The 72,089-nt window shown below is 41.9% G+C and overlaps 1 protein-coding gene across 1 annotated transcript; it reads right to left on the reverse strand.

The window, feature by feature from the left end:
• Positions 1-334: 334 nt before the first annotated feature.
• On the reverse strand, positions 335-31,796 carry LOC6586138. The gene is made up of 3 exons (XM_044009834.1): positions 31,487-31,796; positions 11,467-11,503; positions 335-5,054 (listed from the first exon to the last, which is right to left on the reverse strand). The coding sequence occupies exon 3, from the start codon at positions 4,907-4,909 to the stop codon at positions 602-604; it is 4,308 nt and encodes a 1,435-aa protein (XP_043865769.1). The 5' UTR covers positions 4,910-5,054; positions 11,467-11,503; positions 31,487-31,796; the 3' UTR covers positions 335-601.
• Positions 31,797-72,089: the final 40,293 nt, after the last annotated feature.

The raw sequence follows: 72,089 nt of genomic DNA on the forward strand, positions 1-72,089 counted from the left end.
ATGTTAAGTATGCGCTTAGAGGCTATGCTTACATAATCGAGTATCACTAACAATATATATCGTTATTAATTAATATATGAATTTGCTTTATTATTCGCCCTCTTCTCATCATTATCATTATAATACGTATTATCATTATTGCTGTAATGACGATTATTATTATTATAATTTATTGTTATTATTATTATTACTCAATTCTCTACAATTTTATGCTTGTACACAAAACAACAGTTTTTATAAATACAAGTTAAAAAAAAAAAAAATGGGGGTCTCATTATTTTATTTATATATATGTATGTATATATATATATATATATAGAAAAAAAAATGCTAGTTGATCCATCTAATATTTTATATTAGCCTAGTAAAAGTATTGTTTATAATGAGCGCCGGTGAGCCAAGCTGCAGTTTGGATTGCGAATACTTTCTCCTCGTCCTTCTTCGATCGATAAGTCGACCTATCGATTCATCGATTATGATTATGAGCAATGCTGTGTAGTCCTAAGTTTTAGCCTGATATTGCATGAATGAATTGTTGCTGTCCGACGACGATGCTTCAGTGATAAAATGCCAGCGCCTTGGCATAGTACGAGGTACATGGTCATGATATGCGATCCGGCGACTGCCGCTGGCTCTGTCCGGCCTCCTCGCCGGCCGCCTGCATGTGCATGTGTGTGTGCGCATGCGCATGCCCATGATTCGCCTGCGCATCGTACTCGGGCGATCCAGATCCGGAGCCGGAACGCGGACCCAAGCCCATCAGCGAGACGCTATCGCAGCCGCGTGCCCCAACGGGCGGTGTTATCGAGTGCTGGGAATTGGAGTCGGAAGAGGTGCGACGGCAGAACGGACTGAGGGCACTGGCACCCGCCAGCATGTGGTGCGTCAGGGGTGGGAAGCGCGGCAGTCGCAGGCCGGGGAAGAGCAGCGGATTACTGGCATGATTGAGCAGCAGACGTGGATCGGTTGCCGGCATGAAACCCGGATTCGGATTCGCATTGACACTGACATTGGCATTCGGATCAGGAAATCCGACCGGCACCTGGCCGTGGCCGTGGCCAGCATGGAAACGATGCTGCAGCGCCTCGAAGCAGAGCGGCATGCTTAGGCCATGTGCACCCGCACAGAGGCGTGCCAAAATCTCGGCGTGAATGCTGCTGGGCATGCCGCCGGCTGCGGTAACGGGACCGCCAGCAGCGACGCCAGCACTACCGAAGGCCTTGTTGTTGTTGATGTTCATCAGCTCCAGCAGCGGATCGGGCGGCAGCAGCAGATTGTGCTCGTCGCTAGTGGAGAGCAGCTTGCGATGCAAGTTGAGGTTCGAGCTGTGGCGATCGCGGCTGCGCTTCGAGGGGAAGGCCGCATTGCAGCCGTCGATGTTGCACTTGTGATGGAGCTTCAGGTGGACGCTTTGGTAGTGGGTCTTCAGGTGGAAGTGGTTCTGAAAGATGTCACCGCAGGCGGTGCACTTCAATGGATTCTCCTTGTCGATGGGTACCTCTGGTTCGGGCTCTGGTTCCGGCTCCGGCTCGGGCTCGGGCTCGGGCTCGTGCTCCGGTTCCGGCTCCTGTTCTGCTTCCGGTTCTGGCTCGTGCTCGCCATCTCTTTCACGCTCCGCTTTCGCCTTGATGCTGCCATTGGAGTCACGGCTCTTGCTCGTCATGCTCTCAGTCAATATAATGTTGTTGTTGTTGCTGCTCTTGCTCAAGCACTCCTCGACCGCTGCACGACCAAAGCTGGGCTCCTCGTCGCCCAGCAGCTCCTGCTTGATGCGCATATAGCGATTCTCGTCCGCATCGGCGCCATAGCTCAAGGCCAGCTCATCCAACGGCTCCTGCTTGATAATCGATCCCCCACTGGTCGTGCTCAGCGACAGATCGAGCGTGCCAACTGCCTCGTCTGAGTGGGCGTATGGATGCCCTGCCGTTGCCACGTCCGGCCGTGACATAGCCTTTGGCTGCTGCACCTTCTCCATTGGCTGCTCCCCCTCCTCATCGTCGTCTTCGAGCTCCATCTTAATGTGCGACTTGGCCTCGCTGGTGTAGGGCGTTAGCGGGGGCGAGGGTATCGCCTTGGTGGACTCTGTGGAGCCGGTTAACACCTCGGCTTCTTTGGCTGTTGCGTCCAGCTGGGCGGCCAATGGCGCATCTGTTCCTATTACTGCGGCTGCGGCTGTGACTGCGGCTGCTGCGGCTGCTGCTGCCGCCGCAGCTGCCACTGCATCCACATCCTCCTCCTTGAGCTTGATCTTCTTGATGGACAGGTCGGCGGCCACATCGTAGTTATCCAGTGAATTGTCGCAAGAGTTCTCATCCGATTGCACGGTGCAGCGCACCGGATTTTGGCTTTTGCGTTTGCGTTTGCTCGCCGTCGTCTGGCCGAGGGCGTGCGAGGAGTCGGTGAGGCTCTGTGAGTCCTCGTGCTGTTCATCAGCCTCCGGGCAGGGCTCCGGCTCAGCCTTGCTCGGACAGGGGCTTGGCTGTTGCTGTTCTTTGGTTTGACTGTGATTGTGACTGTGACTGTGACTGTGACTGTGACTGTGAATGTGGCTGTGACTGTGACTGAGATTGTGAGCGTGACTGTGGCCGAGACTGTGACTGAGGCTGTGGCTGGAGATGGCCGAGGTGGAGCGCTCGTCGCTCTCGTTGCCATTGTCCAGCATATAATCATCGTGGCTGTGCTTGTCCTTGTCGGGAATGCTGTCCAGCTCATCGCCGACCACAACAATGCCATCCCCATCAGGATCATCGTCATCATCGTCGCCATCTCCCTCGCCATCCGCCTCGTCATCATCGTCGTCGTCATCGGGCATGTGGATGCCCACCTCGAGTATCTCGTCATCGTCATCGTCCTCGTCGCCCGGCTCGAGCGCCGTCTTGCGGCGCTGTCCCTCGTACCGGCCGAGCATGCCGTTGCTGTCCATGTAGGAGCGCCGCAGATACTCCTGGCCATGCTTCAGCTCCATGCCGCCCATCGCATGGTGTCGCAGATCGGGCGGCGGTGTCAGCAGCGGGAAACTGCCGAACGGACCCAGCCCAGCCATGATGCCGTTCGGCGCCTGCAGCAGCAGCGGATGCGGCTGGGCGCTGCGTCCGTCATGGGGCGAGATCTTGCGGCGCAAATGCGGCGAATGCAGCTTCGGATTCGGATTGGCGCTGTGACGATTGCGCGAACGCCGCGAGCTGAACATCATGCTGCAGCCGTCCACCGTGCACTTGTGCATCTCGCGCAGATGCACCGCCGAGAAGTGGATCTTGAGGGCGCCCTTGTCGCAGAAGGTCTTCAGGCAGACGTTGCACTGGACGCGCTTCTTGCCGGTCACCGGATTGATGAACTGTGTGCCCAGATTGGCCGGCATCGAGCCCCACTGGCGCTTGTTGCCCGGCGAGTGGCCCGATTTGCGGCTGGCGCGCATATTCGAGCCGGACCCGGCCCCGGAGCTAGAGCCGGAGGCCAGTGCTAGGCGTGTCAAGCGCTGCGATCCGCTAGCTGGCTGTGCGCCCGACGCACTGGACGAGGAGCAGCTGCTGTTCGACTTGTCCCCGGCCACGGCGGCGGCCAAGTGACGAGATTTGCTCGAGATGCTCGAATCCTCCGGCGAGGTGGGTTGTCCGGCCTTGTGATGATGCGAATGCGAGTGCTGCTGATACTGGCTGTGACTGTGGCCGTGACCAGGGCCGTGACCGTGACCGTGGCCGTGACTGTGGCCGTGACTGTGACTGTGACTGTGATTCACCTGTGCGTGATTTGGCGAGTGTGGCCCATGGCCGTGATTAAGTTCTGCGACGCTGCCGGCCAACGACACCTGATTGTTGTTCGATTGCTGCTGCTGCTGCTGTTGTTGTTGTTGCTGCTGCTGCTGTTGCTGCTGCTGCGGCGGTGGCGGCGGTGGGGGTGGCGGTGGTGGCAAGTGATACGGCAACGGATGCCCGGCCATTGCCATTGCGCTAAAGAACTGATTGCTCTGGGCAGCAGCCGCAGCAGCTGCTGCCGCCGCTGCCACCGCAGCGTTCTTCTCGCTTGCTGTGGTTGCCTCATTGATGCGGCGACGCGCCTGCGCCAGCACCGCCGCCTGCTGCTGCAGATGCTGGTGGTGCACGAAGTCCGTCGCGTTCGGCGGCGCACCGAACGAGTTGATTTTGCGAAAGTCAAAGGGCTGCATGTTCTGCAGATCACTTAACGGATTCAGATGCGCTGCGCTCATGCTCGTCGCCGGCGGCGATGTGCCGGTGCCACAGATGTTGCGCTCCCGTTCCCGTTCCCGTTCTCGCTCCCGATCACGTTCACGTTCCGTTGGCGATGGCGAGGGCGGGTTGCGAAAGTAGCTGGCGGATAGCTTCTGATGCAGCTGCGACTGGAAGTGTAAAAAGTGAGCGTTCATGCACTGCGTCTGGGACGGCGTCTGTGCATGAGCCTGGGCCTGTGCCTGCGCCTGCGCCTGGGCCTGGGCCTGGGCCTGAGCTTGGGTCTGGGACTGGGAGTGGGTCTGCTGGGCAGCTGGGCCAACGGAGCCAGCGCTTAGTGCATGGCGCGTCGGCAGCGGCAGCGGCAGCGGCAACGGCGGCGGCGAGCTGCGTCGACTGGGTGTCATAACCATGGGACAGCCGTTGGGACTTCTCACTTGCCGCTCGCTCCCAGCGGAGCGCCTGAGGTGCTCGATGTGCAGTCGATGATCATGGCCGGGCGGCAGCGTATAGCGATAGCCAAGCAGCAGGCCGGGATAGTCAGATGGAGCGGCTCCAGCAGCAACGGCACCCGGGACACTGTGTGGATCTGTGTTGCGGCTGCGATTGCCGATCGCCTGCTGTGGCGGATGTGTATGCGAATGCGGATGCGGATGCGGATGTGGATGTGGATGCGTGTGCGACTGCTGCGACTGATGCGTATGCTTTTCCTGACCAATATTCATCAAGAGCGTCTGCCTTACAAGCTACCGTTAATCTATATAGAGTTGTGACAATACGTTAGACTAGACACTGATATAGTATGTTTCCGTTGCAGATCCAGAAAGATTCGTTGTTGTTGCTTCCAAAATATTGCGGCAATTTTCGAAGCTGCAATGAGAAAACGAAAAAAAAAAAAATATAATGTAGACTAATTCGATTGATAAGTATTATAATGACTGAAAGCTAGAGGGATCCAGTGAGAATGAGTGAGAGAAAGAGAGCTACTGAGTTAGAGCTACTGAGACTAGATAAAAAGGGAAAGCTAGAGTGAGACAGAGACGAAAAAAGAGAGGGAGGAATGGATGGAGTAAAAGAGAGAGGATATAGCGCTACGAAAAAAGCGAGAAGGAGCGAAAGAGTGACTGAGAAAGAGAGAGACGGATACTGCTGAGGGAGCAAGAGGTTGATAAAAAGAGAGAGGTACATAACAATAGCGAAAGAGAGACAGAGGGACAGAGGGGAAAAGATTGAGAGAGAGAGAGAGAGACAGAGAGAGAGAGAGAGAGAAAGGAAAGAAAGGAAGAAAAGAAGGTACAAACCCTCTGTTGCTATCTCTCTTTTCCTCATTAATTGTTTAAATCTGTCTCTTTTTGTCTCCTTCTCTCTCTTTCTAACTACTTATAGCTCTTCCCCCTCCCTAATTCTATATCTCTTTCTAGCTCTCTCTCTCTACCTTTTGCTCACGCCTTTTGCTCACGCTCTCTCTCTCTCTCTCTCCATTCTTTCGCCCTCGTTCTCGTTCTCACTCTCCCTTTTCTTAATTCGCTTGTTCAGGTATTAAGCTTTAGCTTTACAAATTCATTTAAACATCTAAATTCCCCTAATTATTATTTATTATTTTCCATTCGCAATATATAATTAATTGTCACATGATCTGTAAGTATAATAAATTATTTCTTTAGGGCTTATTCGTCGGGCTCGCAAGCGTTCGATTCGAATTCGTGTCTTGTCATCGATGTGGTGCACAGCTCTCTTGGCCCTCTCACTGCGCTCCGCCCCACCCCTTGGCCCTTCGTTGGGGGCAACACGCACCCGTCGCTGTCACTGTTGCTGTCTCCATGTGAAACATTGTCCACTGCTGATGCTCAAGGAGTTCCACCGAAACGGCCTAACGAAGTGGCCAACAGACCTCCCAGGCGCACCTCAGCCAACTGCCATGTATTTTGCGTGTGTGTGTGTGCGCGTGTGCGTGTGTGTAAATATGATTATTTAAAAGAAAAATAAGAATAATGATGTGACAAATTCTGAGTGGACACTTCACGTTTTTAAGAGCGATGGTAACGATGCCGCACAGACAGTCACTGGACACACAGAGTGGACATTTGGCTGAACGAGCTGAGCTCTAGAGTTGCCCCGGCGTGACATGACAATGTACACACTCACACATACACAGAGGAAGAGAGCGAGATAGAGAGGGAGATGGCGAGGGAGAGGAAGAGGGAGAGACAAGTACCAGTGCCAATACGAGAAGAAGACGCTGACGCTCTGACGGTCTTCGTGCTGTCGACCATGGCCACTTCCACTTCAAATTCCCATGTCACATTCTTGTGCGCCGCACAAGAGGCGATCTCCATGTCGATGTCTAGCCAAAGACCGCCATGGCACCAGCCATAGAGCCAGCTAGACCCCCCCCTCCCCACTACCAGCCCGTGCCCCAACCCAAGTCGCAGCTCGTGATCGCGATCGCGATCGCCATCGCCATCGTTGTGCGACTCGGATACGCAAATTATGATTGGGAATGGCCTCGTCATCGTTCAACATCGTTCCCAAATGGTAAGCAGCATTAGCCGATCATTAAGCAACGAGGCGAGCACAAATTGCGCCTAATATCACCTAAATAGGTATATCGAATAGTGGTATGCGTAATGCCAGCGAGAGCAACAACATCTTGTCGCAAATGCGTGAACACGAGCAGCGCTGCGGCAGAGCCAACGGAGACAATTTAGTTTAATTTTAGCAAATGAATGAATGACAGCGCTTGTTTTAACAGATTGCGAATTGCAAGAGATGAAAAAAAAAACTAAATTTTATTTGAGATAAAGAAAAAGATATGGCAACTGAAATTGGCTGTGAAAGAATGGGGATGGACAAGCAAATGGACAGGGCTAAATAAGCAGAGTCGATCTGATCAAGATAATAAGGCCTTCGGCTGTATGCTGTATGCTGAATGCTGTATGCTGAATGCTGTATGCTGTATGCTGTATGCTGTATGCTGTATGCTGTATGCTGTATGCTGTATGCTGTATGCTGTATGCTGTATGCTGTATGCTGTATGCTGTATGCTGTATGCTGTATGCTGTATGCTGTATGCTGTATGCTGTATGCTGTATGCTGTATGCTGTATGCTGTATGCTGCTGTATGCTGTATGCTGTATGCTGTATGCTGTATGCTGTATGCTGTATGCTGTATGCTGTATGCTGTATGCTGTATGCTGTATGCTGTATGCTGTATGCTGTATGCTGTATGCTGTATGCTGTATGCTGTATGCTGTATGCTGTATGCTGTATGCTGTATGCTGTATGCTGTATGCTGTATGCTGTATGCTGTATGCTGTATGCTGTATGCTGTATGCTGTATGCTGTATGCTGTATGCTGTATGCTGTATGCTGTATGCTGTATGCTGTATGCTGTATGCTGTATGCTGTATGCTGTATGCTGTATGCTGTATGCTGTATGCTGTATGCTGTATGCTGTATGCTGTATGCTGTATGCTGTATGCTGTATGCTGTATGCTTTATGCTGTATGCTGTATGCTGTATGCTGTATGCTGTATGCTGTATGCTGTATGCTGTATGCTGTATGCTGTATGCTATATGCTATATGCTATATGCATGCACACATATAATTCTATATTCAAAATTCGGAGACTCTAGCTTTTAGGACGAGTATTATGCCGTCAGCTATGCCCGACTGCAAAGTTCCCATTGAAAGTTCTCGGATATACAGCAGATTACTTAAGCATTGAACAATGTCACTTTCAATAAATAATAATGTTATTGACAATTGTACATGTGTCCATAAGTAGATACAGATAATACACATACACATACACATGCATATATGTAGGTATGTGTACATGTTTGCTTCTCTTTGAAGCTCGTATTGTTTCGATATTATTGTTATTACGACAATCGCTTGCTGTTTGTCGTCTGTGGGCAGTTTGCATGACATATGTCATCTCGGGCAAGTCATTTAAATACTGCACAAATTGTATTTTAATTGCCACCTGTTCGTGAATGTTGTTGTTGTTGCTGTTGTTGTTGTAATGACATTTATTTCGATTACGCCAAGCTCAAAGCCCAGTTTACTTGACGCTCTTGGCTCTGGCCACTTGCCCAGCAGAGATGAACGCTGGCCAAGTTTTAATTGCTTTCGACTGAGACATATATATAGATAAGTATATATGTGTGTATATATATATATGTGTATCGTTTGTCTGTCTGTCGATTTATTTAGTTTCATTTGTCACTGTTGCCAAACAAGTTCTCAGCTGTGGCTTTGCCTGACGTTGTTGCTTATTGAAATATTTGTGTAATTATCTCAGGCGTTGCCCATATTTAACAAAATTAAATGACATTTTTTTATTTCTCTCAACTACGTTTTAAGGTGTGAATCAATGGGCTTCAGTTTAAACTTTAAAGTGATTTTCTATAATCAAAATTTCCGGTTTATAGACTCTCAATAAATCACAGTTGACCTGAACAAATTCAATTCTACAACTTTTTGACTTCCATTTGGCTATGTCAACTGGTTCTAATGAAGCACCTTTACTTTCCCTAGAAATTCATTAAAATTTCATAATTCTCAAAAAGACCACCAGAAAATTAATACAGAAATATTCATCTCTCGGCTTAGCGCTGCCAGGCCGGGCCAGACCAGACACCAATCATCTTTATTGGCTTTATATGTATATATATATATATAAATACTACATATATATATATATATATATATATCTGTATATATTTTTTAAAGGTAACGCATTTCGAAGGCCATAAAGCAGAAGCCATAAATGCGTGTTAAAGTCGACCAACAAAAATTTCAAATGTCAACCATTAAACGAACCGAATGTCCCAAAAGATGCCATAAAGAGGCGTTCAGGAGTTGGCAAAAAGAGAGAGAGAGAGGGAGCGAGGGGCAGCCCAGAAGCGACAGCGTGTCGTATTCTCTCTATTTTGTAAAACTTAATTTATTAAACACATAAAAAGTGTCAACACGGCTTGCTGCATATAAAATATGTGTATATACAAATACACAGATACATATATACGTACATACATATGTGTTGGTCAAGCCGGCAGCCGGCAGCCGGCAGCTAACGCTCCAACGCTCCAATCTTCCCATGGTCTCCCTCCGCCGTCTGTGGCCGAGTCAAAGCCGCCAGCAGCGTGACCACCGCATCACTTCAGTTTTGATTATGAACGCCTCTGATCGCCTCCGACTGCCGCCGAACAAAGCTTAACAAAGTGATTTCAACAAAAATTTTATATTCTCTTGTTGTTGTTGTGTGTGTGTGTGTATTTTTTTTTTTTTTTTAATATGCAAATCGCTTTAGGATCGTTGACGGACACCGCTGTTGCATTGCCAACAGCAACAGCTACAGCGCTACAACAACAGCAGCAGCAACAACATCCAGAGGTGGGAAGCTAAGGCAACAACAGAGCGCCAACAGACGCTGGCATCCATGTGAGTGCTCAATGGCAGGACATGGACACGAACATGGACACGAACCGGGACATGGGCATGGGGCATGGGGTAGGAGCGGGCGGTTTTTGGCATTGCCTCTGACACATTTTGGGCGACAAATGCATATTCATCTTCGGCGACTAAGACTGTGGCGCTACTTGTACCGGCCGGGTCCCCATGTCTCTCCCGATCAGTTCTGAATGTGTTGGAATATTTTTTTTTTTTATTTTTTTTTTCGATTTGGTTTCTTTAGCCTTTTGGGAGCACAGCAGGAGCTTGCATTCTCCGTATTGTTCACAGCTTTGTAAGACCCTTGGCTCAGTGAACGCAATTTAGAGCTGAGCCCTGTGTAATTGAATCAAGCACCAGAGATGCTCAGCCAAGCAAATCAACAGATAGCAAATGGAAAACGAACGCACGAACGAACGAACGAGCACGATCGGTAGGGAGGCAAGGTGTGAATTTGCCACTATGTCCTAAATATAGCCACCAAAAGGTAGACAAGTGGAGTTGAAATGCATGAGATCGATGATGACAGTGGCTCTACACTTAGCCGAAAAGCAGGGCAAAGATATTTATCGATAGAGAATACTTAGTATTTCACAATGGCACAAACAATTTACTGAAAGTTCAAATTTTTCACTATCACATCGAGTTTTGATCAACGGTTGTGAGAGAACTATTCACAAATCGATATATATCGATAACAAGACATAAGATATATTGAGCTGCACCTGAATAAACTTTTAAGAATTTAAAATTGATTTATTCATATTGATTATTTCTTATAAGAAAGAGAAATTATAAATCGATATTATCGATAAAAATACCAAATTCGACTACCATAGATATAATCTATATTAAGACATTCAATTTGCCTGAATTGGATATTGATTGAACTTTTTGCAAGTCGATAGATATAGACATATATACCGATAAGTATCGATACCAATTCTAATCTATATACTTAACATTTCTCATGATTTAAGAACATTAATAAATGCGATCCGTTTCGATCACAGATTGCTATTTGGAATTTATAAGTAACACTGATTATCAGGAGGCACATCTGATATTTCGTTATTTCATTTTCATATTTTGTGTAAATCGAAAAATGTGTAAAGGCTCAAAATGCCAAATAACCATTGTGGAGCAGCAGTTTACGCCCTCCCTTGCTGTGGCGTCATCAACCTGACGACAAATTTATGAGTTATGATACGCTCACTTGGCCACAGGTAAGTCAAAAGCCCTGAAGACAGCCGGACCCCAAAAAGTGGGAGAAAAGGGCAAGGAGAGAGCGAGACAGACGGACGAATGGACGGAAAGACTCGTAAATACATTGCCATATAAAAGGCATTTGGTGAAGAAGAGCCAAAAGCGAAAGAAACGATGCAATACGAGAGACACAAAACGATACGAAACGATACGAACTGAACCGAACTAAACTGAGCTGAACCGAACCAAAGACAAGAGCCCATTCTTATATCTTATTTGTAGCCGGGAGCGAAACAAACGATTGATTGAAGGCAAGGCGGCGGCTTTGTTCATGTGCTACAACCATCGCATTTAATGAGATTTATATCAGTTTTTAATAGCTTTGTGACTCTATTGTGTTGGCCCGGTATCTGAGGCGCATATCTGAGGGCATCTCGGTCCGCTTAAGATATGCTACGAAACAATAAAAATTAGTCTGTTGTAACATTGTCAAAAACGCCTATGAGTGACCGGCAAAAAGGTAACATGAATGCATAAAGCAACAGACACACAACAGACATAATCTCTGCCACCAAAGCTCCAGATCAGTAAAAGGCTGCAGCGGCCATCGATACTTACATATTGAGAAAAGTGCATAGGCCTCCCAAATCAACATCTGCAAATAGAGATTTTAAGTGCAAATTAGTTAAGTGAAAAATGGAAAGTTTGGTTTGAAAGATAATTGATAACTCATAACGTCTCTCAAGACGTATTATCTGCTTACTGAAAATCGACTTTAATCGATTTTTATCGATATCATTGAATAATTGGTGGTTTAAAATCATATCACGCTATATTTCCAGTCTTCGTATTAACACTAACCAGAGAGCTCTCTGGTTAGTGGTATTAAAGATTGGGTTTACTTTCGATACCATATAATAATCAATAGTAAAGCTATCGATAGTCTATCCACAAAATGGCTCATTTCTATTTGGGACTGATCTTTCTAACCGATTTATAAATATCTACATCAAACATCTATATCAATTTATAAATATCTACTTATCGATAACAGCTCTATCGATTATCCAATCATACAAAAATCAAACAAATATGATTTACCTATAACAGGCCAAAGGCTTGATTACATTTTTGATGTGTTAACTTTAGATTACAAATGCCGCATGTAGATACACACATCTAGATATTGATAACAATGTTATCGATAGTCAGCGTACACACGCACAAACCTTCAATGACAATCAAAAATGCTCTGTTTATTATAGAAATATGAGAATATTTTTTGCTAACACATTTGTAATGCGGCATAAAGCGAATGCCACGAAATGGTGTTAATTCAAATCAAATGACAAAATATAATAAACGACCATAAAATTTAATCCGAGTCTTCTCTAATACGATACGGCAAAAATGTGCTAAGTGCCTTGTGCAAACACAAGATCCCACGACATTCGCTCGCCGGCAGACAGTAAACTATTCGTAGATATTAGAGAGCTGTCAGTCGACTAGGCTCAGGAACGTTTGATGTAATAAATATGCGATAATTTGTGAAACATTTACGTTGGCTATCGATAAGTAAGTATCGATTTGTCATATTAAAAAATATATATATATATATATATATATATACGCCAAGGCAGAGTCAGTTGACAGCGTTTGACACAAAGTGGAAAATAGAAAACCAATTAAACTGGCTAATCAAATATTATTGTCATTAGCACTACGAAAAAAATTTAAACGGCTTATTAGCAGTACCATTTAGGTCTCACTGACCGCTATCGAAACACTGTGCTGCTTGCTCGACTACATGGTAGATTCGATGATTTAGGTGAAATGGGAATGAGTAGAGAGCACTGTTTAATGAGATTTCAATTTCAGGGAAATCTGTTTACATCTAACATAAATTCCATTTTTTGCTAATTTCTTTTGATCTTCAAACTTTTGAGATTAATACCAAATATAATTATTATAATATTATTATTATTATTTGACCCATCAAAATATTTTTCCCCCATTGCTGCATATTTAGACGTCGTGCATACCCGGAGCTATTCATATGTTATTTATTTATTTTTTTTTGTGCAGTGCTTTTCACTGGCCTTTTCTCAAGTTTGTTTGGCTTTAAAACTTGGACAGTTAGCAGCTTAAATTCGTTTTTAACAATGCAAATATTGTATATAGCAATTAGCAGTATTATCAGATGTGTATTATATTTTTTCTAAAAAGGCACATGTCAACGTCGCAGAGACGTATAGATACGTAGATACATGCATGCATACACATGTATGTATATATGTATATGAATGCATGAATACTCATAAACGATTCAAATGATCAAAATGAACGAGGCTGATGATGAAGAAGAAGAGGAAACAAAATTGAATTGACAGTTGATAAGTTGATGGCAAAACTGTATGTGATTGGCAGTGGCGCACTTGACAATCCTGGCGACGACCATATGCGCCTCCTTTAGCATTGACGTTGTAATTGAATCAATAATAAAATCAAAAGGTGCTCTTGCCGCACCCTCACCTCACCCCAGACCCTTCCACAATGACAACAACAACTGGAACTGCATATAGCAGCCAAGCGTGTCCGTGTCCGTGTCTGTGTCCGTGTCTGTGTCTGTGTCTGTGACGCGGCGCCGGTGTCCGTGTCATCGTCAGCGGCGAGAACGGGGCAGCAAGCGCACTTGAACAAGGCTGACTCGCTCGCACCCTCATTGTATGGAGTGAAATGTGAAAAAGTGTTGTTGGGGTTGTCCTGGGTCTCTGACATCGGTCGTCGGATCTGGGGCTGATCCATACGCCTTACACCTTCAATCGAATGTGTACGAACAATGAAGCTTGACTAACTGACTGACTGACTGATTGACTGACTGACTGACTGACTGGCTGACTGACTGGCCGTCGTCCCATGTGTCTGTGTGAGTGAGTGTCTCTTTTGCGTTTTAGAATTTGTTATAATGTGTATGTATATATTTCATTTTTTGAACTGTCTCCCTGACAGCCTACGAACATTTTGAGTGACGTACAAAATGATGTCGTGTTGTCGTTGCCGTTTGCCGTTTGCCGTTGTGTCGTGCCACGTCCACGTCCACATCCACATCCACATCCACATCCACATCCACATCCACGTCGACGTCCACCAGGTTGACTCTTTCAGCTGTACCGCCGGCATTTCGCATTGCTACGAGGGCCCCGTCAGTTGGGTCCGACATGGCAGTAGTGACTTTGACTTGAATGTGCGACAAGAGAGTGCGCGCGATTTTCGAGTGTGACGTCAAATCAGCTAAGTTTTTAATACCCTGTTAACAATGCGTTGACTTTATGGGTAGTTGTAGCAGAGAGCATCAAGTTGAGTCCCCACAGATCTTCATAGATCTTCACATCTTTCGAATCCATTAGAATGCATTGAGGTCTTTAGCACACACCGAACATTAACCCTTGAGACTTGCTAATATATGGGACCACATATGATACATTCCGCTGACATTTTATGGCCTAGTTGGGACTAGTGAGCATCGTGACAATTGGGCATAAATCATAATGCATCCACATAAGGGTTAACGACGAAGTTTGGCGTCGTCAACTGCCTAAGGAACGTTCTGAAGTTGTTTGGCATTATAATCTTTGCTTTTCGCGCTCGCACGAGCTCTGACACTGCGACTGAGACTGAGACTTAGACTGGAGACTGTAACTGTGACTGCAACTGAGCACTGAGAACTGCCAACTGAGAGCTCGGACCGGGACAGAGGACAGAGGACGGCGGATGGAGGATGGAGGACTGAGGACTGAGGACTGGCATTCGCCGGTTCGCGTTTGCGTTTCTTTGAAAGGCACACGTCATGGCTGTGTCAGTGTTTATGCCGGCCGAGCGCCCGACCATGCATTATATACGTAGACAGGCGCTCAGTCAGTCAGTCAGTCAGCCAGTCACCCAGTCAGCCAGCCAGTCCGGCAGTCAGTCACAAAGGAAGCACTTGAAAAGTGAACACGTTAACGGGGAAAAATAGTTCGTCGCCTCCTCCAAATGCCATTCTCAGAGACCGCTTCGGGGCGTATGAGTGGAAGATGGCAGAAGGGGAATTGTGTCGCCCGAAAACACTTGCGAATGCCTCTCGACTCTGTCAATCCAATCCAATTGAAAACAAAAAAAAAAAAAAAAAAAAAGAGAGAGAAAAGAGAAAACGAAAAGAACTAACAAATTATGTAAACAATTGGTTGGTGAAGCGGTGCAATAAGTTCGAATTCGTTTGATGTGCATTCTGTCGAGGTGTTTAACGGAAAAAGTGACTGAATGTCGTCTATAATAACATTTGACTGCTCTCATTTCGAATTGTTCAGGATCCATTGAGGTTACATAGGGTGGTTTAGTTTTAAGAACTGATTAGATTATGAGAGAGGAAGAGACGGGTAGAGGGAAAGGAAAATCATGTCTGAAAACCCTTCAAGAAGAGTCTACTTTATAATTCCCATGTCATTATTACTTCATATTCCTAGGAGCTTAGATGATATTGGCGTGTTCAGCTGAAGTATAGAATTCGACATGATCTGATCCGTTAAAACTTTTGTGCACTTTTCTATACTCATAAAAGAACACTAATCAATAGGCGAAGTAGAGGGTGTCTGCTCTACCCCCACCCCAAGTGAGTGAATCTGCACTTAAGACCCATAACAAAACTTCTCTTTTGGCCAACTGAACTTGGTTTGCAAACTAAATTCAAATCGAACTCGACATAGCCTTAATTTAGTCATAAGTATATAAATGTAAGTCAAGGACCGGGTCATGAGCAGCTAGCTAGTAGATCTAATTTGTGCACACTCTCTGCTCGAGGTTAAGTTCAGTCAAGTTAAGGTCCGCCACTCGCCCCATTGAATGCTCGGTTCAATGTGATGCTGAGCTGGCCGAGAGATTACTGGCTCCGGGCGATGCGGTGGCTGCGACGTTTAGGCCGTAACTAAACCAGACAAAGTTGATCGGGCTTATACCGATCGGCTGCGGATCAGCAGCTTATGCTGGTTCCACTGCGTAACTAAGCGGAAAGAGCAGAGCAGAGAGAGAGAGAGATGCAGAGAGAGGCCGAAGGAAACGCGGCACTGTACAGGCGGTGGGCAGGTGGGCCTGGGCACCGTATGTGGTCGCTCTCTGAAGTCAATTCCTTGACCATGCCGCGCAAGCTGACCAAAGAGGCCTCTGGGGCAGCGGATAAAAAAAAAATTTAATAAAAACAGAAAAAAACGCAGTTTTGCGTCTGCAATGACGACAGCCTCCAGTTTCAGCTGCAGCGCAGCGGTCGATTTTTGCGCATTCAAATCGAAATAGGCCATGGATCTGCCTGCGGTTGTCAGTACTCGATGTTGTTGTTGTAGTAGCTGGTGTTGTTGCTGGTGTTGATACTGTCCGCGTCGGCGTCGCTTTTGGCCACAAGATCACACATTCCCAGGCACAACACGGCCACGGCCACAGTCGCAGCCATAGTCCGTATCGATATCGCGCTGAACGATATGGACAACCGTTTGTTAGTTCTTCTCTTGCCTCCTGCCACAATGGCAATGTGTGTGTGTCTGTGCTTGTGTGTGTTGATTCACAGTGATACTTTTACGAGCAAATGTTACCCAATCTGACGATTACAGACACCCATATCCATGGCAATTTGTTGCTATCTTATTTTCTCATCCTATCGGCGGCACGGCAGGACTCTTTGTTTTGATATTGCCGACGCGTTGATCTCCAACACCGATAAAAGTGCAAAACTGAATCAAGCTCACATACGTGCGCGTTTGTGTGTGTGTGTATATATATATGTGTGTGTAGGAGTATTTACGAAGACTATAGCCAGCACTCATTCATATTTCGAGTGTTTTTCTTTTTGTTATGGCCAATTCATTGAAACTTGAAGTTCACAGGTTTTGCCAGAATCTAGAAAAGGATTTTATTATATCCTTACTATTGTTATAATTCTTATTAAATATATTATTGTTATTATTAGTAATACTACTATTATTGGGGACATACGCATACAGCATACAGCATACAGCATACAGCATACAGCATACAGCATACAGCATACAGCATACAGCATACAGCATACAGCATACAGCATACAGCATACAGCATACAGCATACAGCATACAGCATACAGCATACAGCATACAGCATACAGCATACAGCATACAGCATACAGCATACAGCATACAGCATACAGCATACAGCATACAGCATAAAGCATACAGCATACAGCATACAGCATACAGCATACAGCATACAGCATACAGCATACAGCATACAGCATACAGCATACAGCATACAGCATACAGCATACAGCATACAGCATACAGCATACAGCATACAGCATACAGCATACAGCATACAGCATACAGCATACAGCATACAGCATACAGCATACAGCATACAGCATACAGCATACAGCATACAGCATACAGCATACAGCATACAGCATACAGCATACAGCATACAGCATACAGCATACAGCATACAGCATACAGCATACAGCATACAGCATACAGCATACAGCATACAGCATACAGCATACAGCATACAGCATACAGCATACAGCACACAGCACACAGCACACAGCATACAGGCACAGGGCTCAGAATATCTGCCTAGATTTAATACAATCTTAGCCTCTGTACATATGTAATCCTTGGGCTTATCGCAATATCAATTGACTTATAGATTTATACAAGTTCTTTTGGTTAACTCCGGGTCAGCTTAGTTAACTCTGAGTCAACGTCTATCAAGTAAATTTCCAAGTATTTTCTTTTATTTTACAACACTTGGAATTGTGGCAGCTTTAAGCGACTTCTAGGCATACACTGCAAGAAAACTGTTGACAATAAATTAGTTAGCTTGAGCTTTTTGCACTGTTTACATGTCGCTTGTTCGTGGCTAAGTGTTCTCACGTTTTTCGTTACGTTCTTTATTTCCCATCGTTTTTTCGCTTTGGCATTTTCTTCTGTCCTTTTTTGCGTGTTTTCCTTTAGCGCTAACCAGATGTACTTATTGGACAGAAAGGACCTGGAACCATCCGAAACTCTTCAACAAGTTCAGCAGTCATCAATCAGTCAGCCATCTATATAGATATACTCGCTGTGACTGGCTATGCGGCGTTGCCTTTGCGTTGCCTCACTTTTGGGCATTGTCTTTTGTGGCCCCTCGGACAACCGCCCGCCGTTTGCTCGTCCGCCAACTGCCCCCCGCCCCCAGCCTGCCTCTGCTCCAGTGTGTAGAATTTTTCGGTTGCGTCTGAAAGGTTTTATTTATTTATTTTTATGCGGCATTACATTTATTTTCCTTTTTATTCTCATGCCTGCTGTTGCGGCGACTGCTGCCAGGTGAGATGTGAGCGATGCCGATGCCATTGCTCCTTTGCCCCGCCTCCCGCCTGTCACCTCCCGCCTCTGCTCCTGTTCCTGTTACTGCGGCTCTTCCGTTTGCTTATTGAGCTTGAGAAGAGATAAGTGGCTTCTCTTTTATTTTTTTCTCTCCTTTTTTTTTTTATTTTGCTTCTTTTTTTGATGTTGGCTGATCTACGACGCGGATGCGAGTGCTGAGGCGGCAAATGGCGGGGCAAAGTTTTCTCGTTCGCACATTTTATGATGGCTGAGATTGCCATACTTTTTAGCTGCTCCTTGTCCATGTCTCTATATATATACATATATATGTGTGTGTGTGTGTGTGTGTGTGCTGTTGAGTGATTGGATTGGCTTGGTTCGCTTTGGATTGAGCCGAGTTAAGCTGTGCTCTTGGCCATATTGATGGCAGGTGTCTCTCGTCTAACTGTTTGGCTGCCGATTCAACTTCGACTTCGACTTCGATTCGTTTTTTGTCGATTTGGTTGCCATTGTTTTTCATGTTTTCGCGTTTAGCATCATCATCCGCATCTTCATCAGCCGCATTATCATCATCAGCTTCGCTCCAACACCGTCAACCGTCGTTGTCGTCATTTTGCGCCATTGTGGCAAACAGCGGCAACTGGTTTTCTGGACATCGTCGTCCCTCAATTCCCATTCCCATGCCCATGCCGATGCCGATGCCAATGCCCATACCCATACCCATACCGATACTCATCCCCCGGCCCTCCCGCACAACGCCCCCGCCAGCCAACAAACTGTCCTCAATCGCAACTCCATTGCCAGCGTTTGTCTTTTAGCCAGAATTGCCAATCATTCGCAGCCGCAATAAAATTACATGAGTAAAATGTGTCCGCGAGCATTCGTGGTACTTGATCGTTTTCAAGAGTGCGGTAATCGGTTTCAATTTCATCTTTATAGTGTTATGAAACTTGGGGTCCGCAAAAAGAGCTTTCGGCCAGCTGAACGCCGCCACCGACACCGCCACCGCCTCCAACACAAGTCACAAACTGCACTCAGCTCACTCCAGCCGACAGCAACAGCTGCACAGGCGCCGTTCCATATTAATTCAATGGGGATTAGATTCCATTCTTTGACATAAGAACTTATAATACATGCATATGTCTTTGTATATAGAGCACAAGACGAATTGGATAGTAAACTATATTAATAAGTTAATATATTCGTTTGAGCTCTCGATGGTCTGGCTTATCGATAGTTGCAAATTGAAATATCGAATTACAATATATCGATTTATCATCATAATGCAAAGTGATTTGTCGATAGCTGCAACTTATTATAATTTCAGCAAAATATTTATTAAAATCCAAATCGATATTTTGTCGATAAATTATCGATACATGATTGATCGGTAGTTACATCTTTTTAATTTATGGTTGATCGATATATTCATTTTAGAAATGACAAACTGTCATCGAAACACCAATCAGTATATATCGATATATGCAGCTAATATGCAAATGAGCAGTTACATCGATATATTCTCCTAATAATTTAATAATTCGTACAAGAATTTGTTGGCTAAAATATTAAAATGTAAACAGCTAAAAATAGTTATGTAGCTTATTGTATTTATTGTTATCGATAAATACATACATATATCGATATTCAAAGTAAACTAGCAGCAAACAGGCAATAGTTGCAGCAGTATGTAAAAGACTATCGTTGCTACTCAGCTGGGGCTTAGCCAAGGCCAAACACTGGATTAGCCCCCTTTTACAGTAAGCCCCATTGCATTGGCATTTGTGGATATTCAAGCATGGCTAATGCCATAACTGAGCTCACTGAGCTAAGCCGGCCAACGCCGCCACTGGTTGACCAGGTGCGATCAGCATTTTAGAGACGCAGCTGCCGCTCAACGTCGCCATCGTCGTCGTCTCCGTCGTCGTCGCTGTTGTCGTTGTCGTTGTCGACGCTCTCACACCCAACGCTTACATCCGCTGGTCAAAGATGGACGTTGCATGCCGCCAGGCGCTGCTGCTACAGCAACAGCAACAGCAACAGCAACAGCAACAGCTACAACTACAGCTCCTGCTGCTGCTCCTGCTCCACCATTTATTGTGGATTGCCCACCCTGCCCGCATTTGGCGGCACTGCCCAGAGTTTCAGTCGATCCTGTGCCGAAGCCGAAGCCGACGCCGCATCCAAAGCCGTAGCCGTAGCCTCTTTGCCTGTAGAAAGCAATTCACTGTAATTGCTTTGTGACTTATGGCCCGGCCCAACTTGTGCGCTCGCCGATCGTCAGTCGGCAGGTAGCCAGGGCCAGAGACTGCCAAAGCCAAAGCCCAACCTGGAGCGCTGTGCAGTCAGTCTGTCGAAATGGTAGTGGTAGTGGCGTCTTGACCTTGTCATGCCATTAAATAAATTCAAACAGAAACTAAACTCGGCATGTTCTACGACTCTCCCTCTCTCTCTCTTTCTCTCCCTCTCTCTCTCTCTGTGCGTTGTGGATGTCGACGGCCCAAGCCTAGTCGTGCGACATGACAAGTGTCCGCCTAGACCCCCACCCACAGCCCGTCACCCGCTGAAGCGCTGCAGCTCTAGCTTAAAGCCCAATAACCGACCCCACCCCCTTTGCGTGCTTCATCACGAGCCGCCGTCAACAGGCTGCCGTTTCTGGCATTCGCAACCGCAATCGTGATCCACTGGCCACAGGTCTTGGCCGACTCGCCCCAACCGCCCCACCCGCTCCACTCGCACCGCACAGTCCACGACAGGCCCCACTAGCATTAGCTATATAACGAGTTGCCATATTTTGATGGATTCGTCTCTCAGAGGTGTAAATATTAACCAAAGGGCAGTGCGAAAACGTGCAGCCAACCACCGAACCACCAAGCCACCGAAGCCACCAAGCCACCGAAGCCAAGCCCCATTCCCGGTTCGTCATCTTCGTTCCGCTGTCAATCGGGAAGCCTTGTGTGCGTGCTTAGCGCAGTTGTTGTTGCTCTTGTAATTGGTTGAAGCTGCTGCTGCTGATCTTGCTGATCTTCTTCGGCTATCCCAAGCTCATCCCAAGCCAGCTTCATTGCCTGAGCAATAGAGCGAAATTAGATGTCCATTGATGTCTGCCACTTGATGTTCGCTGAGCACACACATCGAAGTATCAAGTTCTTAAACCTAAATTAGTTCAGGCTGCATAATTGTTTGAGCCACAATGCGATAGTAACAAGTAGATGGATCCATTTACTCATGCTCTTCATTGTAAGCTTAACATGTACGTTAACATGCACTTTTAAGTGCTAAATTTACTTTATGAACTGCTTTGCTGGCCTCAAATTAATGAAATCATGTGCTTCTAACTCATGTTTATTGTAAGTTTAACATGTACTTTACCAAGTAGTTTAGCATGTATTTGCAGGTGTTGTATTTGTCTTAACTGTATGGCTGAAATAGTGAAATAGGATGGCATAATGTGATCTAAATTTGTTTTGACTCATGCTCATGACAAGTTTAACATTCACTTTGACATTAGGCTTAATTTTAAAATATGAATTTAAGCGTTAAGCAGAATTTAGAACTATGTTTATGCAAGTAACATGTTTTCAAGCTACTTGCAAGTTTAGCATGTACTTTGACATGCACTTGCAGCCGCTAGGTTTCTGTCATCTAAGAAGATCTTAGCTGACTTCAATTTGTATGGCATTATTGGCTATAAATATAAAATTTCTATTTATCTATTCTATAGACATTCGAACTATACTTATGCAATTATAACTTTTTTACATTCCCTCAAAATTTAACTTGTACTTTAACATGCAGTTTATAATCGATGGACTTTTATTAGACATTGACTGCTTTATCATAACAAAATGCATCTCTATCCATGCTAACTCCAATGTTGACCTTTTCTTTAGCTTCACTGTACTTTAAACTCCGTTGGAGCATCTTCCGAGCCTCTTTAGCAATGCTTGGCTAAACTATCAACTAAAGCTTAATCCCGATACTTTCATTAGGCATGCCCGATCGAGGTCCGCATGCAAACAACTCTCACCAGTCAAAGAAAAAGATGAAGAAGAAGATGAAATAATAATAATAATGATCGAAAGCACATTTGGAGGACTGTGGGATGAGGGGGAGACGGATGACTGTGTAGGAATGCATTGTCATCCCGTTGTTAATGTTGTCTTCGGCTCTGCAGCACAGCGCCAACTGCTGCCAGTTATGACGAGTGCCCCCCACACCGAGCCGATCCAAATCGAGCCAAGTTGAGTCGAGTCGACTCGAGTCAAGTCGAGCAGAAGCCCGACTGCGCCACTAAGAACATTGACTAATCAACATATCAGCACGATGGCCATGGCCATAACCACAGAGAAAGAGAGAGAGAGAGAGAGAGAGAGAGAGAGAGAGAGAGAGACGGGAGAGAGAGAGTGAGAGAGGCAGTGCCAGCTGGAGGGCAGGGAGCGAGCTGGCGTTGCGTGTTTGCGACCAACCCATGCGGCGTGGCAATTGCAGCAGATAATGGTGCAAAGTGCCGGCCAGATCATGGCAAAAATAAAAATAAAAATAATAATAAAAAAAAAAAAAAAAAAAAATGAAACCAAAGGGGATCCCGAAATGAATCGCATCGACGCGACATGGCACGGCGGCAAGTTGGCGACTATCGATGCTGGATGCGTGCCCGCTCGGCATGCTTGGACCGGGCTTGTCATTAGCTTACAGCTGCCAGCGTGAGCTCAATTACAGGCGCTGCAAACAGCTCTGGAGCACCGGCCTGGGGGCCAGGAAATCGCTGGCTATTACAAAAATGTCCCAGTTCATCAATAAATACGAGTTTAATTGTGTGACACTGGATGTCACCCGATGCTCATTAAAGCGGCCCCAACGCTCGACCTTGAGACTCGCTCGCTCACTCACTCACTCACTCACCCGCTCTCTCGCTCACTCGCTCTGCTCGCCCGGATCTATTTCCAGCGACTAATTGCAGGCCGGCAAAACCAATCGAAAATCTTATTTGGACCAAAACATAAACATAAAGTTTGCCCCGCGGCCATCATCAGCGCAGCTCGTTAAAACTTAGGCGATGCCGAGACACGAGAGACAGAGAGAGAGAGAGAGCGGGGTAGTGTGTGAGAGAGAGGCAGATGTTGTTGGCTTTCTTTAACAACATTTGCCCTGTTTGGCATGCGTGATAATTTGAATATAAAAGCATATTACTTAGCCCCCAGCTTGGGTTACTTGGAAAGCTGATGAGCGCGTACCATGACGACTACATCAAGCCAAACAAGAGAGAAGAAAACAACAACAAAAAGAGACAGAAAATCAGAAGAAAAAAAAACACACATTTCTCAGACATCAAAAAAATGCATAATTAATTTACATTTGAACCCGGCTCATGTCTCTATCTACAGTTTCCCAGCCAGCCATCAGACGGCCGCCCAGAGAATTGTCAACGTCAGCCGGAGCTTGGCTGAGAGCCAAGAAGCAGCTGAAGTTGATTTGCTTTTTGTGGAGCAATTAAACGCAGTTTACGATGTGAAAAGAAGCCATTAAGGTCGCGCATGTCACAAATTAGCCAAAAACTTACAAAACCTTTAAGCTTTCAAGACGCCGCAACAACAGCTAAAAGCAACAAACAGTCGAAGCCAACATAACAAACAAAACAAACAACAAGAGAGGAAAAGAGGGGAGAGAAAGAAACAGAAGGAGAGGGAGATGGCGAGAGGTACCTGAAGAGCATCTACTGCAATGAGGTCTATGTATAGACATAGATATAGATATAGATATAGATATAGATATAGATATAGATATAGATATAGATATAGATATAGATATAGATATAGATATAGATATAGATATAGATATAGATATAGATATAGATATAGATATAGATATAGATATAGATATAGATATAGATATAGATATAGATATAGATATAGATATAGATATAGATATAGATATAGATATAGATATAGATATAGATATAGATATAGATATAGATATAGATATAGATATAGATATAGATATAGATATAGATATAGATATAGATATAGATATAGATATAGATATAGATATAGATATAGATATAGATATAGATATAGATATAGATATAGATATAGATATAGATATAGATATAGATATAGATATAGATATAGATATAGATATAGATATAGATATAGATAGACATAGATACATAATCTTTTCTCAATTGCTGGCTATTTAAATTTAATAATACCCTAGGAATTTCATGCCTGCTGGCTGTAAATTATTTCCCAATTAGTTCTGCGCTTCCGATCGCTCAGTTTGTGGCAGCTTTTTGGTGCAACCAATTGTTGCCGCACGCCCAGCTAGAGACGCGGACGCTGCCTCCCATTAGCCAAGCATTTATAGAGTCATAACAGACCAAGCAAAAGCCAATTGCACATTCTACACACACACACAGAGAGATGCTGCATGTGTGTGTGTTGGCAGAGTGCCAAAAAAGAAAAGCCGAAGAACACGTTAAGGCTGCTAATGCCGGCAAAGCTTTGATTAGCATTTCACATTTGGCAATTGAAAGTCTTCAGTTAATCGTTTGGCATGGCCAGAACAAACCGATTGCAGCACGCAGCTGAAGCACAGCTAGCGCATACCCTGTAGCAACTGGCATTCACAGGGTATACGCATAGAAAATCAAGAGCTTGAACAAAATATCTTCCATTGTAGTGCGGCTAAATGTTTATTAATAATTGTGATTGGGTAATTATATTTTTGGTTTCTAATTGACCTTGCCAGAGCTGAGCTGCGTCAAAAGACCAATATGCATAGATGGAGATACAAATGGAGACACAGATGGCGATGGCGATGGAGATGGCGATGAAGATGGAGATGGAGATGGAGATGGAGATGGAGACTTTGCCAATCTCTCACGGCCTCGTGACTTTGACTGTGACTCTGAATTGATTTTGTATGAAAAAAAAAGAAAAATGCTGTGCATGAATTATGTACGCACAGCTATGTGTGTGTGTGTGTGTGTGTGTGTAGTCAGGCTGAAGCTGTGCGTTGCCCCCTCGCTGAAAAAGCGAGCAATTTGATGTTGCTTATTATTTCAGGCCTGACGATTAAAGACTGTGAGTGGCTTTAAGGCAACAGCAACAGCAAGAGCAACAGTAACTGTATCTGTATCTGTGTCTGCGTCTGTGTATATATGTATTTGTATTCGTATTTGTATTTCTGCTTCTGCAATTGCATTCGCACTCGTTGCTTTGTGTATGCGGATCGACTACCTTGAACCGCGACCCCAGCTGCCTGCGCAGGGTGGTAGCTGGGGGGCTGCGGGGGGAACGGCGATCGGCGATAGCATTTTGTGATTGCGATTTGACGAGATGCCAGAGCATTCAGGTCCGGGACACAGAGACAGCTAGAGGCTGACAGCACACACACACGCACACACACATATATGCATGAATTAATATTGCTGTCTTTTGTTGTTGTTTGTGTTTTTGTTTTGGTTGAGACATTGAGGCATTACGCATACGACACGCTGTACGAATCACAATCAATCGAGTGTTGCTAAAGGCGCAGCAGTGCCACTTCCGGCCAACAGATGGCGCACGTGTTGGCCAGCAGAAGGGCCAACTGAAATTGTATGCCTGCTGCTGATCCTTATTTTAGGCCAATTTAACGCATATCGCTGTCTCGCTCCCTCTCCCTCTCCCATCTACACTCGCTTGTTTATGACTTGCAAAGAGCAAAGCAAGCGCAAAGACTTTGAAATTGGCGAATTGTGCACAGAGCTTTGCGGGAAAATTCAATTTAAAGCCAGCCACAACAAAGCAGCAACAACAACTGCAACAACAACAACAAAAACAGCAACAGCAATAAATTGTTTCATTCGCGCACCTGACACATAAGCTCCGAATTGTCGTCTTCATCTGCAGTCGCGACCGTTCGACGGGATCGCATCGGATCGCATCGGCCAAGGTACAGGCAATAATAATAATAACAACAACAGCAACAACAACAACAACATTGGCCTGTACATGGGATTGAACATCTGGTTGGTGACTTGCTGTGCCAACGCACCGTGGTGCGAAACCCTTGCAATTAGGACACAAAAACATATGCATGTTTCAGCAAATTATTCAAAAGTGTGTGTGGAGGGAGGGGGGAGGTTATTATCGTAGCTAGCCTAAGCACTCGCCCATTAAGTCTCTTAATTTGCCAACTCAATCTCGTGTCACAAATTGGCAGTTCGTGCGTTTGCCAGCTTAAGAACTTGAAATAGAACCTAGGAAATGTTATTCCAAAAATTTAAATAATAATAATTACAATAAAATATAAATAAAAAAATAATACAATATTATTCAAAATATATTTAAATTGGAGCTGTGCTGAAGTTAGCTTAGCTGAGCTTGAGCTGATTTCTGTTGCTGTATTTAGGAACGTCAAGATTTTTTAAAGGATAAGAGAAATTCTATAAATAAATAAAAAAAAAAAAAAATACAAAAAAAATATTCATTTGATTTCATTCAGCTGAGTTAAAGATGATGAACTGATGGGTTATTATATATATTTACATATTTATTGATATATGTATGTAAATTATTTTGTAGAGCTTTCCTTAGGCCCCTTGATTGTACTTATTATTGTTTGATTTGATAGCTATTGGAAATACTTCTATCATATTCTAGCTCAATCAATTTCTCTAGTTCTCCCCTTGGCGAGCTCCCATCTAGCTTTTAGTTTTTGCATGTTTACTGATTATAGTTAGTACATAATTATATAATAGAATATATAGTACTTGAATATATATACGTACATATTATACGTATACTTCATATAACATGTGTATACTTGATATGTTTAAAACAAACAACACAACAAATCATATTGAAATTTCATATGCAAAATAATGAAAAAGCTGAATATTAATATCAGAGTATAAATAGAATCAAAAATACATCTTTCTTCCGTATCTCGTTTATCTTATAGTCCTTCCCCTTCTACTTCTTTTGCTCCTACTTCTATTTCTTTTTCCTTTTCTCTTATATTATTTCATATATTTTTCTTTATTTACTTTAAATTCTTCGACTATTTCTTTCTTTCTGCTGGCTAGAAAACACTTTTTTCTGTTCTTATTCTTCTTCATCTCAGGTTCTTCATTTTATTAGATTTATTCTACTTCGCACTCACTATTTTGTTCTACTTATTTGACTGATTATTCTTTTAAATTTCTCCATCTTCATATATTTCTTCTCATTTCATTAGTATTCCTTCTTATTCTCTTTCCTATATTATTTCAAAAATTGTTTGTTATTCTTTTTACAAGTTCTCCTTGTTCTATTACTTCCACTACTTTTTCTGGTAACTTACTCTTTTATTGCATATTGCACTAACCTTAAATGTTATTCACTTTCTGCGCCTTTTTAGCGCTTTTGTACCACTGTGCAGGGGCAACAGCGGCGACACTGCAATTATTGCAAAGGCAACGGATTATGAGAGCTGGCGCTGAGCAGCAGCAGCAGCAACAACGACAACGACGACGACGACGACGACATGTCGGCATGTGAATGTCCGTCCCCAGCAAGAGGGAAGGGCGGGGCGGGTCGGGGCGGGGCGGAAGGAAGAGGAGGCAAAGCAAGGGACTGTGCAACTGGAGAGCGTGCAAAACGATTATCGTCCTGGACGAGGACGAAGCCGAGGGCAATGGATAATATAGGAGATATCGCTTACGTCCAAGCAAAAAGGGAATATCTCATTTTCTCTCTCTGGAACCGGAATTGCTTTCCACCTCATTATAACTCAACTGCTAATTCATGACGAAATATGTTAATAAATAGGCACAGGCAGCAGAGCCACTGCAGCTGACTGGAGCTGAAACTGCAACACGACACAGCAATGAGAGTAAGCCAGAGAGAAGAAGAGAGAGAGAGAGAAAGGTGTCTAAGAATCGTTAATAGAATATATGGAAAACATATGTGAGGATATGTTTAGTATAGAAAATAGATAGAGATATGAAGGAATAAGAGGAAGGGGACGAGAAAGAGGAAGAGACACGAAAAAAATAGAAGATGATAACGAAGAGTAAAGTAAAAGAAGAAGAAAAAAAAGATGAGGAAAAAAATATTATGATGAAAATTAAAAATAAGAAGGAAATGAAGAAAAATAAGATGAATAACAATAAGAAATTAAAGAATAAGGAGTTGATGAATAAGAATGAGAAGAGAAAGAGGTATCCCTCATGAAGTAAAGGAAACAACAACCCATAGAGAACCATATATAGAAATGAAACTATTACCATTGTTACTAAAGCGAAATTGCTGATATGATATATTTTATGATATCTTTGAGCCTAAAAAAATTTAGCACCTTTAGGCAAATACTTGAAAATATGAGCAATATGGTATATATGTATATATATAATCATCATTAATATAAATCATCATTTAGGTAGCAATTATTAACATATAGATTAATTTCAAGAATTTAAGTCTTGGAATCGAAAACGTTTATAGTTAGTCCTGAAGGAGCTATAACTATGAAACTGAACTTAGACTTTCATATGGAATTTCCAATTATGTAGAATTTGTTTATGAAGAAAACTAAGCTTATATGTATGAAGTCTATACATACAATATATCATATACATATAAGTATATACTAATAAAGCTTAATATATAAAATAATATCTATCTTTATATATACATATATAAAGGCCAGGTTTTCAATATATTTAGTATATCTATGCGCAAATCCAATCGTTTTTCTTTTTCTTTTATTTTTTTTTTCTTTTTTTGTGTGCAAAAGTTCAATTGGTTTTAGTCACGAATTATATGTACATATATGTGTGTGTGTATATATCTTTAAATGTATATCTAAGAGACTAGCAAACGCGGCTCAATATAATAAATGATTTATCAGCAATTTGTCAATATTTATTTATTTTGTTTTTGTGGCCACAACTCTGCGGTGGCGACAGAGCAAACTGTATTGTCAAAGCTGTAGTAGTTGTTGTTGTTGTTGTTGTTGTTGGCTTGGCTGCAGCTGCAGGTGCATTGAGGCATTGGTGGGCCCTGAAGTTGGCGTCAAGCGTCAACGCCTGAGCGACAATTATTGCTGGCAATCAAGCATAGGCAAATCAGCGACTGCCAGCAGCCGTAACGAGACGCAGAGCCAAGAGAGTGTGAGAAAGAGAGAGAGAGAGAGAAAGAGAGGGCGCTTAAGACAAACAGAGAGCGAGAGACAGAGAGAAGTAAAGCCTTACAGACTTTTTGTTAACACTTGAGCAGAAGCTGTGTGTGTGTGTGTGTGTGTGCGAGTACCTTATGAAGTTGCAGCATGAATATATATATATATATATATATATATATATATAAATATAGGTATATATATCTGAACACAGACATATACTATATGCCTGACAATAGCATATAATAAAAGGAAAAAAGTCAACTGGCTGTTCTGTTCTATAGCTAATTATAAGCATGGTGTAAATTTACAATGCCAGTGTTTACAGCTCACGAACAGGCGATTATATATACCAATATACCGATAAATATACATAGGCATACCTATGCCAATTCACCATCTCCCTCTCTCTCTCACTATTTCTTCTCCTTTTCACTATTTAGAGCTATGCGATTTGACAAAAGGCAAAGAGCGCGAGATGTTAATGTAAATATTAAGACAACTGGCAAATATCGAAATTCTTGACAGCAAAACACAAACACAAACACACACACAAAGATAAATATATATATATATATACTATATAAATATAGATAAACGACTTTGCTCAGCGCAGCTGGTCAAAAGTATTTCAAGGACTTTCATTTCTTTAAACTTTGTTTTCACTGCAGAGCAGCAAAACTCTTTCTATATTTAATTTCTGTATTTTTACCAACCTCTGGTAATACAAGGTGTTAAAGATATTGAGAGACGGATCTCAGTTCTTAGCAGATTTCCAATTAATTTCAGCATTGTCCAGATGGAAGTTTGGTTCTTAAAGATATTTATAGATATAGAGAGAGATACATATAGTGTATATATAGAAAGCGAGAGATTTATTGAGTGAAGATGATAAACTTAGTGAACAAATCTAATGCTAACAACAAAACCATTATACCCTGATTTCCCATTTTCAACAACATCTCATACATATACATACATATATATGTATATGCTATCAAAAGTCTGTATATATAACTTCAACTCGGCGTACTCATTATAATAAACTAAATTTCGTTGCTATAACTCAAGTAATTCTCAAGATCTGCTTAAAAAGGCAGTGAGAATCATCAATATACATAAATAAGATTGTGTTGATTTCTTTTACATATATATTAATAATATTATTAAATTCTATGATTTAAGAGCTTACAGAGAGATAAGCAAACATATAGTCTATATAAAAAATATATATTTTTTATATATGTACATAATATAGCTACGAGCTGCAATGAACTTTAAATGCCCTCAAGAGTATACATATATGTATAACTCATAATACATGTATAACCATAATGTGTTACCCATTATATAAAGGGTTTACATATAACTTATTCTATATTTAATTAGTATAAGTATATAAAAAGTATATGAAAATTATTTATATAGAGTTTATATGTAGCACATTATATAAATATAGATATAGCCCCTTATATGTATATACTCATTAACAGTTTTGACTTTGCAATCCTTAATTTAGTTTGTTCTACTAGTAAATCTACTCAAATTTCTTTAAGTCTTTGATATAACTGAAGATAGCTAACAACATATTGTCTATGAGTAGTATTCACTTGTTATAATGTCTCATATATCATATTTCTTTTTACAAATATTTTGGTATTATTTTCAATAAAAAAAATGCCTAGACATTCGGTAAGAAATTAATTAAATTTAATTTAAAAATTTTTTTTTCATATTAAGGATATGCATTGCAAATAGATCCTTCAAAGAAATATTAGTACTATAGCATGTATGATGATTATACATACATACATAGATATGCACATCTATATCAATTATCCATTGCATATGATATATACATACGTACATATAAGCATGTATATATCGTAGTCACTTTAAAAGTAGAGTGAGACAGAGAGAGAGAGAGAGGAAGAGATATCTGTATCAAAAATGTCAAAGGAAGTCTTTATCGAGCATACGCCATGTAACACTTAAAATCTATATAAAAATCTGTCGAACTTATATAAATCTAGAAAATATATACCAAGTATTTACTATATGACATACAACTATACAATAGATAGTTTCTTATTATCTTAAGATAATGCGTTTAAGCCAAAATAAGAACTTACCTGAATGCTGAGTTTAATTCTTTCTGCTTTTGTTAACTCCTTTCTTAGTTAATACTCTTGGAACAGTTGTTGTAGCTGTTGTTTCAGTTGTAATTGGTGTTGTTGTTGTTATTGGTGGAGTTGAAGTTGCTGTTAAAGTTGTTTGCTTTTTGTGTTTTCGTTGTTGTTGTTGTTTTGATCAATTTGCTTGATGTGTTTGTTAAGTTAGTTAACTCGTTTAGTTGTTGAACATCGTTACACACACTCACACTCACACACACACACATACATGCACATGCCAAACACACACGCACACTGTTGGGCATATGTATGTGTGCGATTGTTGTTGTTGTTGTTGCAAATGTTGAGCATTTTTTGTTTAGCTTCTTCTTCTTCTTCTATATTAACTAAGTATTATTAGGTGTTTGTTTTTGTTTTTGTATTTCGTTAATACTTCGTTGTCAGCTCTGTTTCTTCTACTTCTTTGTTGTTGTTGTTGTTGTTGTTAGCACCTTTTGTTGTTGTTGGTTTGTTGCTGTTAAAATTCTGATCACATCATAATTATAATTATATAAAATTATAATTATGTTTTTTTTTGTTTATGTTTATGATAATGTGCTTGTTGTTGTTTGTTTGTTGTAGTTGTTGTTGTTGTTCTTGGCTAGCTGTAAAATTAATGTTGATTTTTTATTATTAGAATTTGTTTTTGTTTTTTTTTTTTTCTCTCTATGGGTGCACCAAAACAAGCTCAAATCTTAAGTTCTGTTTTTGTTAAGCACAGCTGCACCCACACGCGCGCACACACACACGCACACGAATGCATATATAAGTTAACACAATCGACCAGCAAAACATAAATGTTCAGATTGATCACGCGCCGTCAGCATGAATGTAGCCGTTCCCAGCGGATATTGCACAACAGCAGCAGTGGCTCCAACGCGCAACAATGTTGTTGCCCGAAGTAATGCGATGCCTCGCGTAAATATGCAATGTCAGCATAATCAGGGTTTAGGGCTAGCTTTGGATATAAGAATTTATGTCACTGTACTTTAGTTGATTTTTGATAATAAAGAACGTCGGTCGTCGCCACGGGATTATTGAAGTCTACTCATTTTGTGCAACACCGCACACTAACATCTAACAACTACAGCAAAAAAGCTTAATTGGCGCCCAACCGAAACGAACCCAAAAAACAAAAAAAAAAAAAAAAAAAAAACGAAATTAAAACTTCGATTAAAACAAGCATTCAGTGAGATAAATACCCCACAAGTGCAAAAAAAAAAACAGCAAGACAACTAAAACGCATAACCAAAACGAAAAAAGAAAAAAAGAAAGCAGCATTAGACGAAGCAGTACGCAGCGAAGACACCCACCACGAAGCGGCTCATCAGCGAAGAAACACACAACATACAGTCTACTAACATAATATAAGAACATGTGAGTAGAGTGTTCATTGCAAAAAAAAGAAATTAAGGAGTAAAAACAAATAAAAATACAATTTCAACCTTTAAATATTAATTATTAATAACAAAAAACGCAGCACGCAAAATTCCCTGTCTTTACTTGCCCTATGAGTGATAGTGAAATACAAGATTTAATAACAAATTTTCGAAAAATTTACAACACAGAAAATTTAAAAATGGCTTTGAATTCAGATCAATTAAAAGCTATAGTAGAAGGCGCAGTCGCAAGCGCTTTAGCTGCTCAAAAAGATAGCTTTGATAGAAAATTAAACGAAATTGAACAACGTATAAATTCAGTACAGGTTAGCGCACCCGAGGTAGAAACTTTCAAGGAGGCAGAAATCAAAATAGGTGTTATTTGCAACGAAACCCTTGACATCATGAAGTCCCTCCCGGACTTTGAAGGAAAAAGCGAAACTTATGTATCTTGGAGAAAGGCTGCGCATATCGCATACAAGGTATATGAGAAATACGATGGTAGCTCAAAGCATTATCAAGCTTTGGGAATATTAAGAAACAAAATTAAGAACGCTGCTGATATGGTACTCTCTTCTTTCGACACTCCTCTAAATTTTAAGGCCATTATAAATCGGTTAGATTTCACGTACTCCGACAAACGACCGATATACTTAATTGAACAGGAGATGTCAACACTCCGCCAAGGAAATTTGACACTACTGCAGTACTACGACGAGGTAGAAAAGAAACTGACTTTACTTATAAATAAGACAATCATGACCTACGACACCACCGTTGCCTCTTCGCTAAATGAGAAATATAGAGCAGACGCCCTGCGAGTATTCATCTCAGGAACCAGGAAGGCCTTAAGTGATGTCCTATTCTCAGCTAGACCAATTGATCTTCCCTCTGCATTGGCATTGGCTCAAGAAGTTGAGTCAAATCATGAACGTTATATGTTCGCCACAAATTTCGCCCGCAGTATAGAAGAAAAAGCGCAGAAGATCGAACAAAGACAGCAAGTCAGAGACAAGACTCTAGCTCAAGACCCAAAACACAACCAACCAGGAAAAAGCCCACACTACAAAAGACCAGAATTCTCACCACGACAAGAACAGGTAGAACCAATGGACGTTGACTCATCTTCTCGCTTCAGACAGGCTACGCAACACCAACAAAACGCGACCTTCTCGAAACAGACTCAGTGGCCAAATCAACAACGACGCACTCAATACGAAAACTACAATAACCAGGGACAGGCAAACAAACGACCAAACAGCGGTAGCGCACGGTTCACAGGACCGAAACAGCAAAAGAGTTAACCACCTAGGAACAGAAGATACAGAATACGAGCAGGACAATAGCGAATACCAAGCGATCGCAGAAACCGAGACAGAAGACGTTGACAATGAATTGGACGAATACGACCAGGTCAATTTTTTAGGAATAAATCCCTGCTCCCGTTCATAGAGAGAACGATAGCAGGGAAAACCATAAAGTTGCTAATAGATACCGGAGCCTCAAAGAATTACGTGAGACCATTAAAAGAACTAAAAAATATTACGCCGGTAGAAAAACCCTTTCGATTAAAATCAATCCATGGCCACAACGTAGTTGACAAGAAATGCATAATGCACCTTTTTAATACCAAGACAACATTTTTCTTATTACCAAACCTCACGACATTCGATGGTATAATCGGACTTGACCTACTAAACCAAACCAACGTTTTATTAGACTTCAAAAATAAGAAACTAACAACAAACTATGGTTCTGAGACCATTAACTTTCTAAAATGCCCAGCCGTAAATTTCACAAGTGTCAAAGAAATAGAAGCCCCTCAGGCTATAACAACGGAATTTCAAACAATGCTCAAAGCCCGAGCAGGAGTATTTGCGGAACCAAATGAAGCGCTTCCGTATAATACAAATGTCATTGCAACTATTAGAACAGAGGACGAGAATCCCATTTATTCAAAATTATATCCATACCCAATGGGCGTATCAGAATTCGTAAACACAGAAACTCAAGATCTGTTAGAAAACGGTATAATACGTCCGTCCCAGTCACCATACAATAACCCCGTGTGGGTTGTAGATAAAAAAGGTACCGACGAGCAGGGAAGAAAAAAGAAACGTTTAGTTATAGACTTCAGAAAACTAAACAAAAAGACAATAGATGACAAATACCCCATTCCCAATATAGCCTCCATTTTATCCAACTTAGGCACAGCAAAGTACTTTACAACACTAGATTTAAAATCCGGATTCCACCAGATTTTACTTGCCGAAAAAGATAGAGAAAAAACAGCCTTTTCTGTAGGAAGCGGAAAGTATGAGTTCTGCAGGCTCCCTTTTGGCTTGAAAAATGCACCTAGTATTTTTCAGAGAGCCATTGACGATGTGCTCAGAGAGCAAATTGGAAAATCTTGTTATGTTTACGTAGACGACGTAATCATTTTTTCTGAAAATATGGAAAGCCATGTCAAGCATATCGCCTGGGTCCTAGATAAACTATACGAGGCCAACATGAGAGTTTCACCAGAAAAGTCGCACTTTTTCAAAGAAAGTGTAGAATACCTAGGTTTCGTAGTCTCAAGTAATGGTATAAAGACATGTCCAAGTAAAGTTGAAGCGATTCGTAACTATGAAGTACCAACAACTTTGTTTAACGTCAGATCATTCCTTGGGTTGGCAAGCTACTATAGGTGTTTCATCAAGGACTTCGCGTCTATAGCAAAACCTATAAGCGACATCTTAAAAGGCCAAAATGGCAAAGTGAGCGCCGGACAATCCAAAAAAATTCCAGTAAAATTTGACGAGAGTCAACATGCGGCATTCGAGAAGCTAAAAGAGGTTCTTGCATCCGAAAATGTAATGTTGCTCTACCCTGACTACAAGAAGCCGTTTGATTTAACAACGGACGCTTCATCCTCTGGTCTTGGGGCAGTTCTGTCACAAGGTGGAAAACCAATCACCATGATATCAAGAACATTAAAGGATAGAGAGCTTATCTTTGCAACAAATGAGAGGGAACTACTTGCAATAGTTTGGGCTTTAAAAAACCTCCGAAATTATCTATATGGGGTAAAAAAATTTAAATATCTTTACGGACCATCAGCCTCTGACGTTTGCAGTATCCGACCGAAACCCGAACGCAAAAATCAGGCGTTGGAAAGCTTTTATAGATGAATATAACGCAAACATCTATTACAAGCCAGGGAAGGAGAACTACGTTGCGGACGCACTGTCACGGCATAATATTCATGCCCTAGAGGACGATGTACAGTCAGACAGAGCCACAATTCACAGCGAAATATCGCTCACATACACCATAGACACAACAGACAAACCAATCAACTGTTTCCAAAACCAAATTATAATAGAAGAAAATAATATAGCCTCTGATCGTACAGTTATCCTATTTGGTAAGAAAATCCGACATACAATTCATTTCTCAAACAGAGACTCGTTAATCAAAAGAGTTTGCGATGTAGTCAAAAAAGATGTCGTAAATGCAATCCATTGCGAGTTACCAATATTAGCATTCATACAACATAAACTAATAGAAACTTTTCCAACAACAACATTTCGATATACAAAGTACATAGTAAATGACATTTTTGATAAAAACGAACAGAAAGAAATAATTGCAACAGAACACAATCGGGCTCACAGAGCAGCCCAAGAAAATGTGAAGCAGATTTTACAAGACTATTTTTTTCCGAAAATGACAAAATTAACGAACGAAGTTGTTTCAAATTGTAAAATTTGTAAAACAGCTAAGTACAATCGTCACCCACAAAAACAAATACTTGGAGAAACACCCATACCTTCCTATGTGGGCGAAATACTACACATAGACATATACTCAACCAATAAAAAATACTTCCTTACGTGCATAGATAAATTTTCAAAATTTGCAATTGTTCAACCCATCGCTTCAAGGACAATAATTGACATACAATCAGCAATTTTACAACTTGTAAATTTTTACCGGCATACCAAGACGATCTATTGCGATAACGAGCCCTCCATAAAGTCCGAAACAATAAAATCTCTGCTAAACAATCAATATAACATTCAAATCGTAAATGCCCCACCACTCCATAGTACATCAAACGGACAAGTCGAGAGATTCCATAGCACCCTCGGTGACATTGCAAGATGCCTAACAGCTCAAAGGAAAATTACTGACACTGTTGAAACGATACTTCAAGCAACTATCGAATATAACAATACAATTCACTCAGTAACGGACAAACGACCAATCGATATAATCCACTCATCCTCCCCAGAACTCGAAATAGAGATAGGAAATAAAATTCAAAAGGCACAACAACTCCTAACAAATAGAGTAAACGAAACAAGACACAATAGACAATTCCAAATAGGCGACACAGTTTTGGAAAAAACAAACAGACGCTTAGGGAACAAACTGACACCACTATACAACGAAGGCAAAATTGACGCAGACTTGGGGACAACAGTCTTAATAAAAGGGAGGGTGGTCCACAAGGACAATCTAAGATAGGCAAAACATTAAATTCCCTTTTTTATCTTTTTAGGATTTGGACTATACTTCTTTTTGCTACAACGATAACAGCGAAATTGACTGACTATACTAACATGGACTACATACCGATCTTGGACGGATACGTAACCATTTGGACGGATTTCCAATACTTGAAGCACTCAACCAACCTTACCCTATACTCAGAAATAGTAAAAATACGAAAGAATTAGCAAACCATTTCCCCCGATCACATATGAGAATGTTATTAGACGCAGACATACAACATATAGAAACATTAATAGCTACAGTAAATGTCCACCATAGACATGCTAGGAGTATCAATATGCTAGGCACCGTTCTAAAGGTCGTAGCTGGCACGCCAGACCATGATGATTTCGAGAAACTAAAATTTACACAGAATGAACTTGTAGAGTCAGAAAATAGGCAGATAACCATAAACACAAAAATGCAGGAACAAATTAATAAGCTAACTGACACCGTAAACCTCCTAGTAAAAAACACAAAAGTAAAACAAGTAGACACAGAGCATTTATATGAAACGCTGCTAACAAGAAATAGAATAATTATCTCAGAGTTAAAAACCTTAATACTATCAGTAACACTTGCAAAGGTTGGAATTGTAAACCCCTCCATTTTGGATTCCACTGATTTAAAAAACATTGTTAATGAACACTCTATAAATATCACTATTACTGACTTAATGGAAGTATCTCAAATTAAAGTTTTGTTAAGCGAAAATTTTCTACATTTCATTATAAGATATCCTAAGCCTAGCATAGTATGTAAAAAATTAACCGTATACCCTGTCCAACACAACGGCATCATAATAAATTTCGCCGAAGACTACAATTTAGCTGACTGTGGAAATCATGTAATATCAATAGGAAATTGTAGTACAGCCCTCACAATAACGTTCTGCAAGAAGTCACCCTACACAACATGCGCTCAACAGCTACACTCAGGTGACACCGCACATTGTTCAACTCGGCCCAGCCACCTCGAACCTCTAACCATAGTCGACGATGGAGTAATCATCATCAACGACGGAGCAGCTACAGTCAACGAGCAGATGGTAAAAGGGACGTTCCTCCTTACCTTTGACGACAAGATAAAGGTAAACAACACCGTATACCAAAACCAAAAAACTACGTGAGGAAATCCCCGGGACCAGCGGTATCTGCGCTCTTAAATATAACAGACCACCAAGAGATACCAAGCCTGCCATACCTGCAGAAGATAAGCATAAAAAATCTGCGGGATATTGCTCAACTAGAGGAAGGGCTAGTAAGAAGGCCAATAGTATCTGGGCTAACCGTGGCCATCCTTTTACTCTCCTGCTACGCTTCGATGAAACTCTATCAAAGACATCAGAGGAACAAACGTCAACGTGATCTTCAAACATTAATTAACAGTTTCAAGAAAGCCGAGGACGTCATTCATCTAAGTGGGGGAGGAGTTAACACAATCGACCAGCAAAACATAAATGTTCAGATTGATCACGCGCCGTCAGCATGAATGTAGCCGTTCCCAGCGGATATTGCACAACAGCAGCAGTGGCTCCAACGCGCAACAATGTTGTTGCCCGAAGTAATGCGATGCCTCGCGTAAATATGCAATGTCAGCATAATCAGGGTTTAGGGCTAGCTTTGGATATAAGAATTTATGTCACTGTACTTTAGTTGATTTTTGATAATAAAGAACGTCGGTCGTCGCCACGGGATTATTGAAGTCTACTCATTTTGTGCAACACCGCACACTAACATCTAACAACTACAGCAAAAAAGCTTAATTTATACACTGAAACAAAATGTTTTGTTGCATATTTGGGTTAAAGAATATTTTTGCATCATTTATTTGATTTGATTTGATTTTTTCTATATTAATTCGATTAATTTTTTTTTTATTGTTGTTGTTGTTGCTGTGTATTTGTCCGTCCGAGTGCGATTTTTTTGTGCGACAGGCAGAAGCAGCAGCGCCGCCGCTTTTGAAAACGGTTATAAAATCGCACGACACAAAAATTTGCTGCGGCAACGGCGACGACGACGACGACGACGGTTGCTTCTGCTGCGGCTGCTGTCGTTGTCGTTGTCGCTGCTGTTGTCGCCATTTTTGCTTGGCAAAACTTTTGTGCACTTTGCACTCGCTCTCGTACACACACACAGACCCACACACACACACACACAGAGGCACGTGCATGCATATATATATATGCAGCTAATGCGCTCTCGCTCACGCACACACAAACACATACACACACGGCGAGAGAGGACAACGACAACGACAACGACACAAATAACAAACACACACACACACATACACAGTCACCCGCACCCGACGCCAACGACGACGACGACACACACAATCAAAAACTCATTCGGCTACTTGGGTGCACACGCCTCCTCGTGCTGCCAGCCCTCGGCCCTAAAGCGCGCTCGGCCACCAGGCAGACCAAGCATTTCTATGTGCCACACCCCTACGCCCTTTGCATGGACTCTAATAAAAAGCCAGCCAGCCGCAGCAGCAGCAAGCCGAAAGCCAATAAAAACAAAAAAACAAAAAATAAACGAGAAAAAAACGTGCCGAGACGAAGGTTTTGCGACAATATGCGACGACGCTGACGCTGGCAGCGCTGTTTGCGTTTGCCTTCGACCAATGACACTCGACGACAATATTAAAGAACACTCACACACACACACACGCACACAAAAAGAGCTACGCACACAGCGACAGCATGTATATACGAAACATGCAAAAAGCGAATCTCAAAAAAACGAAATGTCGTCGTCGTCGGCGTCGTTCCGCGGCTGGAATGGGGGCGAACAGCGCTGCAGATGCTGAGGGACAGCAAAATATGTATTAAAAAGAAGAAAAAAAAAAAAAATTACGCAGCCACACAGAGTACCTCAAGGCAGGCGACAGCAGAGACGACGTCGGCAGCGACGACGACAACGACTATGTAATCCAATCGAATCGAGAACAAACACACACACTCGCACGCACACAGTAGAATGAGAGGGGGAGGTAGAATAAAAAACGAACGCAATTGAAACGCCGAAACCAATCCAGAGGACGCACAAAATGACGAAGCAGAAGAGCAAAAGGCGACGGCAGCAGCAGCGACAAGCGACAAACGACGCGCGACACTTGTGTATGTGTATGTGTGTGTATGCGGCTGTGCTTGTGTTTATGTGCGAGTGGGAGCGAGAGCATGGCAATTGGAATGCAAGCCAAAAGCAAGCAGTGTAGGAATAGGAGTAACTGTCGAGTAGGTGGTGCAGGACAGCACCAGCACCATCTGAACAGAGCAGAGCAGAGCGAGAACGTTGTCGTCAAACGACGAGCGCGACCCCTACAACAACAGTTAGCTGGGCTCTGCCAGCCAGCCAGGCAGCCAGCCAGTGGCGACAATTGAGGGTAGTCATTTTTTTATGCTCGTCCAGTACATAGCCAGTCAAGGACTATATACAGTTATACATGTGACTCTCTCTCTATGTGTGTGTGGGTGTGGGCGGAGGGTGTATGTGTTTGTGTGTGTGTGTGTGTATTAGGGGCAGTTTTTATGGCTTGTCCAAGTTTCACTTGCAGCACATTTTGTGCATTTGCATTTCGCATTTATCACAGAGTTTCCTTTTTTTCTCTCTACTTTTTTCTCTTTACACATCAAAAACAAAAACACAAAAAAAAAATTATATTATTATTATTATTATTTTTTGCTGCAATTGCAATCAACTAAAACTATAAATTCTCGTTGATGAAGCACAGTAAAAAAAAAAATAAATAAAATGAATATATACCAAATTATTGCATAAATAATTTAAATAAAATGCTGGTAAACGAACGTGGAAATGTTTTTAAATCTTTTTTGCGATTTTCGTTAATTTCGTTATTTATTTAATTTTTGCAGTTGTTCTGCGCTTTGCCGTTTTAGCGACGGCAAAACAAGACGCGCGCGCGCAACAGCAGCAACAACAACAAAACAGAAACAGAACGCAACGCAACGCAACGGAATACAACAGAACAGAACAGAACAGAACACAACACAACGTACAGAGGAAACGTACACAACAAAACGACAACGAGGAGCGTCAACGACAGCGACAACGACAACGATAGCGACAGCGACGGTGGCAGTGGCAGTGGCAGTGGCTTGGCCTGGCTTGGCTTGGCTGGGCTATGGCAAAGTCGGCAGCGCAGCCAATGCCGGTGGGGGCGACAGTGCAGCCACAGCCACCACAGCTACAGCACAGCAACGGCAGCGGCGGCTATGGCCGCGACGATAAAATATCGGTAAGCAGTTCAGTTCACACAAGAGAGACTATGACTGCGACGACAACGACGACGACGACAGCGGCGACGGCGGCGGCAACGACGACGACGACGGCGACGACGATTGCGATGCGATTGCGATGGCGATGCGGCAGCGGCAACTCAACTTTACTATTTGAAATCACATCCAACGCACGTCGCCGTCGCGGTTGCTGCTGCTGATGTTGCTGCTGACGCTGACGCTGCTGCTGTCGTCGTCGGCGTCGCATGGGCCTGGGCAGTGTTTGGCGCTCGTGCTTGGACTCGGAGACCGAGACCCACCTAGCGGCGAGAAAAGACAGCATAAATACACACAACAGCCACACACACACACTCACACCGCCTCTCTCTCTCATATATTTCGCCGCATGCATAAGCTGAACGGCCACTGGTGGCGACCAGCACACAAACACACGCACACTCACACACCAATGCACAAATACATATACTGGCGCCGCAAGTGTCCATTCGCTTCTGTGCGTATTGTAGTGCTTGCTCCCTCACTCTCGCTCATGCCCAGCCCATAAGCAGCAAGCACACCACACACACACACCGAGAAAGACGAGAAAAAACATATTGGAACTAAATGGCAAAGAGAGGGAGAGTGATAGAGAGAGAGCCAAAAAACAAGCAAGCAGTTCAAAATTGAATTCGAATGCTTATTTCCCACGTTCGCTCTTAAGAGCGAGCTCTGCGCTCTTTAGTGTTAGCGATGACTCTCTGCACTATGATTATGCACCCTACGATTCGGCCAACTGTGAGCTGTTATCAATGAACAAATAGTTTAAAAGGTTTCTGTATTACTTTCAATACTTAGCTATGGTACTATAATATATATTTTTTATATAAATAATTGTAATTTTTTTTTTTATAGCATAATGGTTCAGCTTAGCTTCTACTATTAATTTAAATACATTTTTGTAGGGCATTTAGAAGCTATGCTGGCCGCTCTGCTCACTGTCCAACTCATTGTGGGCGCTGGGCATGGCTTGAATCAAGTGTGCACTAATGAAATAATTAATTACGAGCACAAGCACAAAATTCAGCCGTTGCTCAACACACACACACACACATATATATATATGCATAGTGAGAGATGGGGTCTATGTACACTCGCATATATTTATTTGTGTGTGTGTGTGTGTGTGTGTGTGTGTGTGGTGCTTGCTGGACATCTTAGCTTTAAGTGTCTCTCTGTGTGTGTGTGTGTGTGTGTATGAGTATCTATTTATGTCCGTCTGTGTGTGTGTGTGTGTGTGGATGGGGTGTCGCCGTTTTTGATGCAGCCAAAAAAAATCGAACACAACAAATCAAATCAAATTTAATTAAACCATTTTAAGCGATTTCTCAGCCACAAAATGCTATTTCCATACAAATGCACATGCATATATACATATTCATATTCATATTTTGAAATATTTATATATTTATATACAAATATATTGAAATTTTTTCATCGAGTGCCGTCGGCAAATTTCATTGATCATCGATTAATTTAATTGTTTTTAGGTTTTGTTATTCCATATCAAATACCAATCGAAAATGGAGGGAAAGAATAAGAAGAAAGAATAATATAAATTATTTAATCAATTTTGGTGTAGAGAAATATTTATATTTTAGAATATGAATAGTTGTAAAAATAGTATTAGTAATAGTTAAATTTTATGTACATAAAAAAAAAAAAAAAAAAAAAATACTTTTATGTAAAAATAATTAGTTTTTTTATTTTTTATTTATTGCCTTTCAAGTTATAAGAAAAAATCTGTAGAAAATATAGAAAAACGGTATAATAATTATAATAAGGCTTTTGTTCCTATAATTATAATTGTGCATGTTTTTCTTATCAATTTAATATTTAAAAAATCATTAGTCTAATATGATATTTTTTTTATTATATTTAAAATTGAATTTTCCATCAAACATTTTTTTTTTTTTTTTTTTTAAGTTTTAATTAGCTAATCTGTTGATTTAATTGATTAATATTGCTTGTGGAATTATCTCTATGAAAAATTCATTTTCATTAAACTTTTTACACTTAAACTATTTTTTTTTTCACTTTTATTTGAATAGGTTAAGTAAATTTGATTTATTTTCTGTGACATTCGCTTGATAAAATATTTATTTATGTGTTACTTCTACATACGTATATATTTATGTTCATTTTTCCTATATGAATATTACAATTTTATTACAAATTTGTAGCTTTAATTAAAGTTTGAAATGAGCATTTGTTTTTTATCTTGTATTTGTTAAATAAATATTTTTTATATACAAATGGAATTTCATTTTGTATTTTGGGTTTCGAAATGAAATCATATGTACTACATAAGTATATATGTATGAATATCATAATTAATTTCTTCGATTATGTATTTAAATTGAAGATTCAGTCTAAAATTTTGATTTTGAATGACTTTAATATCTCTTTTATCTGTTTGTACTATAGATTAAATATGTATAGAGATATTTAATTGTTTTATATGTTCACAGATATTTATGTAAATAAACATACATATGTACATATATGTACATATATCTATGTTTGTGTCCCATTTGAAGGTAAATCGTTTGTTTATGTGAATTTCCTTCCTCTTTCCTCTTTTCTTCCATTTGGCATATTCCTTCTGCTGCGGCTCAGCACTCATGGTACCGTTAGCTGCTTAAGTCTGTTCGTAATCGTCAACGATTTATATATATTTACATACAGAAGCATATATGTATATGTATATACATATACATATGTATGCATGTATGCGTATGTATAGAGCTCTCCTTTTCCCACACGCATTCACCAGAAGCAGCAACAACAACAACAACAAAAGCAACAACAACAACAAATCGACGACAACTGCGACGTCAGCCAATGGAGCCAACGAATGCGGTCGGCAATGCCACCCTAAAGCCCCACCCCACTCACCTATCCCTCCCTGCACCCCGCGGCGGCTCCTACTACACCACCACCGTCACCTCCACCTCTCGCTCTAGCACACGCTGCCCACGCAACGAATGTGACACAGTGAAATGTGTCGCGCGTCGAACGTTGTCGTCGCATCGGCAGCCGCGCCCCTCGCCGCGACGCCCTGCTGTGACCCTACCCGATCGAAAAAAGACAGCATTGGTCAAAGCCGAAACGGATGGCCGCGCATGGCTTTGAGCGAGAGCGAGAGACAGAGAGGGCGCGCGAGCGAGCGAGAGAGCGCTAGCACAAAGGCGTGCGTGCGAGTGGGCTACAACTAGAGCGTGCCTCTCGCCTCCACACACACACACACACAGCAATTGCCACTATGCTCTCACTCTTATGACAATGTCGGCAAAGCAGTGCAAATGCCTTGCTGCTGTTGCTGCTTGGTCAAGGAAGGCAGGGTGGCAGCGAGCAGAGCGTGCAGACAGAGGGAATGACTGCGAGAGGGAGTGTGGCAGGGAGGAGGAAGGGAAAGACGGGTGCTTATGTGTCAGTTTAGGGCCAAGCATTAAAATCGCAACAAAATTGCGACAATTGCGACAACTTGACCCAATAGCCAAATAAATATTTATGTGCATCAAAATGCTTATGAATAGATCATAACTGTTATTTGGAGAGTGACACTTCAATTGCTGTTGTTGTTGCCGGCGTTGTTGTTGTTGTTTGTTATCTTTGTTGTTGTTGTCGGCTCAAACTTCAAATTGGAGTGTGGGAGCGTCGCGGTCTTTTGTTAGCCAATCTGAAGGTCGTCAAGTCCAGGCCCCAAAGACTCTCGCACTTAGCTGCTTCCTCTTTATCTATCTCACTCACTCTCGCTCTCGCTCTCGCTCTCACTCTCTTTGTGCGCTTGCCAAGGATTGCTAAACCGGTTTTTATTTCGTCTGCTGATTGCAATTGAGGTTTTAGCGCGCAGCATTTGAATTATCTCAACACTCGCAAATAGTTGCAAATTATCAAATACTTTGGCTAAACGATCGTTGTTCCACCCGCAGCATCACTTTGTATTTTGTTTTCAAGATTTAACTCAGCAGGATAGGTGATTACAGAGAGAGAGAAAGAGAGAGAGAGAGAGAGAGAGAACTAGCCTTAGATATGAATGCATGTATGTATATACATACATATGGTTGCACACATATAGTTTTACTTGATATTAGAATATTATATAACGATATCTTCATGTTGACTGTGCTGAGTGGGCTAATGTATATTTTATAAAAAATTTCAACAAGTGTTCGTCTAATCCAATTTACATAAAACTTATCACTCTTTCTCAATTTTGAAACTCTGTAGTAGAATATAATAAGAGTAACATAGATCGATTTCAATCTACTTGAGATATTATTCTGATATTTGAAATTCTTTAGAAATGCATATGGCATATATCAAATATATATCAAATTCGAAGTCCAAGAATTATATAGGTAAGACATATCAGTCTTATCTTACGGAATTACATATTACGTATCCATATTAAATCGAACTCGAAACCTGAATCATAGTATGTATGCATATTAGTACTAGATTGAATTCGAAATCTATCAAGTATCATATGATTTACAACAATTCGAAGTCGATTTCGATTTCGATCTTTCTTTACATCACTGCATAAGTATATAAGTATAAGCATAAGTATATAAATCTAAATCAAAATCTTTCAGGAATCTTATAATAATTTTGCTATCAATTCGAACATGAATTCGATATTTTTTCACTTATTGCTTCAGAATAGTGAATATATGTATCAGTTCGAAGTTGAATTCGAAACGAACTATTTACCGCTATACTCGAATGCATAACAGTTCGATGTCGTTGAATTCGATATTATTCAAGATCCCCATTCGATCATAGTCGCATTTCCATAACCTATAATCAATTTTCTGCTACTATAAATAATAGTAGAATCATTCAGAGTATTTGTGAGACTTCCTTTGTGTCTTTTAGTATTTCCGATTTGCGTGTGACAGCTGTGACTAGTTCTTAAAGGCAATTTGCTTGGGGATTTTGTTGGTTCGTGTTCGAGAGCGTTAATTTGTGACAAGAAGATAAATGTGCTGTGCTCCCCTCCCCTGGCCCAGCGATCGCCACCGTCTGCTGCCGCACCTATTGCTGTTCTAACGCTGTCACACAGGGGGCGAGCACTGCCCCTCTCCCTCACTCCCTCTCTCGCTGTCCGACTGTCGGTCGGACTGCTTATAGCCATGGCAAAGAGCATGATCAAAGACAAAGCCGAAAACGTTGCCGTTGCTATTGAAATCAAGCCAAGCCACCGAAGCCACCGAAGCCACCAAAGCCGCGCCAGCCCAGGCCACAGACGAGGGAATTGACCGCAATTATGCGATAAAGATAAAAACAATGTGGTGTCATTTTAATGGTTCTTTTTCGATGTCCGATGCTCGATGCCCGGGCTTAGTCCGCGTTGCGGGCGGTGCGACAGAGATAGCGCGCACACACTGCAAGCGGGATGGCAACAAGGTGATAATCTATAATTGCCCTTTGCTGCAACAATTGTTCCTTTAATTCCACCGCCGACGACGACGACGACGACGACGATCCGACAAAATGTGTCCCTACTGTCGCTGCGGGTCGGGCAGGACGTCGGGCCGAGCAGCGGCCCAGAGGCAGCGACATTTGGGTAAAACGTGAAACGAATGCGTTGACAGCTTGCGACTGTTTGCTAGATCTCTCTCCCTCTCTCACTCTCACCCTCACTCTGCCTCTCTCTCTTTCTCTCTCGCCGTCTCTCCCTCTTGTCTTTGGCCAAGTGATTAGGGATCAAAATATCGTTTATAACTCATAATGACCATGACAAATATTGAATAGGACTTCTGTCTCTTCTTCTTCTTCTCTGCTTCTTCCTCTTCTTCTGCTTCGGCTGTTGCACGCTTTTGGGGTCCTTGCAGTCGTTGCGGTCAGCAGTTGTTGATTGTGTCGTAAAGGTCACGCCAACTGCATAGCCACATGTCGATCCCACTGTCCACACTGTCCACTCTGAGCAGCAGCAGCATATGGCACTTCAACACTCGCACACACGCACGCACACTCACACACACACACACACACACTCACTCGCTGTTCTTCTTCTTCTTCAGTTAGTTCTTTTACGGCTGTTGTGGCTGCTAATGAAGCGCAGTGGAAATTGCGCGCGGCTGATAATCGCTTAATCGCTTATCAGAAATTGCGCCCATTGCGGCGAGTTGGGCTATCGGTTCCACATTAACCGCAATTAGAGTGACCATGGCACGGCAATTAATTTCACTTCAGTTAATGTTAATTGACATGGCCAGGCCCATGGCACAGTGGTGTCAAATACAACATTTCACCAAAATGTCTTACATGCCCATTCACTGGACGTTGGCAGCAGATGGAATGATAAGGGAGAGGATTTCCAGTAGTAGCACCTAGTTTGTTACCGTTGATTGACAGTCAAGTTAGACAGTCAGGCGACTGGTGTGGTTAGTCAATCAGTCAGTATGATAAACCGTCAAGTTATCAGATACACAGAAATCTTGTCTCTCAATGTGAGTCAATCAGTCGATCTGTCAATCAATTAATTAGTCAATCAGTCAATCAGTCAATCATTTAGTCAGTCAGTTATCCAAAACTTTTGTCCATCAATCAGTAAATGTTAGCCAGATCATCTGTTAATCAATCACCTAGTCATCAGTCATCAGACGTTCAATCACCCGATTGGTGCGTCAACATATTGAATATTTACATATTTTGGTCAATCAGTCTCTCAATCAATCAATCACTCAGTCAATCACTCAGTCAATCAATCAATCAGACGGTCAATCAATCAATCACTGATCTGCCAGTCTGTCATCAGTCAATCTATGATGATGAATAATCTTTTAGGTAGATTGAGTAAATCAGTCAGTAATTCAGTTGAGTCACTCAGTAGATTCATCAGCGAATCTGTTGGTCAATCAGTCATTTATATATTCAATCAATCGGTCAATCAAATCGAATCGATTATACCACCAATCTGTCAATCGACAAGTCAGTCATAGAGTTAATCAATCAGTTAATTATCCCTCAATCAAACTGTTTATCAATCAATCGATCAATCAGCCATGAGTCCATGTCGGACAAGTTATCAATCAGTCAATACGTCCAATTAATCAGTCATTCAATCAATTCAATGAGCGCTCAATTAGTAGTGTCAATGGGCTCGATCACTCAGTCCATCAGTTTAGTCAGTTACTCCAACAGTTAGTCATTCAATCAGTTATTTCATCAGCTTTCAATCAGCACTTAATCACTCAGCTGTGTCCGTTATGCCACCAAGAAGTTATCCAACAATTCATGATAGTTAACTTTTCACTTGTCTGAACAATATCATTCCATAGATCGTCTCCCTCTGCTGCCTTTCATTTTGTAGGCAGTTTTCACGAGTCTTCGAACCACTGTGCGAGTGCATGGCTATCGCAGTTTTCAATCAACATACTCGTAAATTTGCCAATCGCTGACGCAATTGAAACGCTCTCAAATTACGAATACCCTGCACTAGTCTGTAGATAACACAAAAAAGAAACAAAAAGAAAAAAAAAAAAAAAAAAAAAAAAAACATTCCCAAAACAGATCGCGGACACGCACAGTGGCTGTCAGCTAAGTCAGCCTCATTGTTCACTTGTTTATTTTTTTCGTATTTTTTGTATTTTTCTTATTTTTTAGCGATGTCACCTTGTTGGCACAAGGTAGAGCGTAGTCGTATTCGTAGTCGTGGTTGAGCCACACACACAAGCAGAGGACAACAAAAAAAGAAAAAAAAGGATGCGCCAATGTGGCTGGCAAAACAATGAAATTGTGAAATTTTGGTTGGGTTCAAAGAATGTCATGAGCATTTTATGATTTAATCCCCTTTGTGTGAAGCCAAACATTTACCGGATCAGGCCGAAGTGTGGATCAGGACTCTCGAAACGTAAACACCCTCAAATACACACTGAGAGGGAGAGAGAGCGAGAGAAAAAAGGGACAGGATTTGTTATTTGTCGCCGCAGAACTCTTGACTGCGGCTCAGACACCTGACATGCGATTAGTGCCGCGGCCAAGTGGCCAAGTGGCCAAGTGGACAAGTGGCCAACAAGGGCTCTTGGCCGGGCGTAGGCGATCGCAGTTCCAAGTCAATGTGATTTACTTTTGACATCAGCCTGCCTCAGGCTGCCTCCCTGCCTTGCGATGCTATCTGGCCGGGATCGGAAACACAAATGCCCCGAGTCATCAGCTGCAATGCAAAGGCAACTGCAACAACTACTGCAACAACAACAACAGCAACAACAACAACAGCAACAACAACAGCAACAGCAACTGCAACGGCAGACTTTTGGCTAGTCAGTTGGCTAGGGTTGTGCTGGGTTGGGTCGCGGCCAAGCTCGAGTTGGATGGGTTGATTGAGCTGGTCGATAGCTGGCCAGTTTGCAGCTGCCTAAATGGGCAGAGCATCCTAATCGAGTACATTGATTCAGGGGTCGAGCAATAGTCGAAAGTATTTCCACAGCATATGTAAATCGGTCTGTAAATGGGGTTCGTTCTGACTGTTGGGGGTGGAGAAGGATTGAATGCATGAGTGAATGATTAAGTGACTGATTGGCTGACTGATTGGCTGAGACTGACTGACTGGTTAGTTGCTTGGCTTCTGATTGAATGAGACTGAATGACCAAAGTTTCACTGATTGATTGACTGACTGACTTTTGTGCCGAATGTCCATTTGTGTGGTTGATTGGCGACTGATTGACTGAGACTGACTGCCCAAAGATTGATTGATTGAATGGTTGACTGATTTAGTGACTGATTAATAAAGGCTGGTTGAACTATTGGTTATGAAACTGGATTGTATGGATTGATTGACTGTCAATCATAACTGGGTGATTGTTTGACTGATTGACAAAGTGACTGACTGTCTGACTGCTGTTTGAAGAACTGGGAAACCAGTTAGCTGACTAAATGAATGATTAACTGAATAGTTAGCTGACTGACTGATTAATAGAGTCAATCAAATTCAAATTCAAAGAATAACTAACTGATTAACTGATTAGTTGTCTGATGCAGACTGATAGAGTGACAGACTGACGACTGATTGACGATTGAGTGTAATCCTACTTGGCTGACTGATTGAGTGAAAGATGACTCTATCAGAGAACTAACTGAGTTAATGATTAGATTACTGATTGATTAACGATTGGATTGATAGAATGATTGCTGGGTCGATTGATGTAACCAGAGACTGAATGATTGATGGTCGTCTAATGGATAGACTGATTGAATAGTTGAAAGATGACTGATTGACTAGAGCAAATAGGGAATCAAAAAAATGAACTAATTCTTGAATTGATTGAACACAAATTGGCTGATTGACTAGCACATTGGACTGATTGACCGAGCGTTTCTCTCACATTTCCTATCAAAGCGAGAAACTCTAAAGTGAATCAGGTAACATTGCTGATATGTTTGAGAATGATTGATTTGAGCCGTGCAATGTATGAGAACTTGAGCTGCATTCAGTTCGCGGTATGCGGTAGCCGTAGTAGCTGTTGTATCAACTGCGCGCTTGCGATCGTGAGAACTGCACTTAATTGATTTCCACATGCATGTGCCACAAATGAGTTTGCTTATAGTTCAAGCTCTACGCATGAGCGTCACAAATCCGATGTAATCTCCGAGCTGGGGATTCAGCTCTGGGGTTTGGGGTTCAGCTTCAGGTTGAGTTTCAGTTGCTGGCCAAGTTTAGTGCGATAGATAAATGCAGCGCCGAGAAAGTCTTTTTTTTTATTTAGTTTTTTTTTGTTTTTTTTTGTGAAACGTCAAGCTAAAGTGTGTGTTTACGAGTATAGCGAATCGAATCTTTGGCCATCGATGCCTCGTTCTACTGGCGACGCTAGTTCAATGGCGACCTAAGCGCAAAGCTTCCTGTGCCATGCCCTTTTGTTTTCAGATCTGACTCTGTGTGTGTGTGTGTGTGTTATCTAAAAGACCAAGCTCTTGGCCTGCGGCATGTTGCTGCAATTTTTCATTATTCGTACTCTTTAAGTGATCGATCGAAATTAAATAAGAAAAGTAAGCAACGAGAAAGGAGGAAAATGCCCTGCCGATTGCCTGGCGTCCCACAATAAAAATAAAAAAATGTTTTTTTTTATATATATATATAAGGGAACCAGCGACTGGCCCCCAAACCGTCACAGCTCCAACTACAGCAACAACAACAGCAAGAGCCACAGCTATAGCCCGAGACTCTGGCACTGACCAGAGTTCTGACTGTGGCTGGGGAATGCGATGGTTAATGTGCGTTTAGATACGAAGACATGTAATTTTCCCAGCCCCATTGCGATCGGTCGCACAGCCAGCCAGCTGGACAGCTGGACAGCCGGACAGCCGGTCAGCCGTCCAATTGTCTGACTCCAGCTTCGATGCTGAGCCAGCCACTCAGTCGCTGGCCAAGTGGAGGGGCTGTGCCAGCTTAGTCGCCCCCCAAAACCCGCCAGCCAAACTCGAACTGTTTTGCTGTTGTTGTTGTTGTTGTTGTTGTTGTTGTATATATATTTCGTTTTTGGCCCCGGACAGTTGTCAATGGGGCAGATCACAACAGGAACGCCTGGGGAGCTGGCTTTGGCTGCAATCGTGCACTGACGGCCTTTGATTATGATGCCAACCAATGGCCTGGCTGGCTCTATGTGCTCCATTCCCATATTGCAATATTGCTGTGGATTCGATCCTTATTACACGCTTGGCTACTGCACTGGGGACATAGCTTAGGCCGGGCCAACTAACTGCCTGAATACCTCGGAAGATGCACGCAAGCTGCATTCGCCTTCAACAACATCATCATCATCATCATCATGAGGATCATCGTGATCATCATGATCGTCATTATTATTAGTGTAGTCATAGCTGTGGCTTGCTGTTGCCACCTGCAAATGCACCTGTGAACATTTTTGAGCACATTTTAATTGGGGTTTAGTTGTCGGAAATATTTAAATTTGATAATGGGCGGCATTAGGCGTGGGCGTGGTGCAATTAAAATTATGCAAGTGACTTGTAAGTATCACATATATTGTATGTATACTATATATGGTTTGGGCTATAGATTATGTAAGATCAATATCTATACATTTCATTTTCAAATATACGGTCACACTGATTAGTTGATTTACGTTTCTTACATGAATGCCATTTACAATTTAGCCGCATTTTGCACTTCTAGTTTATAGCTAGACTTTAGCTTGTGCTCTCAATATTTTCCTAGGAATTATCCTTAAATGCAAACGGTCACACTGATCGACAGTTAACCAAAAACAATTTTCACTGCCTTATGACAGTTTGTACATTATTTTTTTTATTTGTATTAATTTTTGTTGTTGTAGTTGCGATCGAGCCTCTGTTTAATTAACGAATGAATCAAGCGAGATCTGCACAGCATCGCCGCATGCTGGGCTCGATTCACACATTGGGGCTCGCTGGGCTGCCCAACTTTCCCAGTGCTTTTGGCCAGCTGAGCGAGCGCAGCGACTCGCCTAGACCCAACTGCAGCGCAAATTGTTTACAATTCGAAAAATTGTTGCCGCCTCTGTTATCTGCGGGCACATCTTAACGAACACGCAGCTCCAGAGTAGCCCCAGCTCCGCTGCAGAGCAGGAGGTCCCCCATACCCATTGCCCATACTCATACTCATACCCATACTCATACCTAAACTGAAACTGAATCTCAGCTGAACTGAACTGAACTGTTCGGAGCCATCTCGCGCAGTCAGCCTTGTGTTGTTGTTCAGTGTTGGTTAATTTGGCATCATTCATCGTGGCCAAAGCCAAATGTCATGCAATGGCTAAGACCCCGCTTCGCTAATTACAGCCTCTTGTTTGTCCATGTGTGTGCGCCATTCTCTGTATGGGTGTGTGTGTATGTGTGTGTGGCAAGTGCCGCAATAGAAGCTTCTGACTCCTCACGTGACACTACATCACGCAGCGTGCCAGATCGAATGCAATTGATCACCACAACCTGGGTGTCATTCTTATCGACTTTGTTGCCTGTTTCTTCACCATCCTCGCCCCATCCCCTGCGCTCACCATCTCCATCTCCTTCGCCCCTTCTGCTCTTTTAGCATTGTTCATGTCCATAGTTGTTTACCAAGGCGACCCAGCGAAATTCTATTTATATTTCAAGATTTGATGAATTATTTTTATGAGCTCAGTTTGAAGGTATCTCCTGAGGATATCGTACTGATCGTTCTATGGTATAGGTCGAAATTACTAGAAAAATATGGATTGTGTTCTCTTGATTTGATCAGTCGAATATTTTATGGAAAGTATTACGCAATTATGTTTAGTAAGGGGTTATCCCATAGTTTATCAAATAACAATAATAATAACAGTGAATGGAATTAGCAATGCTAATGCTAATGCTAATACGAATGGTGATGCTAATGCTAATGCTAATGATAATGATAATGCTAATGATAATGATAATACTAATGCTAATGCTAATGATAATGATAATGCTAGTGCTAATGTTGATACTAGTGCTAATCCTAATGCTAAAGTTAATGCCAATTCTAATAAGACTGAAAGTATTAATGACAATGAAAGAAATAATGAAAACGATTAGATGATGATAATGATTATGACACTGAGATGAAAATCGTAGTGACAATGAGAATACTACTGAGATTGAGAATGAAAATAAATTAGAATGAGAGTGATTAACACAACTATAATTATGATAATATGAACAACAGTCATAATATAATTCATCAATATATAGATAATGATAATGATAATAACAACAATAGGGATAGAGATAATGATAATGCAAATTTGAGCAAACCTGTGTCTAATATGAATGCAAATCTCTTGAATTATGTCCCCCTCTTTTGATATATTCATAGAAAATATATCTCAGGTTTAATTGCCTTTTGTCTGTGGTGTTGTGCAGAAGTCAGAAACTAAAGCTGTTCGGGCTACGATCCATTCCATCGAATCGTAAAGAATTCAGCTAAGCGACAGGTCTCGCCAGAATTATGAAATTGCATGGGTGAATATATTGCCTAGAAGGCTACAACTGTGGCGAGGCAAACGAGTTACGAATTTAATCATAACTGGGAATCACTGACCCATTAAGTTGATGAGATCACCCCAACTGATCCACTTTGCATTTGGCCAAATGGCCAGAGTTGGCTCTGTTGACATTTCTTGACCAGTTTCTTGGCCCGTGGAGTGGCCATACAGTGTGGAGTGGTGTATAGTGTGTGCTGGAGTGGTCTCTGTGGAGTCGAGTGTAGAGCTAGACTCGACTCGCATAATATGCAATCGCCGGAGGTGGAAACAACAAAGAGATCTGTAAGCGACAACAATAACAACAGCAACAGCAACAACAACGGCGACGGGGCGATGTCGGTGACGGTTGTCGACGGTGGCGTTTGCGTGTCAAGCGACATCATTTGCATAACAATGCTGGGGACGATTCAAATTTTTGGTCTCCCAGAGCAATTTTCAGACACACACAGAGATACAGAGTGAGCGTGTGTGAGAGAGAGAGAGACACCCTCTGGCACCTGCTCGTACACATTTAGATATCAACGAGTACATTAATGATTTTTCAGCTGAAGTCGTCGTCGGCGTCACAAATCGCAAGCAAATACCTGCACACACGCGTATGCATATGACATTATCCAAGACACTAGCCAACCTGACGATCTACAGAGAGGTAGGTAAGCGATGGGGAGAGAGATAGAGAGAGGGTTGGGGGGATCCCTCCCTCAGCTGCGTTGCGATTGCGTCGCCAATGCGGAACGGAACGGAATATCGCGATCCGCGGTGAACGCGCGGAGCTCGGAGCTCTCGGGTCTCGGCCAGCCCACAGCTGTTGAATAATTTATGCGCCACTGTTGTCAGCGGCACCTCCTCCGAGTTGAGAGTAGAGCTACGGCTACGGCCGTAGCTGTGGCGGCAATGTCGCGCTGTTGCGTCGACTTTTCACGTAACCCCGCTGCCGCTGCTTGGGGGAGAATTATTTGCGTTCGCCTCCTTGCGTTTCTAATTAAGCGAGAGAAATATTCAAAACCTTTGCCATTGTTTCAGCGATTTTCAAGTTCAATTTACATAACATTCCTAGCCGCCCCGTCGCATCGTGTCGCCCCATTTTCTATATGTTGGATGCTTTTTTTGTTGTTGTTGCCATTTCAAGTCACAGCAACTGCTTTGCTATGTAGATATTTCTCTTCATGTTGTCGCTGCTATTAAAGTCACAGCCTTGAATTGTTAATCTGCTCGGCAATGCGAAAGGTTCAAGGCCAGCGACGCGTCGCCCCCGGTGAAAGGTCACAATCGGTGCACAGATCATGTGGATCTTGGATCTAATCTAGCTTTGCAGTTAACTTTTGTAATCATTTGCTGCAGGAAATTACGCATCGATTTCATAATTGAGCTGCAGAATATTAACAACAACTGCAGACGCAGCAGCAATCCATTGATTCGTAATCAATGTGCTAATCCTGCAGTGCATCCGATTTCCGAGGCAGCTGCTGCTGTCATTGGCTTTGGCTGTGGCTGTGGCTTGGAGTGAGGGCAGAGGCAGAGACCCTTTTACCCTATTATCAACTGCTGAACGCCATTTTGTATAAAGCAAATATGATATTACATAACGCTAGACTAGATTTCCATGCCATTGTTCGAATGGGATTTGCGAACAGGAAGCAATTTCATAGGACTGTGAAGAGCTCTGTCGGTGATGCCTATGATCCATACATATCGTTAGCATAGTGTAATTTAATTAAGAAAATCATGCCTGACTAGGTCTCTAGTAAGGTCTCTAGGTCTATAAGCAAAGTATATGAAGAGCTCTGTCTAAGATATCTATGTTATTGATGATTCCTGAATATAGTTAGTATTTAGATATTTAAAATATCAACAGTATTCTAGTAAGGTCTCTAGGTCTATAAACAAAATAGTGACTTAAGAATGTGAGAAGCAAGAACTTGTATAGAGCAAGCCGCTAGACACTTTGTGAAGAGCTCTGTCTATGATATTTAGGATATCGATGATTCAAAAATATAGTTAGTATTTCAAATTTCAATTCAATTATAATCAGAATTCTAAATATCTTGCTAACAGCTGATTTGTTTCGTCATATCTTATGTAATATTATATAATATATAATTTGTTTAGTATGTTTTGATTGTGAGAAGGAAATAATTTCCTTAGACAAGCATCTTAAGCGAAATGCTAAAGATCAGTCAATATCCTTTACTATATCTCATGCCCATCTAGGTCTTCAATATAAGTTCAATTTGTCAAGTATTTTCTGATACTGGATCTCTTCTGTGAGCTCCCTGGCTACGAGTTTCGACTAACTCAAATATCTATAGATCGCAGAATATTAGGTTTGACAGTTGGTTCCACAATAGATTCGCTAGTCAAATTGTTGGACGCTATAAATCTTCATCACGTTGAGGTGAGTGCGCATAGAGATGTCAGGGCGTGCATGAGTCGCATTTGGATGCCCCAAATTGAGTGGCCTTAAGTACTTGGCAATTGTTGTGTCTGTTGTGTGTCAGCCGTATGCGCTATATCCTCTGCACAGCAATTGAGGCAGGGAAGCAACTGTCTCGATTCCCAAATGAGGGGCTAAGTAGCGGGCCCGATGAGCCAGCGCGATGATAGGATGTGAATAGAAATGCCAGGCCAAAGCAGCCCAGGCCAGGCCTGGCGGGTATCATAAATGATAATAATTTCTGTAAATAAATATTGTGTAATCATCGCCAGACGCCATTATCAAGACGCACACGCCTCGACCCCTATAAGGAAGCTCTGCTGCAGCATTATTATGCTGTCATTTTTGCCTAGTTGTTGTTGTTGTTGTTTTTGTTGTTCTCAAATAGAAATCCCAATTCTTGCGATCCGCTGCGACAGGCCAAATGACGAGCATGATATTGAAGACATGGCCAGGGCCATCTGCTTGGCTCAGACAGCATGGAGGACTCGCTGTCGTCCTTTTCCACAACGTGTATTTGTATAGCAGCGAGCTGCGAGCATTGTGCCTACGCACTTTTGCCCATTGTCTGCCTTGGCATTGGCCTCCATTGTTTAGACACTTACGCAACATATTGTATATGGTCCTGGGCATGAGCGTGGCGGTTGAAGGGCTGAGATCTCACTCACCCTCTCTCTCTCACACACACACACAAACACATACACGCACTCTCTCCCTCTCTCGCATACAGTCTCTATGGTAAGGGTAGTCTAAATCTAGTTCACAACATATCCTCCATATGTAGTATATGCCTCTCATAATCCAGGCGGCAGAGTTCCCACAATGAAATACTTATAAGGTAATTGCCAGGCAAAGCGTATCTTTTCAAGTTCAGCACTTACCTAAGTAAATACGTGGGTATATAACGGACCTGGTGTGTGTGTGTGTGTGTGCATGTGTGTGGGGGTGTGTGAAAAAGTTGCCATTGCCCTATATTGATAATGCATTTGTTTTATAGGCCAGGCAAATTATGGATATCAAACAGCGAAATGCTTAAGTACTTTATAAAATCATAATTTATAAATCATAATATATTTATAAATATAATATATTTTAGTACGATATGAAAAGATGATGTTGGTTTTGTGCAATCTACATTCGTATAACCATCTGTCTCCTCGTCTGTCCGACCGTCTGTCTCACCGTCTGTCCAGCCGTGTCTCCTTCCGTTTCATCCATTCGTCTGTCAGACCATTTCTTCGCTATTTCAGTTAGACATTTGGAACCTTAAAACGCATTTCCGTTTTGTAACCTAGAGCATTAAGTAACGTTCTCTAAGGGCGTGGCAAATAGATATATAATACATGTGGTTTAAACGAAAAACTATTATCAAAAGTACAAGAGACTTAAAATTTTAAATATATTTGCCTTCCTACTTGTAATATATAGTTGATGTATCTAGGGCCATTGGAAGCTATGCGAATTGGGAAAGCGATAACCCCAGTTTTCGTTATGGAAATTACTGCTAATAAATATCCATCGAAAAAAAAACTTACAAATTCTGTTATATTTCGAGATGAAAAATTTTGAATGTATAGAACATATTCTTATATATACATATATATAGTGTATATATACGCCCACAAAACATTTTTGACGAATCTATATTTGCTATGCATTTGGACATATCGGATAAGTCTCTTTATCTTTATAAGTGTTAGAGCTCCACAAATTTTTAACTTTAAATCTTACAAAAATAAAAAAAATTGCTTTTGGCTCATAGCTTATAATAAATTTATTCTTGAGCCTAATGATAATCCAATAGATATTGAAAAAGAATGGATGCTTTCTCTCTGTATATTTTCATGCAGCTACATGAACTTGACGTAAATTTGGGATAAATTAAAAAGAACTCACAAATATTTAGATTTTGCTCTAGTCTTAGTTTTAGATCTATTTTAGCTGCTCAGCTTGGGCCTGACTCAAGTATAACCATATACATATATGCTTAGTTTCTCCTGCATTTTATTCGTACATCTATATTCAAGCTGAAATATTTTAATATACAAACTGTTGAAAGATGCGCTTATGGAGTTTGATGCAGCTTCGAAAGCAACGGCCCCTTGCTGTTATTAAAGAGTGAGAGAGAGAGAGAGACAGAGGGAGAGTTAGAGCTAGAGCTACAGAGAGAGATGGGGTGGGAGATAACGATGTCATAGTCAATTTTCTTGTGGATAGCGACACGGCATGCGAGTGATAGCGTTACTTGGAACTACATTTACACATCTTTGGGGTACGTATTCGTAGTCGTATTCGTCTTCGTATCTCTAATTAAGTCCAAATTTATGCGCGTGTTCAGTGAGGACGATGAAACAAACGGCAAACGGCGAACGGCAAACGGCAAACTGCTCAGCCAAAGACGTTACCTTTACTTTGTTATTTTTTTTTCCACTTTCAAGCATTAATTGCGACTGGACTGAGTAATAACTGCGACTACGAAATCGTAGCTAGCCAAGTGGCAGCTCCTAGAGATGAGCGCGTGTCGATTATAATTAAAATAAAATGGATTCACTCTTGGCATGCATCAATTGGAAATATGAACTGAAATATGTGATTGTGAAAAGTATTACCAAGAATATAAGATATGGAATATGACTGAGCTGAGCGAGAGAGAGAGAGAGAGAGAGAGAGAGAGAGAGAGAGAGAGAGAGAGAGAGAGAGAGGGAGAGAGAGAGAGAGAGAGAGAGAGAGAGAGAGAGAGGGAGAGAGAGAGAGAGAGAGAGGGAGAGAGAGAGGGAGAGAGAGAGAGAGAGGGAGAGAGAGAGGGGAGAGAGAGAGAGAGAGGGAGAGAGAGAGTGAAAAGGAAAAAATATATGTAAATAAAGAGATTCAAACAAAGAGAGTGATAGAGATAGAAAGACGGAGAGTAAGAGAGAAGTTTGAGAGAAAAACGACAAAACAGAGAGAGGGAGAAAGAGAGAGAGAGATTGAGAGAGAATGTCTAATGAATAGAGACTAAGACAGACAGAGACTTGACAGAGAAATATATACAAATAGAGATAAATATATGAGAAATAAATTAAATCGGAACAGAAATATATTAAATATAGCAAAACTATTTAAAAAGAAAGACAGCTAGAAGAGATAGGTCTCTTATGACATGTGTTCAAATGCAAACTGTAGATCGTGTCACGCTGCCATCTCTACTTGGCTGAGCCTCCCACAGATGAGTGACGCACGACGACAGCGACAACGAATCTTCGTGGTCAGCCATTGGCCATTGGTTGGCTCGGTTGGGCTATATGGGCAGCGTGTAACATAGTATGCCTGGCATCGAGTATATTTAGGTACTTGTGAATGAGAGTGGTGTACACACACACACACACACACACACACACACACATACACATGTAGTTGGTTACATGCTCGATAGCTGCGCTGCGGCCGTGCAGAGGCGCAATATCTTGGCATAATAAATCCATTTAATATATTGTATTTAAACCGTTCGTTATGATCTCCGCGCTCGCTTCTGCAACGCCCTGATTGCTTCGCTATTAATGCAACGGCCAGCGACTGGAGATCAGCGGCCAGCGACCAGCGACCATGCTGCAGCTCTTTCAAATGTGTAAGACAGAGCCACTCCATGCGACTACGACTGTACGATTGAACGAGTGGCCATAGTCTTAGCCCGTACTCGTAGTCGTACTTAGTCACGCTCAGGCGCTCAGCGCTCAGCGCTGTGCTGCGCTGTGATTAGAGGACGAATGCTTTTGGGGCCCGTCTCCAAGTACGTCTCCACCTGCGGCTTACTGTCGTGTACTCGTAAACCGTGCCCCCCCGTACCGTAACAGCTGCCCGCCTAAATATACATACATATGTGCCATACATATGCATAATGCTTCGAAATGAGTGTGGCACGTTCGTTCGAGCTACTTGCGATGGATTGTTGCCAGTTGCCAGTTGCCAGTTGTTATTGCTATTGCTATTGCAATTGCTATTGATGTTGCTATTGGTATTGCTATTGCTGTTGCTATTGGTGTTGGTGTTGGCTGTCGTTTCACTTGGCACCGATCGCTGAAAGCTAAAATAATGATCGCAGTGGCGATGTCCATATCCATGTCGATGTCGCTGTCGCTGTCCATGTCGTTGCCGATGTTTGGTTGATGAAGCACCCATAGCCATGGTTAGATATAGATAGATACCACATACATACCCCTAAAACCCATTCACAATTTACGACCATGCGGCCGGGTTTCATGTGCAGTAGCCCAGACGCGCTAACACACACACACAGACACACACAGACATACAGCCCAATCTATTGGAATCGCTTTTGGCCATCGCATAAGCGATTGCAAATCTCAACTGGCAAACGATCTTTTTTTGCTGTTGTTTTAGTTTTTGGTTTTCTGGGCCATCAACTGGGGAAAAGCAAGGAAGACCCCGTCTCTTTCTTAATGGCTATACGAAAGAATTTTTGGAATGAACGCTAATTATTGAGAAAATTCACGATTTCGTAGTTAATATTGAAAATAATTAACGCTGGGGTCACGTGGAGCAAAGAATATCCTTAAGGAACAGGTAAAGGATCAGCTGTCGATCCGTAATCCTCTCTACCTCTTTTTCAATACACCTATAAGTTTTATAATAATTATTATAATTATAATTTTTAAATGTAAATTTTTTTCTGCTATAAGCAATTGATTGACTGACTGAAGATCTATTAATTGTTAAGGTCTAGTAGAGCAGACCTCTAATGAAATGTTGATTGAACGTGATCTTTCAACTTCAAATTAGTTGAAGTGGAAGTCTAACTGTAATGCATTGAAAATGGGAAGTCAGGAAATATTTTTTTATTAAAATAATATGTAACAGGCAGAAGGAGGTTGATCTATCTATGTTCATTCAGCTGTCCGTCCGTACCTCAGTGTTTGTGTCTATCTGTCCTTATATATAAATACATTCATTTCCGAGCTTCTAAGATCCAGTGACAGGTTAGATATATTTTATATTTTATTTTATAAATTTTTTATTTTTATTTTTTAATGGTGAATAACTATTCCCGTTTCAATAAGGAGTATTGAAGATGATATGAGTTTAATTTAATTTTTTTTTTAATTAAAATCATATTTCTTTCTTAAAATCGATATATAATTTCCGATTGAATGGGTTAATTTGTAGCGCTCACCGTGATCTGCTGCAATGTGACTAGAGATAAATCTTTGTAAGCTTTATGTACTTTCAGTGAGCCGAAAATTGCAAGTGCTAAATAGCAGAGCTTTATGAGTGTGTCTCTGTATTTGTGTGTGTGTGTGTGTGTGTGTGTTTGTGTTTTGTGGCTAAGGAGAGTCATTACCATTAGCACGACCCACGACCATGACAATGAGTTTAGCTTTAGCTTTAACTGCATGTTGCAATCTGCGGGGCCCCCAAGTATTGGCACCCCGACCCCACACTCCACACTCCAGACCGATGGGCCGCAGCTGATGGCAGTGCGGATTCTGTTGCCGGGTCGAGCCGCAGGCCGCAGGCAGTGCTGCTTAACGAGAGAGGGCAGTTCCTGATGCAGTTTATGCAGATACGTTTCAATTAGCTCAATCCGAACGTGAAAGTGTGAATATGTGTTATTTATAAACGGACTGCTGCACCGCTCTCTACGCGCTGAGGTACGTGTGCTGGCTAGCAGCTACTTAGCACTGGCTATATGATGGCGGTGGGCTCAGCCCGGCCCATTCCATAACCATCCCATGGCATCCCAGCCCATCGCATCGCATCTCTGTATGCTGACTTTACCATTTCGAGAAGTCTCCTGTCTCCTGTCTACAGTCTCTTACTCTCTAGTCGCCGGTTCGCGTCATCTCAAACAACCCGAAACAAGTATGATTGCTAGAGTCGGCTATGATCGGCGAATCGATGCCCTGTACTGTACATAGAGAGGAGTCAGTGTTAGGCTGAATCGATACTTATCGATATATTAACAATAGTGAATGAGATATCGCTGGTTCTTGATTTATCGATCTAGTGATCAGCCTATGTTGATAGTAGCAGACGTAGAGATGATTTGTATTCACATGGATCACATACAAGAGCTTGATACTTATCGATTACTTATCGATCTGTTGGATAGGTTTGTTGACCCACCGACATGCACAATACATGTTCCTTCTGTCTGCTATTCATGCTCATACACACTTTTCATATACCTCTTTATCGCTTCCCGAAAGGGTACAGGGTATAACATGCAGACAACCAGATGCTGTGGGCCTGTTGCCTCTGTTGCCTGCCTGATGCGAAAAGCCTCTACTGAACTGAAGACGAGGCTGGGTTTTGGGAACTTGAGAATAACAAAAACATAAACAACAACAACAACAACAACATCAGCAGCAGCAGCAGCAGCAATAACAAGAAAGGAGAAGGTAGTACGAGTAAGTAATAAGTAAGAAAAACTGCCTGGCGTTGAGTTAAGAGTTGGCAGTGTGAAATGTGTAATATGCAATGCAAATAGTCATAATTGCAGGCGGGCAGGCAGCGGCAATTGTTGCTGTTGCTGCTGCTGCTGTTGCTGTTGTTGCTGCTGCTGTTGTGATCATTAAGCGCAGTTGTTCACTTAACGCTTGAAGGGATAAACAAATGCACGCGCGAGAAATTCTCAAAATCAATTTACCATATGAGTACAAGTGATTTTGTTCAGTTTTTTTCTTCATATATATATTTTTGTTGTTGTTGCTGCTGTTTGCTGATGATTCGCGAATGCATGTGAATGTCATTGAATGGGGAAGCGCAAGTGGACAAATGTGATTTTAGCAAAATTCAAAAGAAAACCCATAAAAACTGCCTCAAAATGCCACGCACCATTGTCCTAACCAAAGACAAAACAAAGCAGAGAGCAGGAGTCTTGGGCTAGTTGTAGCTGTATGTAGGGCTCATTAGAGAGAAGCAAACAGGAGTGAATGGAATAGCTGTGAATAGCTGTGAATAGTGCTTTGTGAATATACAAATGAATGAAATGCATACATGTATATTGCTGGTATACTAATCCAAATTGCAAGAGTAATGAATACCCTATGATGGGATGAGCACTAAACGAGTCTAAATTATGTAGGGATCGATCTATATAAACTATGATATATGATATATATGATCACTACAGAGTTCTCTCAAACATCTCATGGGCCTATAAATGGTATTTGATATAAATCGGAATGCCTGTCGAATCTGAAGGAAAAGCTATTATTGATTTGCCTTTGCCTTGAACCCTCCTGGTCTAACCCTTCTGATGTTGAGTGACTTCTAGGGTTAATTAATATCATATCGCTGCAGTTTCGATTACTCCAGAAAAAGTGAGTATTACGAACATGGCTGGCCATAGGCATGGCATATGGCTGGCTGCATCTTACATACATGTAGAGTTCGAGTATCTAAGCATAATTGCGCTGCATGTCCGATTATTCCCCTATGCTACGCATGCTTGTTTGTCCGGAATGTGCATGTTTCATTGTGCACACACACCGACACACACACACACACACATATGGGGAAGGGCGGTGGACTATGGGCTATGTGGCGGCTGCATTAACAAGTATCCAAACGCATATTGGAATCATCAGCAATATGGCACGACTGCGGCTGCTTCTGTTTCGCGAGATGATTGCGAGGAGCCGAGCATCGGACGTTGGACGTCGAACGTCGAGCGGCGAACGCCGAACGCATGTGGCCTACGAAGCGTGCAGCATTAAACATCATTAATTTGGAATTGTTTCCAGGAAAAATTGACAACGATGGGCTTAACCGCAACAAGGAGAGCCACAATAGCAACAACAGCAGCAGCCAGCAACAAAGAGGCGGCAGCAAGCGAGCGAGCGAGCGAGAGAGAGAGAGATAGAGATAGATCGGCTATTGTCTACAAGCTTCCAATCAGCAAGATGTCCGCCCCTCAAATGTTCCAGCCAATGCAGCTCAGACAGTTGCTATACAATGCTTATGATGCTGGATCCTTAAGCTGTTTGCTGCCAATTGTAAGATTATTCCAAAGTTTAGCTCTTGAATGGTCATTTGTTTAATGGGTCCCTTAATTGGGCACTGCCAGAACAATCTAGCTGAGCTGGGGGTACGCTCTTTAAGTGGGCTGCAGCATCAGCAGCAGCCGTAGCCGACGCACGTGCGACACTCGAAGCGACTCATTAGCCCCCTCCCCCCACATAAAAAAAAAAGAAAAACTTCCGAAAAGCCAGAACTTCCAACCAGGCGCTGGGCTTGCGCCGCAGCAGACGCCACAGCAGCAGCAGCAGCAGCTGTGGGTCGTGCCCCTGCCCCTGCCACTGCCCCTGTTCCTGTTTTCGTTCTAATAATAATACTCGCATTAGTTTCATTTTGATGCGATTAAAAACAAGGTCCAAAGTGTCAGCGCATGCCCCAACAGAAGCCAAGAGAGAAAAAAAAGAAAATCAACAATCAAGAAAATATAAAAAAGAAACGAATGGGAAATGCGCTCAAAGACTTAAAGACACAGATACACATAGCCAAAGCCAATCTGTATAATATTTGATAGGCCTCCCGCTCGGTTAGGGTATGCATGCAGGGAAACTAACAGCACATTGAGATACTTTCCGCATAAGTGGTTTATGGCGATAAGCGAGTTTGCCGAGAGCACTCACCGTGCGCGCGTTTCAATTACCATTGTCAATTTCGCTGGCGGCCTCGGCGATGCCGCTGACGATTCCACTAATTCGTGGGGCTGGTGGTGCATTCTGCGTAGCGGCTGTCTCACTCGCTCTCTCGCCCAAAACGGCCAGAGTCAGAGTCGGACTCGGAGTCAGACTCGGAGTTGGAGTGGAGCTCGTCAAGTGCCATCGCTTGCTCCAAACATGTGAGATTATTGCCATGATTGTGCCAGCCGCAAGGATTACAAAAACAAACCAACCAGAGCAACAACAAAAAAATAACACAACAAAGAAAACAAGCGCAAGTGCTCTAGCCGAAAGGGAGTGTCTGACTAGCAGATACCCTCACCTATGCCACATAGGTGGTCTACTTTATTTTTCTTTTCATATAGTGCTTGAATTTGTATAGCTAAGCTGGATGCAAAAGTTGAAGGATGAGCAGTAAGAATGCTTGGAACTTCTATAATTGTGTGATCTAATAGATATAATCAACATAAAGTTGATCAATATTAATATGAATTCATTAGCTCAAACTGCACAGTTCGACTTGTGATTTCTGACATCAAAAGTATTTACAGTCTGTTACAAAAGTGCTCTAAGAACCAGCATACCCTTTTATATTAGCCCACTGCCATAGGTTTCGGGTAGCATACAAAAAAAAAAAAAAAAAAAAATGGAGCTGAATAAAAGAAAAACATTTGATTGGGCCCCAAGTGTTGGGCTCTATATATTGTAGCATATATTCTGTGCTTTCTTTTTTCAAAAGGCATTCGTTTCAAGAGTTATCACAAACACTAATCCACACAGCTTCCGATTGCAACACCCTCTTCAACAAGAGAGGTCGCACACACACACACATATACACACACACACTTACAGAGCACAATTGGAGTTTCCGCATTCAAATGTAGCTCAAGTGAATTAGATCTAAAATATCATTAGAAATATTCAAATATTTAATCATAATTAAAATGATTTAAATATTTTAGAAAATATTTAATTTAATTATAGATATAACCCTTGCGACTTGGTAGCCTGCAGGCATCCTTTCACTCGAATGTCCTTAATCAGGCTCATGTTGGCTCGTGTATATTTCGGCCGTTGTTATTATTGCATTACATTAGCAGACATTAGACATTACCTGATGCCGCTGCCCACCGTCTGCCCGTCTGTCTGTCTGTGTGTCTGTGTGTCTGGCCCTCGATTGGTCTCGACCACGGCGGCGACCTCGGCTCTTAGCTCTTAACTCTTAGCTCCCAGTCCAGCCAAGGAGCATTTCGTGGCCCTGGTCGAGTTCTGTGCGGCTTGTTCCATGTTTGTTTTGAGCATCATGGCGACGGTTTTGATGTTGGGCCGCATGTAGTCAAATTGGTTTGCCTTTGTTTGGTCCATGGTCGACACACACACACACACACACACGCACAAAATTGAAATAAAATGGGAAGAAAAAAAAAAATAAACTGAAAAAAAGGTAAAAATTCACAAATTACTCTCATTTCGTTAAAACGGCACAAAGGCATCAGGCAGAGCGGCAGCAATAACAAAACGACATAATCATCGTCGCCGTCATCTTATCCGTGGTTAAAAAATTAATAATTTAAATTTATGGAAAACGGAAAGAGAATGAAGCGACGAAGTCATCGCCAAAACAACTTCAAAGCCGTAGTCTATTATAAAACAACATGACTCGAAGCAAACACACACACACACACACATACACAGAGAGAGATACAGAGCATATGAAGCAAAGGCCATGCCGGGCCGGACATACATGAAACGCGTCTGCGTCTGCGTCTGACTCTGACTCTGGGTCTGGGTCTTCGATGGTCACCGCGTTGTCTGGATGGATATACCTACATATATACAGATAAATATATGTATATGTATATATGGGCATGGTCATTCACATAGATATGGATTGATTTTGTCCGTGTGAATGTGGATATAGGAAGCTCTTTCAATATAGCGCATACAGGGTGCCCCCAGGGAACACCCTGGAATCATGCAGACATCATCTGTGCCTTTTAGTGATAATCATAATCGCATTCACATGAAATTTGAGAATTAGAGCGAAATTAAACAACCTTCAAATAATGCACCCTGTATGGGGCGCTATGAAAAGCGATATACAGATTACCGAAAAAGCTGATCGAACGTACGTACATAATTTAGAGCGTAAAATCAAAAATTTGTTCATCCGTCATTGTGTGGCGGCCCGAAACCCATTAAGGTTTTCATTCTATGTATAAATCTAATTCCATGCGCCCCACGAAGACGCCATCGACATCGACATCGACATCGCCATCGCCATCGACATCAGCATTGAGATCGAGATCGGCACTGCCGTCATGGCCATGACCAGAGAATGTTTTGACTTGTTGTAAGCCTTTTGTTGCCATTGGGTTAATTGTTGCTTTAAACGAAGAAATAAGTAGTTAATACCCGTAAGTACAACGGCAATTCCGATATGTTTGAAAAAATTTGAAAGTCATAGCGACACATGGCTAAAAGAGAGGCAGCGAGTGTGAGGGAAGAGAGAGAGAGAGAGAGAGAGAGAGAGAGAGAGAGAGAGAGAGAGAGAGAGGCGGGGCTAGAGACAGATCAATAGAGAGATATTGTAATGAAATTAATAGAAATATCAGGGATGACTTTGACTAAGTTGGCGCTGTGTGTATACCCTGTAAATATGACCAAAAGAGGGTATAAGCTTTATCCATAGGCCTAAGGGAAGATCTATAGAGAGAAAGAGCTACATAAGGACTTCTTATTATGGATAATGAGAGAGGAAGAGAGAGAGAGAGAAGACAGAGAAGAGCAAGAGACAGATAGAAGAGAGAGAAGAGAAAGAGAGAGAAAGAAACAAAGGAGAGAAATATAAGAGAAAGGGAAATAGAGAGACAAAGAAAGAGAGAGAGATAGAAAAAGAATCAAATCTCTCCTTTGTATTGATATAAGGGAAAGGGAAATAGAGAGAGAAAGGCAGAGAGAGCAAATGAGAGAATGAACAAGAGAATGAGGAGGGCAGGGGAGAGAGAGAGAGAAGATAGATAGTTAAAGTAGATAGTTAAAGATAGATAGCTAAAGTACATTGAAGTAAAATCGTTTGAGATAGAAAGGATGCTTTGAGTTAACTAACGTTGCGCACACCTTATAAATATTGAGCATGACTAAACTGGTGTAGCCCGTAACCATTGAATCATACCAAAATATTCATATGTAATTCACAGATCTTGTAGCTATGCAAGTATTTCTAAAAGTATTTCACAACAATTTTCAGTTTCAGTTATCGTCAGTGATCAGGTTGGATCAATGCCGACAATGTAACAGTTTGCAATCATTATCAGAGTGATGAGTTAAATGAAACAAAAGTCAGTTCCTTGCCCTCTACATTGTTGCGATTCGACTGACCTTTGATAAGAATTAAAGTCCGCTCTATACAAAAAAGTTGATTAATATTTTTCCAGCGAATCGCAGCTAACCAATTGTATATCAACCTTATCGAGAGGATCACGGCTCAAGTAAGTTTGTATTCTTGAATGGGCAGTTCGAAAGGCTTAAGACGCATGCATAATGGAAAATTGGGGGAGCTCTAGACTCATTTTCGGCAGAACATCATAATAAATTAACAAATAAAAGTCGAGCTACCAAATGGATTTACTATACACAATCAAATAAAGGCAAATTTGTTGCCATTCTCTTGACTTGATTCTTTCTTCAAGGCGCAGACGTGGCATGGGAAGCCAAAGGGTTAACACATAAGCCCAGAGCATATACATATACATATATACATACATATACATATGTTGATATGCTGTGCCATAGTCTCATTCACATGCTCATCCTTGTGGTCTTCGCGTTGATTGTCGTAGATGGGTTTTTGCTTTCCTCTTTTTTTGCTTTTGTCCCCGGCGAGTGGTACTCGCGTTTGGGCTTAGGGAATCCATTAAAATGAGTGCTTAATTTAATTTCTTTTTTGGACTTGCTGTCAAGTTATAACCTGAGTTACGAAGATCGGCGAGAAATGGATGCGTTAACGTCAAATCCCATTGAAATACTCACAAAAACATAAACAAGATCCCAAAAAAAAAAAAAAAAAAAAAAAACCGAGAAAAGAAAAAAACGCACATCCGTCTGCAGATCCTGTCCAGACTTGAAAAAAAGCCCACCAAAAATATATTTATCGATACACAAAAAGCTGTCTTCGTGCCCTGTCGGCCTTCATAGAATGAATCTTAATGAATTTCGATTTGGAATATGCAAGAATCGGCAAGTGGGTGTTACCTTCTGGCTGTAAAGTCAAAAAATGGCATCTAAACTCCAGACAGATAGGTGGACAGCGAGCTTTTTTCGTTGCTGTTCCTGTCGCTCGTTTCTTTTCTTTTCGTTTGTTGTCGCTGTTATTGTTATTGTTGGTTTTTAAGGGCAGTTCGGCCAAGGAGCCCTGGGACTGGGACACAGCACCGGACTGAACTGGACCAGAGTGGACCCAGTTTACGGGCAAGCGCCGCCGATCGATGTTGGTTCACACAGCCACAGACAAAGCGGGGGAAAAAAAATAAAAAACAGCTAAAACCGAAAAAAAAAACGAGAGCACAAAAAGCACGCAAAGCGAAGCGAGAGGATATGTCTGGGTTGTGGCTTAGGTCCGTCCAGCTTCAAGTTTAGGGCGCGGCCTGTTTTGGACAAAACGAAAATGAAAACGAAGACGACAACAAAAACAAAAACAATACAAAATCGGAGACAGCACGCACCGTTTGCAAAGAGTTAGCCTAAAAGCGGAACGCCCGATCTAAAACGATCAGACACATCAATTTGCGAGCAATTTTGGATCACAAGATTTCTTACCTCGAAAGCAAAACTTTGGCTACTTGACAAAATGCTAATGCCTAAATAAAAGAAAGCTGAAGGCCAATTGGTATGGGCCAAATGTGGATAATTTCCTATATAGACATTTAGATTAATTAAACATTTTTAAATCTTTGAAGATCTACTGACTAGAGAGGAGATCATGAATCTTAAATAGTCTATAATATGATACTAGATATACTTCCAAATTCATTGGAGAAATTTAGGGATCTGCATACTATAGAAGTTGATGAGTTGATGAGAAATGCTTCTATATGTTTGACTCTTATATAAAGAAGACCAGAAATTATGAGGATTGGCAGACTGGATCATACCGGTGAAATAATGAGAGATGAGACTAGCTGATATGAAATGTTTCATCTAAATGTAATTTTCGTTTCATAAATAAGAAGACACAGATATACCTAGTATATATTAAGGATCTATAAAGATAGGCAAGCTAGAGCTGGTTAATTTTATATGATAAGTTGCTGTGAAATGTTTCTACAGATAGATAAAATAAAATAATGTATTTTTTTTTTTTCTTATAATGTTTTGTAAAACTTAGAGAATCTGCAGATTAGAGAATATCATGAATTTTAAATAGAATGGTCTATGGTGAGTTGATGTGAAAATTGCTTAATCTATCTATAAGTAATTTTCGTTTTTCTCTTCTGTCTGGGGGCCATGATGGGGTAACACTTTGTCCTAAATTGTCGATACGTACAAAGATCATCACGACAGTTGTAACATTTCCATGTGCACATCTGTGTTATGCGCGTTCTCTATGGGTCGTATAATATGTGTATGTGCACATTTGAAGTGTTAATGGCGCATGAGTCAACTTATTCCTTAAATCAACAAACAGAAACATACATACATACATGCGTATGTATATATGAAGACGTGAAAAAAAAAAAAGAAAAGCCTAAAAAAAACATAGAAAATGAAACTTAAATAAATGAAAAACGAAATGATCATTTGCGTTTCCTACAATCGAACAGACGAAACCAAACGCAACGAATAGAAACAAATTGTGAACCGATACGATCCGATGGGATCCGATGCGTTGCCGTGCGAACTGATCCAAATGGAATGTCTACTTTTGGGCACAAGTACCGACTACCGAAAATACCTTTTAAGTGTCTTGTATTTGTTTACTTCAGGCTAAATGTTTACCCAAGTTAGAAATAAAAAAATTTGTAGTACGCATTAAAGTCTTGGACCGCTATTTTTCACGTGGCATAAACCAAATAGAACGCTTCATCTTCAGCTGGCACATGCGGCCGGCTAGTGCCACAGTTAGGCACCCAACTCACCGTGCGGTGGGCGGGGGCCCGAGGTGATTAGATCAGATTTTGAGGAGCTGCCGCTAACATGCAGAGGAATGAGCATGACCAGATAGCTTTTCACACTGCCTGCATTGTTAGTGTACACC

This window comes from Drosophila mojavensis, unplaced genomic scaffold, assembly GCF_018153725.1.
Source record: "Drosophila mojavensis isolate 15081-1352.22 unplaced genomic scaffold, ASM1815372v1 contig_136, whole genome shotgun sequence".
NCBI classification, from domain to species: Eukaryota; Metazoa; Arthropoda; class Insecta; order Diptera; family Drosophilidae; genus Drosophila; species Drosophila mojavensis.

What these genes read in the sequence shown, in the direction of transcription:
- LOC6586138 (XM_044009834.1), bottom strand. Translation starts at nt 4,909, where the DNA reads ATGAATATTGGTCAGGAAAAGCATACGCATCAGTCGCAGCAGTCGCAC.